At 45.1% G+C, this 71,200-nt stretch overlaps 4 protein-coding genes and 1 long non-coding RNA gene across 7 annotated transcripts in view; 4 read left to right on the top strand and 1 right to left on the bottom strand.

Annotated features, from left to right (window-relative positions):
* Positions 1–1,693, top strand: part of gli3 (GLI family zinc finger 3) — a gene marked incomplete at its 5' end in the record, with an annotated part of 32,363 nt that extends 30,670 nt beyond the window's left edge. The window contains one exon of the mRNA XM_030349701.1: positions 1–1,693. This exon is cut by the window's left edge and continues 2,494 nt beyond it.
* Positions 1,694–3,850: 2,157 nt separating this feature from the next.
* prpf4bb (pre-mRNA processing factor 4Bb) lies at positions 3,851–16,218 on the bottom strand. Of its 2 annotated transcripts, none has more exons than XM_030349131.1 (16): positions 16,101–16,218; positions 15,179–15,257; positions 13,465–14,690; positions 12,896–13,045; positions 12,123–12,278; positions 11,542–11,623; positions 11,187–11,388; positions 10,284–10,357; positions 10,049–10,139; positions 9,757–9,904; positions 9,173–9,310; positions 8,677–8,896; positions 8,205–8,319; positions 7,722–7,873; positions 6,217–6,303; positions 3,851–5,207 (listed from the first exon to the last, which is right to left on the bottom strand). In XM_030349131.1, the coding sequence occupies exons 1-16, from the start codon at positions 16,214–16,216 to the stop codon at positions 5,004–5,006; spliced, it is 3,240 nt and encodes a 1,079-aa protein (XP_030204991.1). In that variant the 5' UTR covers positions 16,217–16,218; the 3' UTR covers positions 3,851–5,003. The 2 variants fall into 2 exon arrangements, with proteins under 2 accessions (XP_030204991.1, XP_030204992.1); XM_030349132.1 differs by having other exon boundaries at positions 8,743–8,896.
* A 4,770-nt stretch (positions 16,219–20,988) lies between these two features.
* pxdc1b (PX domain containing 1b) lies at positions 20,989–31,218 on the top strand. The gene is made up of 5 exons (XM_030348649.1): positions 20,989–22,044; positions 26,219–26,310; positions 27,299–27,416; positions 28,609–28,723; positions 29,615–31,218. The coding sequence occupies exons 1-5, from the start codon at positions 21,789–21,791 to the stop codon at positions 29,733–29,735; spliced, it is 702 nt and encodes a 233-aa protein (XP_030204509.1). The 5' UTR covers positions 20,989–21,788; the 3' UTR covers positions 29,736–31,218.
* Positions 31,219–31,957: 739 nt separating this feature from the next.
* On the top strand, positions 31,958–49,661 carry tmx3b (thioredoxin related transmembrane protein 3b). 2 transcript variants are annotated; one of them, XM_030348648.1, is made up of 16 exons: positions 31,958–32,096; positions 32,381–32,438; positions 33,467–33,506; positions 33,674–33,797; positions 34,421–34,466; positions 35,853–35,933; positions 36,820–36,919; positions 37,294–37,371; positions 38,021–38,087; positions 42,817–42,915; positions 43,583–43,640; positions 43,791–43,844; positions 44,676–44,732; positions 46,362–46,491; positions 46,591–46,659; positions 47,649–49,661. In XM_030348648.1, the coding sequence occupies exons 1-16, from the start codon at positions 32,063–32,065 to the stop codon at positions 47,937–47,939; spliced, it is 1,386 nt and encodes a 461-aa protein (XP_030204508.1). In that variant the 5' UTR covers positions 31,958–32,062; the 3' UTR covers positions 47,940–49,661. The 2 variants fall into 2 exon arrangements, with proteins under 2 accessions (XP_030204508.1, XP_030204507.1); XM_030348647.1 differs by lacking the exon at positions 31,958–32,096 and having other exon boundaries at positions 32,311–32,438.
* A 6,509-nt stretch (positions 49,662–56,170) lies between these two features.
* On the top strand, positions 56,171–59,050 carry LOC115537596 (uncharacterized). The gene is made up of 2 exons (XR_003974834.1): positions 56,171–56,283; positions 58,835–59,050. It is a non-coding gene; the product is annotated as an uncharacterized LOC115537596 (long non-coding RNA).
* Positions 59,051–71,200: the final 12,150 nt, after the last annotated feature.

Raw genomic sequence — 71,200 nt, 5'->3', positions numbered from 1 at the left:
AAAATTGAAAAAAGATGAGGATGAAATTGTTAACACTTAAAAGTGTTGGTTATTTCAAATGTATTGCTCTGGAAGTGGTTGTGGTTGCCAGATGTATTTTGTAAAATTAAAAAAGAAACATCCCCATTTTAAAGAATAAAAGGGATGTGTCAAATGTACATGTAAATAAAGTTATATTCCTTTATTGGAATGAAGGCTATTTTTGGAAGCCCACCCCTTTGTATAACGACATGACGGTGAGCCTCACTTTGATCTGTGCTTCGTTTTCCCCTGTACACACTGTTGATATAAATGCATGTATTCAAGGTTTAACATAAATGCCGTCTTTATAAAGTACATAGACTAGCCCATGTGCCAACTTATCTCTTAATTTTGAGCAGACAGGTACCAAGCCTTTGATTTGCATTGAATCTCCTCGAGGGAATTTAGGTTTTCGGAGAGCTGACGCTAATTTTTTACATCACCGTTTTTTTATATGTGGTATATATTTACATCTATCGTCCTTTCGTTTGTATTGTTGCTTTGACGGATCTTTGAATCGTAATGCTTCTATAGTTCTATCGGGTCTTAATGAGTGGTGTGTGTTTAACGGTATCTCAGTACATTCACGGTTCTAAAAAAATAAATCACATAAAAAATAAAAATGTCCAAGTCTTAGAAATCACCGTAACAGCAAGTATATTCTTCTCGTCAATATTGAAACGGCTTGTTTTTAGTTAGTCCGCTAAGGTACTTATCGCTGTATAAAACTCCTTTTTATATTCTGTTAGACATAACTGAATGTTGACGTTTGATTGAATTTTGGAGGTAATGTAAAATTATACTTTTTTTTTTACACATTGACTACACGGTGTCCCATTTGGTGCTTTACTTGCTAATACTGCTAGCTTTTATGTTTCTTTATATTTTCAATTTATGTTTTACTTACATTTTTGGTGGTCCATATAACAAGTATTTGCCTCTTTTGCTGGTGAATATGATGACGTTACTGAATAGGAAATATTATTTTCTCCAAAGCTCTTTAAGAAAGGCGTTTGCACCGCTGTCGCAGTGACGTTAGCAAAAAACAGTGTTAGCATTGGCTAGCAACCCGCGCACAACGTGTTAAACGTTAAACGTATTAAGCGGATTCGCTAGCATTGGGCATCAAAGGAATGAGGTACAATTTGTTTAATATGTTTTGGTACTTTTTCTCAATTCGTTTTTTTGTGTTCATTTTTTTGTTTTAGTTTTTTAAAGCAGAAATGTATTCCTTTTACAGGAGGGAAGAAAATTGAGGTGTGTGCCTTATAACTGCCTGTTTAAAAAGAGAACTAACACTGCCAATCTTCTGTTGCCAATGAATTATAGAACAAAAAAATAACAACCATTTGAAGTGTCTTGTGAGACCTGAATAAACGACATTCGGCAATTACTGACTATCAGAGAGTCATGGTTTGCGAAAAGCATTCTTTTACTTTTTTATTATAATTTTTTTTTCATGTGTATTGTCTTATTTTATAAATATATATAAATGTGTAAATACATTACTCTTTGTGTAGGTTTAGCAGGGGTTATGATGCGAAGGGTCAGGGGGCCAATAAGACGAGACTCTGCGCCCCTGCCACAAAACTCACTCCAACCTTTTATAACTGACTACAAATGTTTGTATGGTTTTAATAAAAAAATAAAAATAAAAGGAATTTATAACTTGCGTGCCCTGTTTCTTATATGTCGGCTGAATGAACAATTAGTTGTTAGTTAACTTAATATAGGTCCCGCAGGGGCGGTCTTGGTGATTTGGGCAAAAATGTATTGGGGCCCACTTTAACAAATACTACCAACAAATAATTCTCTCTTGAGATGTAGCTGCCGGTTTACTGTTTCATATATAAGGCTTCCATAGCGGCACATTTAAACTATGACAAGGATATTTTCAATAGGCATATATACATATAGGCAAATATACATATCAAGCAGAAAAAGTTAATCTACTCAATCACAGACATTATTATTATTATTATTATTATTATACATTACATAGGCAGGCCTTTCTAGCATTGGTACTCATGAATCCCTAGTCCTGTTTTCTGGGATTGTATATTTTGTTCCTAGTTTACCATATAATTAGGACAATGAATATTTGCTTTATCATGGATTAATTATCCCAGGAAATGCACGTTCTTGATCAAACTTTATGCATATTCTGAAAAATGTAATTTCTTTGTCCAATTGTCAGAGACTTTGTGATACTTTTTACTTTTCCGCTGTGTGTGAAATACGATATGAACCATTTCTAAAAACCTATCCTATTAATAATTTTTGTATTTTTTCATAATCAATCCATAGAATTTAGATTTGGTTTGCCTGAGTCCTGACGGTTTGGGAATCCCAATCTATTGAATGTCATTTTTACAATCTACTGAAAGTAATTTTTTTTAATCTACTATAAGAAATTTTTTAAGAACTGTTGACTGAACAGAAAAACTTAAACTGTTTGGCTCAACATTCAAGGCTGTTCAGACAGGAAAAAAATCACAAATTAGGCCTACCAATTGATTGCAAACAGATTTAATAATTTGATGTTTGGATTTGATGTTCAGAATTGACAGGCATTGCCTTTTCTTTATGTACACTTGGTAATGGTTTCATTTCCTGAAATTACAAAATAAGAATAATAGTACATACAATTAGAATGGATAAGATCGGATGTTTGGTTTACCATATTGTCACTTACTGTCTCATCAAAATAAAAATTAAATAGGTTTATATTTCATAAGAACCTTCAAGAAATTAATCAAGTTAGATAAATTAAACATTTTTAAAATCAAGATGTATCAAATCGGATTATCAACCCCAAATCAAACCATAAGGTGAAATATTAAAAATATATTATGACCAACCAAAATCGTCCTAAAATTCTTGTCCTAATAAACGTCAAATACCCAAACTAAAGTCGTCCTCCGTGATGTTAAAATAGTTAGTGGCGGTATTCCGTGAACAGCCGCCAATAACATCAGCAGAGAGAACCACTGCTCCCAGAACATGTTAGTCTTTCTTGCCCCCTATCGGTCATCATCAGAAATGACAGCGCTAATAAACACCGTAGCCTACTCACCTAAATAACCACTCAACAAACTTGAGACTAAATACAGCAATATGCTTTTTCAAACACGCAACTGATTTGAACGTTCAAACGGAGCCGTGAGAGTCCTGCTAGTCGTGAGATGAAAGCGAGTGGTCGTTATAATGAAGGATTATGACCATTGGGTTCTCGACGGTGTCCTCTCTGCCAGGTATTTCACTCCCGCCTTCTCCTCACGCCAGGCCTATCTGCGCTTATTTAGCCCGACAGGCCATCCGCACCCATCAACCAGACCCTGGCTGCTGTCCATGCAAACAGACACGGGCCTTGCATCATTTGGGCTTTTACTGACAGAAGACGAGGATTATTTTCTCAGAGTGTCCATTACACAAGATTTGGAAAGCTATCTGGAAGAGGCTGTGTGCCGAACTGAAGGCCATCGTCCAAACGATTTTTTTTTGCCCGCCGAGGGGAGCATTAGAAATGCTGCTGGAGGGGAGATGGATTCTGCATCTTTGATGCTCTGGAGGCTACACATCAATGGGAAATAGTAACACACACACACACACACACACACCTCTTTCACCTGTTGCGTCGAATTGAGAGATGTTTAGCAATATACACGAGTGGTTTGCAACCTATTCACTGTTAGGGAACACCAACTAACAGTTGTAGGGAATGATAATGACAATTTACATCATTATATGTTATGTTAATCTTTCACCAGTATTTGAGCGACGCTCGCAGCAACAATGAATGAGAAACAACGCAAAACGACAGGATGAGGACTTTTGGTATAGAATATGAAATATTTTATTACTAAAAGTTGTGTTACACCGAGGTGTTTCTTTAACAGCTGTTTCACAACTATTCTTTATTCAAATCACAAGATTGTTTAAACCACTTAATGGAGAATAAATCAAAACATGAAAAGGATGGCAACGATGGAATATATACAACAGTGTGTGACGTAGGGCCTGCCAGTGTGGCTTCAATAGGACGACTGCATTGAAGAGAAACCAAATGGTGAGATCAGAACACATGGACTGCGCCCAACAGTATGTTACAATTGCCCCATTTCACAAAAACCAAACCAACTTTGGTTCGAAATCATTGCATGACAACCATCGTCACCTGGTACCAATTTCCAGCCAATCAAGAAGAAACTACCGCAAGGCGAAACTTCACCAGACGAGGGCGCTGTCCCGGCGGTTTGACAGTCAAGTTTTGATTCCTTTTTTTTCTTATCTCTGAGCTATTATTAGGAACACGTGTTAAATTGGGAAATGGAGTTCTTCTGGTGATGCGTACATCCTTGTTCCTTCAATGCATCTCAAGGGGTGTGTCGTCGGTTATCGGCGTATGGGGAGAAAGGGGGCGGAGACTTCTACGGTCGGGTTGGATAGAAAGGCAGAGATCCATACACACACACACACACACACAGTATTTTACACAGGCCTGCAACACACAACACGTTGAGCACATTCAGAAACATGCATCGCAGCGAAACGGGTACAAATAATTAAAAAAAAACGTTTCCACCCTCTGCGTACTAGTGATGACAAAAACCATTGTTATGAAAATAAAATTAAACTAGGAGTGGCGGCTGCCTTGATTTTCGAAAGTCTAATGGACATATTTACAGGAATTTCTCCGATTTCCTTGAGCGTCGCCTTCAATGCCAGTTGAACAGTGAACCCATCGGGTATTGGGGCATCATGGGGTGGGGGGGGTGGTGGGGGTGGGGAACAGGAGGTGGACCAAGACTAAACCACAGAAACAAACACTTCCTGTGCCATTGTTTTCCCCCATGAGAATAAAACAAATCGAGCTTGTGTGTCTGCGCTGACCAAATTCAAAAAGAACAACCACATCCCCCACGAGATGGACCCCTCCATGAGGTCCTGTCCGTCAGTCAGCCCCCCCTGAGGGGAGCGCCTCAGATCTTCTCCTGGATGAAGGGATGCTGCAGGGCCTGGTTAATGCTGATGCGCTTGGCCGGGTCCAGCATCAGGGTGGCGTCCAGCATCTCCTTGAGCTGCATCACCTTCTTCCTCTGGTCCTCGGGCAGCCGCTGGAACCCCACCATGTCCACCAGGATGTCCTTGGTGGGGTTGATGGTGGACATCACCGTCACCTTTTCCTGATGGGGGGGGGGGTGATGGGTGGGGGGGGATTCTGGTTTGATCACCAATGTCGGCGGACTACTGGTTGGCATCTTTGAGCAAGATGCTGAAGTCACTAAGATACTGCTCTACTGTCTAAGGATTCAATACTATACAGGTACTAAGGTACTGCTTCACTGCCCAAGGATTCAATAGTATACAGACACTGAGATACTGCTCTACTGCCTAAGGATTACAGACACTAAGATACTGCTCTACTGCCTAAGGATTACAGACACTAAGATACTGCTCTACTGCCTAAGGATTACAGACACTAAGATACTGCTCTACTGCCTAAGGATTCAATAGTATACAGGTACTAAGATACTGCTCTACTGCCTAAGGATTCAATAGTATACAGACACTAAAGGCAAAAGTATACTACTCTGACTCCGTAATCTGTAATCCGACTCTGTAACCAAGGAGACCCCTCGAGCATTATATGTTGACTACAAACCATGTAAATAGTGTTGTAAATAAACTTCCAAAGCTCTTAAAATCTTATTTGGTGTTTTAACGGTCCTTAATGTACAAAGTAAACAATGTACAAAGTAAATAAGGTGCAAAGTGAAACCGGAGAAGTGATTCCAGAAATTATTTTGTTAGAGGACCAATCACAGCCAATGCCATCTCCGTTGTCAACGCATAGTTAAAAAATATTGGATGCGCACTTGGAGATGGTTTCCGACAAGCTCTCCGGCTACGGAGGGGCTCTCCGTGTCTACGTCTCTTTAGGGACTAAGATACTGCTCTGCCTCAGAGTTCGATCCAACCTGACCTTTTGTCATTTCTATATTCTACTTTTTTGTTTAGAGGCATAGTGAACTGAGGCTGCTGTTTCCTCCGCAAAATGGTATATTTGTTTTGTTAGGCAGCTTTTCCAATAATGCCACGGCACGCATTGTTAGAGCAAGGGATTTGCAAGCCAAATTTCACAACTTCCTGTTCAGACAGGAAGTTATGTGGGCCAGTGGCTGGCAGCCTTACCCGCTCTGTGACTTTGTCCACTTCGATGTAGAGGAAGTTGAGGTTCTGGTCGAAGTGCTGGTCTTTGAAGAGGCCCTTGCGGATCATCTGAGGGAGAGGAACAACAGCGTTGCATCAGCCAGACTGACGGAGGAACACAAAGACCATGATGCAACGGGAGCGGCGGCCCCGTGGAGAGCGCTGACGGAGGGGCGGGCGGGTGGAGGTGAGGTCGTACCGCTCACTTAGAAAGAGGGGTTCACAACCAGGGAGGACCATGTGCAGTACAGCTCTCTTTACAGCCATTCAGAGCACGAAAAGCACATTACAGGGTATCTGCAGGTTTCAGCAAGTCAAATTTAAGACTAAGACCATTTTGATACCACCTTGAATGAAATTTAAGACCTAAAACACGCGATGGTGTTGCAGACTATCTAGCCCATTGTCGCAGACTATCTAGCAAGCACTCAGATTAGGGCTGGGCGATATGACGATATCATACCGTGGACGATATGAAAGTGTCTACCGGGAGAGATTTGGCCATATCGTTTATACCGAGAGAGAACAATTTTTTTTCTTTTTTTTTTTTATACTGCACTGCACTGACTGAAGCAAGGCAGGTGTGAGACTCACCTGTTAACTTGAAAAAAAATCTCATTTGTATTGAAGAAACAGTTCTATTTTTACCACCAGCTATTTGCACAGCACATAACTTTATTTTATAAGTGTATAATTAGTATTTAAAATATTTGTGTGATGCTGTGATTTTTATTTTATATTACACTGCACTGAGTGACAGCCAGGCAGGTGTGAAGCACACCTTTAAAAAAAAATGTTATTTGTATTGAAAAAACAGTTCAATGTTTACAAGATGTTTGCACTATATGACACTGCAGTTAATGACAGATTGTTCGCTACTTACTCCTTTGTAAGCATGGAAATTCAAGTTCAAAATAAAAGAAAAAACTGATCAAATGTGAAGTATGGTTATTTTAAGCCATTTATTATTTTAATTTACTTCAAAAATACCATATCGTTATACATATCGTGATATAAAATTACTCATATCGTGATATACGATTTTGTCCATATCGCCCAGCCCTAACTCAGATAATCGTTTATATTTATGCAGCTAGCAAGAAAGAAGCCTCTCGACATGTCCTTCCTGAAAAGTCCCACGAGAAAAATAAAAAAATAAATAGTCCTGCCCCGACCTTGAGTTACAGTATTTATAACAAGCCTATGACATTTGTAACGAATTTAAGTCTTTTTAAGGCCTTCAATGTCGAAACATGACTTTAAGACTTTTTAAGGATGCGCGGACACCCTGACATAGAGAGAAGAAACATTTAAAAATAATATAAATAATTCTGCTTTTGTATTATGATTATTATTAAATAAGTTAACATCACATACACTTGCTCTGACTGGCCTGTTGAGTCAACGCTCAGATTAGCTTCTGAAGCTTTAGCTCCACCAGGAGAAGAAACGTTGTTAACGGGTAGCATAAGAGCAGCGTGCGGTACCTTGTTGGGCATCTTGCCCTTCAGGTCCATGGCTAGCTTGATCATGTGGTTGTTGGAGGAGCCGGGCAGCAGGATCTTCCCGGTGTAGAGTTCATACAGCGTGCAGCCCACCGACCACATGTCAATACCGTAGTCGTACGGCTTACCTATGACTGGAGTACAGAAATACACACACTATAGTAAAGGTACACATATTACTATAGTCATAAGGCTTACCTATGGCTGGAGTACAGAAATACACACACTATAGTACAGGTACACAATTTACTATAGTAATATGGCTAATCAATCACCGGAATAAAGAAATACACACATAATACACATTTTATAGGTACATAAATCATTATTTATTTAATATATAAATATATATATATATTAAACGAGAAGGACTGCCTTACCCATCTATGACAGAAGACTAAACAGACACAGTGGTCACGAAGCGAGCAGGGCGGTAACATGGAAACCAGAGGACGATAAACTCACTGATCTCGGGGGCTCGGTAGAACCTGCTGACCAGGTAGGGTGTGATGTCGTTGTCGGCCACGTGGGACGCAGACCCGAAGTCACACAGCTTCAGGATGGTCTTGGACTCATTCACCTGGGGGAGGGGAACACACACGGGACGATGTATAATGTGAGGGATTTACATGTATTGCTAATGTGACGTTACCTAGTATGATGTTATATAATGATGTACTTCTTTGATTTTATATAATGTAGTTCCAATGTGATGTAACATTACGTGTTGTACGATTTGATGTAATACAATGTAGTTCTAATGTGAGGTAACAGAATGTAGTGCTTTTGATATATAATAATGTTACGTTATATAATGTAGTGTGAGGAGCACGTTGAGGATGATAATGTTATATAACAGACTGGGCCGTACCAGGATGCTGCCTGGCTTGAGCACTACTTTGAGAATGATAATGTTATATAACAGACTGGTCCCTACCAGGATGTTGTCTGGCTTGAGCACTACGTTGACGATGATAATGTTATATAACAGACTGGCCCCTACCAGGATGTTGTCAGGCTTGATGTCCGCATGGAGGATGTTACATCTCTTGAGGAGCTTTAGGGCCAGGAAGAGCTGCTGGCTGTAGGAGCGGACCGCCTTGATGTGGAGACCCACGTCCTTACCGTACTTCTTCAGGACCTCCCGCAAGTTCATACTGCAATAGGAAACAGCGTGACAGGTACCGAGCTGATTGGACCAGTGAACCAGGTAACCACAGCCTCAAAAATAAACCAGAGACGGGGCACCCTATATAAGGCTTTGATTGGCCGATCAGAGCCTTATAGAGAGTGTGTGATCTTATTAAAATCTTTTATAAAAAGTAAAAAACAATGACACAGAAGCAAACAGCAAGTTGCACTAGGCGGTGTTCCACCAGAGGGGGTGCTGTTGCAGAGCTTTTGATAACACAGCAGGAGGAAACAGTGTTTACCTGAGGGGCTCAAAGCACAGACAGAGATGCTGCTTGTGGTAGAAGTGCCTGAAGAGCCGCAGGCAGTGGAACTTGTCATCGGGATCGGCGTCGTTCAGCTTCTTCAGGAACTCCAGCTCCTTGAGACCCGTCTTCTGCCTGTGGACCAGGAGAACCGGCCGGTGAGAACCTCACCGTGTTATCCAGTCTGACCCTAAGTCCTACCTGCTGCTCAATCTCTGTATTGACAGTTTACTACTTACTACCACACCTTACTGACGTGGAAATATTAATCTGTGCTTGAATATGTATTTTATTGGGATGCAACAATAGCATACCAATCAATTTAATTTCAGAGATTGTGTCTACGATTTGCAACACCAAAATATCAAATACGACTCACACATACTTAACTGCTGCGTATTTGGTATTAAAGAGTTGAATGGAAAGGGATTTCAAACCGTGTCGGGAACTCTAAATAGTTATGTTCTAAATTGTGTATCACAATATTGTAAAGTTCTTCAATTATGTAGTTCTAAATTATGAAAGACATAATTATAAAGTACAAAATACTATATACTAAATGAATTATAAGCTGAATTTACATGAGCTCGTTGTTGCGGATGATCTTGACTGCCACCTCCTGGCCGGCGCGAGCAGTGTCTCTGGCCCGGATCACGTTACTGAACACGCCCTGGCCCGTGTAGCCGTACACGTCGTAGCGCTTGTCCAGCGTCTCCCCGATGTTCACACCTAAACGCCCACACAGCAGACACACGCATGCAGAGTGTAGAGTAAGGATTAGGTGGGCATTCATAAGGTTAGGGTCTCCAACATGCACGGAGGCAGAGTACTAGTGAGCCGTGGGCCGTGTGAACCGGGTGCCCTCTGACGTACGGTAGTAGCCCTCCGCGTCCGTCCAATTGTCTCGAAGGTTGGGGTTCTCCTTGAAGTCCTTCCCCACGCCCGCCGCACGCATCCTGGCGTTCTGCACACACACACACAGACACACACACAGCGACAACAGTTAACACACGTACTGCAGAAAACGCCATCTTTCAGCTCGACGTTACCAATGCATCCGATTTATGTGTGTTTACACAGGAGAATGGCGTGCGCGTGTGGAACTCACGTCAAAGTCGGCGGCGAACATGTCGTCCGACTCGGTGAACATATCAGGGGCCGAGGGCTTCTTGGGGTTGGCCCCTGTGGGAGACACACACACAGCGCCGGGAGGGGACGACAGGGGAGGTCAGTCTGTGCAGTACGTACCCGGGGTTGTAAAGCACAGATGCATAAGAGAACATGGTGTGGGGGTTCACATACGCGTGAGAGACCACTACATGCTGGCAGTGGTGGGGGGGCAGAGAGAGCCCCAGACCTGGACTACAAGCCAGCAACTGAATGAACACACCGACAACAGAGAGGAACAAGAGTCACATGGCCGCTCCCCCGCTCCGCCAATCAGAGAAGAGCAGCGGTACAGTAGCCTGTGAGAGATGCGTGTTTGAGTGGGAGAGATCGCTATGCATTTATCCCACGTTAACACCATGTTCCCCTTTTCATATCAACAGGGGTTACTCGTCAATTATCAAGCGATTGATAATGGATGAAGCAACCATTGGAACAAGTCTACCCAGATCTAAACGTTCAGTAACGTTTGACTCAATCAATAGCATATACAGGTTATTCTGACATCTGATCAAAACTAGACATGCTCCAAGTACAAAAATACATAGATGTTAAACTGCTTAGCCTAATTTCTGCAAATCTGCTCACATTGACTACCAAATACAATGCCTTGCCCAATTGCAGGAAGAAATGTCTGGGGATTGAACCCAGCATTTCAACAGCACATCACACTAGATTAATCCGCCACCCTACCCCATATCTGTGTACAGACAGACGCACCACGACACAACGGGAAACTCAACGACCGGGCGTCTCCACCAGGGGGCGGAAACACTCCTCGATTAAGCGCAACCCACGCATGCAATTAATCACCGTGGCAACGCCGGGCGGCGGTGCTCATTACCGTCTTTCTCCTGGGCGATGAGGTTGTGCTTGGCCTTGATGCTCGCCTCGAACGTGTTGAGGTTCTCGCGCTCGTACTCCTTGACGTCGGCCGCCACACGCTCCAGGACGTCGTCGGGGGAGGGCGAGCGGCTACGCGCGCTGCTCTGGGGGCTGCTGGGCTCCGACGCCATGGTGCCCTCGTCGGTCCCCAGCTTGTATTTCTGGAGCCCAGACCACAGTCACGCATACAATATATACATTCATGGGCCATGATGACTGACGTGTATTCTGCTCCATGTTGTGGGAAGCAGCAGACATTGAGAGAGGCAGTAGCTATTCCAGGTGTTGGTGGGCAATGGTAAATAATAACAGACCTGGACGATGGCCAGCCGCTGCTGGCGTCTCTGTTCAATGAGAGCCTCTTCGTCCACCTCCTCACCGTCAAAGTCCTCTAGGCTGCACCGACACACACACAAGACACACACACACACACATTAGCACTCAGTCTTCACACTAAAACAGAAGACGAATACTGTTTCAATACAATGTTCATTCAACACCTGGGGTGCGTTCCAATAGCAATTTCATTTAAATATCCAGATGTTTTCCTCGGGCCCACTTTGCCAAGGCGTAGGAAGCTAGAGAAGGGCTCGGCTGGCTCGTTTCTTTCTGCTCCCGGATCTCCAACCTCCACTGGCTGCTACTGTGGTCTCCACTAGGGCGGGGGTCACCAAACCTCTCAACACCGACCCCCCACAAAATCGCTGTTGCATATTGCCTTGATTGACGGATGCCTCACCTCAGTGGTAATCACTTCAGGGGTCCCCGCACACTTTGGGACCCCCTGCACTGGGGTGAACCACCCAGGAAACAACTTTGGGGACGCGTCCAAGATCAACCGTTTCTTCCTTGTTTATTCCACACCACGCGGCCTCGGTGCATTCTGGGTACTCACACTTCTTCTCCGGAGGACTCCTGGTCCACCTTCATGCCTTCGGACAGGCTGCCCTTGAACTTGTCCTCGTCGCGGCTCCTCCTCCTCCTCCCCCGCTCCCTGGAGAAGGAGCGGCGGTACTGCCGCGGCCGGCCGTAGCGGTCCCGCTCATCCGACCTACGGGACCAGGTGAGGGACACAGTTATTCACCATACGCGTCTGGTGGCCATCTTGGATCTAAACTATGCTGGGACGGGGTCCTATTAAGCCCTTTTCCCACCAGACAAAAACACCCACTAACATGGGGTCTGGGCGATTTGCCCTGATAATAAAAAAATGACGCTTCACAAACTGCAAGAAACCAAGAATGCAAATTAATCAAATAAACTGGAGAAAAAAAACAGCCCTAGTCTTGAGTTGGATAGGTTACCATCTACATTACTTCCTGGGGCCAGTGACTCTGCAGTAGTCACCGGCTCCAGCTCCAATCGGCCGTGACAGAAACATGAAACCCCCGGTTACCACGCAAATTTTCTGCATATGCGAAAAACCTGCATGCACGCACTCATTTTGGGTTGATAAACAACCTCTAGGGCAAAGAGTTTATCTTCGAATACGATATGCCGAGTCGTGAACTAAGGTCATATAATTGGCAATGGTGTTGCTCATATAGAAAACAGCAAAAGCCATATTGAAAAAGCAGCGCACACCTTGAGAACCCAGCGGGTCCAACCTAATGAGGTGTCTTTGTGCGCCCCAGGGGGCCTGGGGGTGTGAGCCTGTTTTGCTCTCACCTGTGTCTCAGAGGAGACCTGCTCCGCCTGCGGGGAGAGAGGCGTCGCCGTGGTAGCGGGGAGCGGCTGGGGCGGCGTCGCGCAGCCAACCGGGGGCTGAGCTCCCGGGACCGGGCCCTGCCCGGAGGCCCGTCAGGACGCAGACGCTTCCTGGAGGAGGGGACAGAGAGCTGTTAGACACACACACGAACCTCAACGCTTAATGGCCAGGTAACAACCCTTGACACACAACCCATCACCAGCCTGAAATAGAGATGATAAACCGCTTGAGTGAATGAATGGTTAAAGGGGACAAATGTCACCTTTAAAAAGGTGACAAAAAAAAGGTGACTTATAACACGCACACCACTAGGTGTGCGTGTTATTAGCCGTTACAAGCACTTGTGATGTCATTAGAGGCAGATTTTCATAACGGCTTGTTATGAAAATCTGTGTGTGAAAACCTGGTGGTATTACATGTCTCCTTTAATGGACGAATGATATGACTCAATAAATGAATGGCTGAATGAATGAATGACAGATGCCTTGATGAATAAATTACTGAATGAATGGTTGCCGAGCGCTCCTACCTCAGCGGGGACTCGGGGCGCTCGGCTGCGTCTCTCCTCCGGGGGTCCGGCGAGCGGGTGCGGCCCCCCCTGGGCGGAGAGCGCGGCCTGGAGCCGCTGCGGACTGCGGCCCGCTCCGGGGCGCTGGCGGGGGCTGGCTGGGGGGCCTTGAGGCGGGGGGAGGAGCTGCGGCGGCGCGGGGAGGCGGCGAGCGCCCGGCGGTGGGGAGAGCGGTTCTCCTTCCCCGAAGAGGCGTCCTTGGAGGGGGACTTGGTGGGCCTCTTGTCCCGGTCCGCGTCCGAGCGACCGGGCCGCTCGCGATCTCCCGGACGGGACGGGCGATCCTGCGGGGGTCTGATGTCGGCCTGGGGGGGCGTGGGGCGCTTGTCGGCGCGGCCGGCCCTCTGCTCCGCCCTGCGGCCCCCAGGGGACGGGGACTTCCTGGTCCTCTCCTTGGAGCGCTCCGAGCTCTCTGGCCCCCTGCGCTCCTTGGAGCGGCTCCGCCCCCCGCGGCCCTTCTCCTTCCCGCTGGCCTCCTTGCTGCTCTTGGCCGCCTTCTCCGCCTTCGGCTCCTTGGCCGCCTTCTCCTTTTCCCTCGAGCGGCTGCGGCTGTGGCGCTTGGAGGCAGACTTCCCGGCCTCCGTCGATTCCCGCCGAGACTTCCCGCTCCTCCCGGCCCGCGGCGACCCTGGGGGTTTACCGGCACGCTGACCGTTCCTGACCCGGCCCTCGCCGTCCCCTCCGCCGCCGCCGGCGGCACCACCGGCACCACCGGCAGCGCCAGCCCCGGCCCCCTCCTCCGAGCCCGAGTTGTAGCCCTGCAGTATGAGGCCCATGCCCGACTGAACCTTGCCCTCCATCAGCTGGCTGTCCAGCTCCGCCTTGATCATGGCGCGCTGCTTCTCCAGGTCCTCCAGCAGGGCACGGTCGTCCAGGCTGGGGTTCCCCGATGACGGGGACGACTCAGTCTTTTTGTGTCCTGAGGCGCCGAACAGGGCGGCGGCGGTGGCGGCGGCGGGCGAGGAGCCGTCCTTGCGCTTGTGTTTGCGGTGCTTGTGTCGGTGTTTGCGCTTCCGCTCCTTGTCCTCGTCGGAGGCGTGCTTGTGCTTTTTGTGCTTGCTGCGGTGCTTGTGTTTCTTCCTCTTGTGTTTGCCACCACTACCGCCGCCACTGCCTACGCCACTGCCAACGCCACTCGGCTGTTTGGTCTCCCCTTCCTCAGCCTTCTCTCCGTTAGTCTCCGCCTCCTAGCATCACAACACAGGATGAGTACCAGAGCACACAACTGTCACATGTCCATAGTGTATTAGTATCGTATAGTATGTCCCGTTGTCCGTCACAAAGTTTTATTTATTTGAATTATTATAGTTGTACTTTTAAAAGAATAAATAATAATACATTTGTTGCATTTATGTAATGCTTTTCAAGGGCCTTAAATTGTTTCACATAGTGAGTACACATTTGTGTGGGAGGTATCACACCTCAACGATTAGCACTATAAAAATAACCACATCATATTCGTTATCTACTTTGGGACACAGAACATTGACCAACAAATATTAGTTTAAACGATTTACCCAAATCTTGGTCAAGTTGATGGATTCAAATAAAATCTATGTATATTGTTTGTTTACACCTATGAATAAATCCCAGTGGAATTTATTATGGACGAAAGACGATCGAAAGACAATCCATCCCATTGTGATGGTGCAAGATCAGACCAAGCAGTCCGTACCTCTTCCTCCTCCTCTTCCTCAGACAAATCTCCGCTGTCTTCATTTCCACTTCGCTCGTGGCTTTCCAGGTCCTGCTTTCTGTAAATGAGAACACACAACATTCCACTTACTATCTCTGTATACATATCAGCCGACCACCTATAACAGTCTGACTGATGTTCACAACAATACATTTCACTTGAATTGATGCTTGCGACATGATATTGTCGTTTCACTGTATTCTTTAGCACAACATCTTATGTTATCTGGTGACTGTTCCGTTTCATGTATACAACGCAACTTATACATAGTCTTATTTAACTTTTCGTATGGGTGACTAGTTTGATGCTAGGCCGGTGTTTAAAGATTATAGACTGGAACTGTGCGTCAGTATCGCGACAACACATGTGAACTTGGATCACAAATGTAAGTAACACGCTTATGCAGTAAATACTTTCAGTATTGACATGATTGTGATTATGATCCCACTTTATATTGACATCCTTTCCCCCCGCTCTCCTCAGCTTATCCGCCTTGACGGTTTAATAGACAACGTTAGCCAATATATGCTAACATAGAGCTAGCAGACTTCACCGAGTTCTAACCTTTAGGCTAATTAGGTTCCCGCTGTGGGGTCCTGACGTCATTTATAACGGCGTGCCCGGTCTACTGCTACACGGCTAGTCACGCGCATTCATAAATAAAATAATGCTACACTGGAGGATGCATCACTACTATGGGCTAACTACTTTGTGTGGCTAAAAACGTTAGCTTAGCCAACCTTAGCCCAGCGCTAGCTAGCCCTCGCAACAACACTATATATCGTGCTAAATGCTCAGCAGTCGCGATGCTACTCAACAGAATCGTCCTCGAACTCAATGCGAATGCAACACGCATCACTAGTCATAATAAAAGTGTATGTTAGATTTAAAAACGCCTTACACGTGTTCGTTGCCGTTATTCATACTTCTGGACGCGATGTCCATCTCAACGTCGGCCATTTTGCTCAATCCAAGGCCAGTCGTCTTCTTCCGGTGTTTACAGGAAGAGGTCACCATGACAACACGCACAGAGTCCGCTCTCTACAGCGCTGGCGGCGGTGCGCAGTAGTGTAACTTGCGGAGGTTCCACTAGTAGACACAAGGAGGCGCCTCGGATCCTCCTGTTTGCTCCTCTAATGACATTGTCTGTAATATTCATGCGAATTCGTACGGGAAGTGTATTAATTATTATTGCCACAATGAGTAAAGGTTTAATCCCATTTGAGGAGTTTTAGTTAACGGATTCTCAGAAAAGGTGTGATGGCAATCTGACATGGTGTGTACATGATATTATTCTGAATACTTAATCGTTAATAATAATAATATCCTGACTACCCAGACCTATATCTGAGACGACGAGTGGGAGAGCGAAAGCAAGAGAGACAAAGGGAAGGTGTGAGAAAGCGAGAGGGAGAGTGGTAGCAGGGGCTGTAACTTCCACCCCTTTACAGCAGAGCCTCCCTGATTTATGCGCGTAGAGGCAGGTTTGGCCGAGATTCAAGTGTCTGAAATGGAGACATTAGATATCCCATGAGAGGAAACCCCTGGCCAGATACGCCGAGTAAATGACTCCTCTCTTTTAGGTGTGTGTAAGTAAGTAGGCCCACTGTACACAGAGTCTGGTCTATTTACGATTTAGTCATGTGGCATTCATCCAAAGGAATGTACAGTGAATACAGAGACAGGTCATTAAAGACCAGATAGGGGTTAGACAGTACAGAGACAGGCCAGGAAGGAGCAGGTAGGGATAAGACAGTACAGAGACAGGTCTTGAAGAGGATGGATAGTACAAAGACAGATCATGAAGGAGAAGGTAGGGGTTAGACAGTACAGAGACAGGTCATGAAGAGGTTGGATAGTACAGAGACAAGGTCATGAAGGAGCAGGTAGGGGTACCGTTAGACAGTACAGACAGGGCATGATGGGTTCGATAGTACAGAGACCGGTCATGAAGGAGCAAGTAGGGGTACCGTTAGACAGTACAGACAGGGCATGAAGGAGCAGGTAGGGGTTGCCTGCAGGTAGGCTGCAGACATTTGGGCTCAAATCTAGTACCTTTAAGCTGGGAGTCAATTTATAAAAAAATAAATAACGGAAATGATGGTGGCCTCAAATCGATGGAGAAACTAAGGTCTTCTCTACCCTCCCCCTGAACCAGACCATACAGCCATACACCTCACCATGGAGAGCGGGCCAGGAGTCGGAGCGTCTGTCTTGAGAAAGACAACCCCGGGAGAGAGGGCTGTAAACATGGCCGACTGACTGGTTTGTTAAGACCTCAGTCCATTATTAGGTCTGTAAAAAAAAAACTCTCTACTGTTCACCACCCCTAGCTCCCATTGTAGCCTTTTTTTATCGCTTTTGTGTGTCTTTAAGGATGGCCCCTGGAGTCATGGCTCCTGATGTCGTCCTAGTAACAACCCCCCTTTCCCAGAATGCACTTTGTATGATTCTGAGAAACACCAGTGTGTCTTCATCTGGGCAGATGTTCTTTGTTCCTATGTGTGTATGCGTGAGTGTGTGAGTGTGTGTTTTATGAGGTCTGATGTTCAGTGATCTGGGAGAACAGAAGCTGTTGAGGGTTTGGGTCGGGGAGCGCAGCGTCTCTGAGCCTGTGGGCACCATATGCTGCTGTCTCAGGGCTGGAGGATTGATGTTGTCCGTGAGGGGAGGCCAGGCGTCGAGGCGTATTCTCCACCCCTCCCGTTGAGCTGACAGGGGTGGACGTTTCGGCGGGGGGTCTTAGATGAAAACAGTGTGTGTATGCAGTCGTGTGTGTATACATGTTGAGAGTGGAAGGGGTGGGTTTGTTTTAAACATGTTGATAGCAGTGCTGTTTTCTGGGATCAAGCAGTCCTACGCTGTTGTAGCATAACTTCTGCTCGTTTCCTGTTTCGTTGCAGATATATTACTGTATTCTACCGTAAAAAGCGCAACGGTACGAGGCATTGAGAATGGGATTTTAATTTGTGTATTTCTTGAGTGGCCATTCTACACAGTGTTGTACCTTCTCGGACACTTTTTACAGTTTACTACTACTGGCCGAGTTTGTGTTCGTCAACTATGCGCTTACAATTCCCCGCCTCCAGCAACATGATTGGTCAAAACAAATATGTAGCGAAAGAACAAATAAAGTCTGATTTGTGAGACTAGAAGCACTGCAACAAGTAAAAACCAACATCAGCTGGAGTCAGTGTCTGTGTGTGTTGGTAAACATTTCAACCTGCTCCATGTAATTAGGAGAGATGGGAAACAGTTTGGTTCTGATGGGAGTGCGGAAGACCTACATGGAAACCCAAAGATATTCTTCTTCGCTAATGTCCACAGATAGGCTTAGAGCCAGATAATGTAACCCCCAACCTGCTACTAAATCTCACAAAATGGCGTGTCAACAAATGCAAAGTGGGAATGGGTAAAAGTGTCTGCTAAGTGACTACATTATTAATTATGAATATGTTTATCTGGCAGGATTTCCAGTGAACGTAAGATGTAACAAAGAAACAACATTTCCCGGTTTGACAAAAGGACCCCTTTGAGGGTAAGACATGTTTACAACAAGTTTATAAAAAGTTTATAACAAGTTCAACTACTCTGTGATTTTTGAGTTTCCCTAAAGGCAAACCTTTAAGAGAGCAAGGTTTGACCATAATGTAATGACTGCATGTAATAATACCTTCAGCCATATTGAGCTTTTTTTTTTCGCAAGGGAGGGCTTTTAATGTGAAAGGGCCCAGAGCAATGATACTGCTGGCAAAACGAGGTGGTGTTTATGTAAATGACAGTGCTGGAGTCTGAGTCGAGATGAACTCCAGGGAGTAATTTCAAACCAGAAATCAGCAAAGCTGAACTCAGTAAGTTACACAGTCTTCACTATCAAATGTGAACACACAAGTGGAGCTGAGAGTGAGGAACAAGAGTTGCTGATATGAAAGCTATTGTTTTAGGGAATCTCGAATATGAATACAATTTGACGTAATCAAATTCACATGGCTAATTATTTATAGCCATGAGTAATACGACTTGCCACTTATTCAGCTGCAATATTCATTCCTCCAATGAGAAATTATAATAACGGACAGATGGTGAAAGGGTTAAAGCAATCTGTGAGGGAGCAGAGGCATAACAATTTAAGAAGTTTGGGTCTCAAAAAAGTTTGGCTCCAAAAATGGGATCCTGGGCCCAAAAAACAGTTGCATTTAAGTCAGCTTGAAGCACGGAGGGTTGGAAGCATTGCTGTATTTTTCCATTGGAAACGGTATCACTGAGCTAAGAGAACACACGTACTAGATGGTGAGGAGGCAGAATGTGCTGAGAGTGTAGCCGCGGTCTCACCGCAGATGCAGAGCTCGCTGCCTACCGACTGATCCTGTTATTAAAGACAGAGGGGAACTCATACCCACAGTCCACTGGGCTTTGACTCTGTGACTGTATGACTACTGTGTCTGTGTGTCTGGAGGTCTGTTTGTCTAATTGTCTGTCCTTCTAGCCGTCTCTGTCAGACTGTCTGTAGCTGTCCCTATGCATCTGTTTGTTTATCGTTCTGCCTATCAGGCCACATGTCCATCCAGCTATTTATTAAGTGCATGAATATAGCACGTTTTTGATGTACCATCGTTTAATAATTGTCTTTTGAATAAAATCTCACAGGAAATGTAAATTGTATCATAAAAGCACAAATTTAGCTTGTTGCAACATTGTTGCACATCGAGTAAAGTCAAAGTAATTTCCATTCCCTCCTCGGATAGGACATGTTGTCTAGCAAGGCACGCCAGAATGCCTGGATAGGAATGTATATGTTGTGCAACGCAGAGAGAGACCCCCTGAGAAACATATCAACATAGAAAACCATAACCCCCCCCCTCCTCTATGCATCTATGCAGTGTGATTTATACAGGCCCGGTGTCGCAGGGGGGCAGTTCTGAGGCGAGAAGAAAAGAAGACAGACAGGTTGCAAGGATGATTTCCACACCATCTGTCCCCCTTGGAGCTCGATGGGAGCATCTAAACCCGACATTGCTTAGTTTATAGCTGCCTTCTTTTGAGTCCTTATGTGTCTCACAGTGATGCTTTTGACCCTTATAACCCACAGCTTTTCCATTGAGTCTATGCTTCCATGCCTTCTGGATGAAGTTTTTTTTTAAAACCTAATGATAATTCAACCCGCCGATCACCTCCATGAATAATCATACACCATCCAAACAACTATCCGTCCATCTATCCTCATACACACATCCATCTATCCACCCGTCAATCCCTCTCTCTCTTTCTCTCTCAGGATAGATGGATGGATCTGTCCATCCATCTCCATCTGTCTTTCCAACCATCAATCATCCATCCATCCATCCATCCATCCATCCATCCATCCATCCATCCATCCATCCATCCATCCATCCATCCATCCATCCATCCATCCATCCAGCCATCCATCCATCCATCCATCCATCCATCCAGCCATCCATCCATCCAGCCATCCATCCATCCAGCCATCCACCCACCCACCCACCCATCGATCGTAGCATGAGGGGTTATTCTCATCAGCAGTGGGTCGTTCACCACTCCATCCTAACCCGAAACCACATCACCACCGCTACACCCTGCTCTCCTATAGAGCTATTGGCAGACTGGGGAAGCTTGTCAACCTTACCGTAACCTTCTACTGCAGGCGGTTATTGCTTCATGGCAGAGAGGAGGGAACAACACACGGTAGTTAGTTATCTCTAGGATACACAGGGCGTGTGTATTTCATGCAGATACTTATCGTCTGCCATGCATCATCTAGGTAGTTGATGAGACACATTTGAAATAAAAAACGAAGGAAGCGTTGAGTAATCAGATGCTCTTGCAGTTATCAGCATTTAAAGATGTAACACATTCCTTCTTTTGTTATTGCCAAAGAATAGACGGAGCAGGGAGAGACGGATGGGAGTGAGGGGAAGGGGAAAGGGAGCAAGAAGAAAAGTTCGGGCTCGCTGGCCCCGGTTGCATTCTTTGCATATTAATACCCACAGTGTTGAGGAAGGGGAGGAAACTTTCTTGAGCAACCGGAGAGAGAGAGAGAGAGGACTGGGAGCGCCCTTTGGTATATATTGTACTGGGAGGAAAGCTTCTTCTCAATGGACCTATAGGGAAGTCGTATGGTGGGATTCAAGTAGGTACCGAAATCGTACTTGAAAAATACGATTATTTTCGTGTTGGTTAACTGGGGGTAAAAGAATCCACTGGATCTCATCGCAGCGCTTCGGCACTGGATAATCGACAACCGCTATTTGGACAACTTTTGACCTCCGGCGTTATCGACTTTGACTTTGGACCGAGTTAGGACGATGTTTTTTAAAACGTCAACATGCCACGTTTGAGACGACGCCTTTGATGGGCTGAGCAGCAGAACAACGACCAGCCTCCGGCAGACCGCTCTGGGAAGACGAGACGCTGCGTCTTAAAGTTGTCTCCTCTTGTTTTGGTGTCTGTTTGAATATTTCCGAGACATTCCGCCACAGTTCTCTGGTCGGGGATTCGTTTAGTCTTGGGGGGTCCAATCAAGCAAAAGTAATTCTCTCGGTGGTAGGATGTCGGACTGACGTCGAGGGGAATGGCATCTTCTGTGTTCGAGGGGACGTCGCTGGTCAACATGTTCGTGAAGGACTGCTGGGTGAACGGGATCCGACGGCTCATCATCAGCCAGCGGGGCGATGAAGAGGAGTTCTTCGAGATCAGGACGGAGTGGTCGGACAGGAACATTTTATATCTGCATCGGAGCTACTCGGACTTCGGCAGGCTGTTTAAGAGACTGGCGGAGTCCTTTCCGGAGGACAGGAGTGACCTGTCCAAGTCTCCGCTCTTAGCAGGTTGGTAGTTTGAAAACTTTGCACGAGTAAATAAAATCCGTGATAACTGATGACATTACAAAATAAAAGTTTTTTTATCACAAAAACAAAAAAAAGGAATATAAGCGCAATGTTCCTGTGCTGGAAACTTTAATTTCACGACCTGCCTTAATGTCTATCCTCACTCCTTGGGTTAAATTAGCCCGCTGGGCGGTCACAGTGAGGAGACGTCTTGTCACACATCGGACCCGTGGACATCAGTATAATGAGTGATGGACAGGGATCTTAATGTAGGCCTACTTCAGATCAGTATTTCCTGACGTCTGACGGATACAATAATGCCTTAATTCTGCTTTTATTATACGAGCCAACGTCATGGAGACCTAAACAAGGTGAACGTCCTAAAACCCACTGATCAAACATAAATATATGTCATATTGAATATGCAGTAACTCGACTCAACGCAATTACAATTTTACAATTTTATAAACACGTTCACTCATAGTTCAATTATGCATGTCCGAAAAGTTGCGATTTGTTGTATTGTTGAATCAGGCGATACCTGTAGCGCTCTCAGGATTGATGCTGATTTAGGTTTGCAGGTCGCTGATAGGTTCCCTGTGCGTGTGGGTGTGTTGATTTGACCATTAGAGCCAACACGCCTGATCCTCTAAAAGTTAAAAAAGTAAGTCCGTCCTCCTGTGTAGGAGAGAGAGAGAGAGAGAGAGAGAGAGAGAGAGAGAGAGAGAGAGAGAGAGAGAGAGAGAGAGAGAGAGAGAGAGAGAGAGAGAGAGAGAGAGAGAGAGAGAGAGAGAGAGAGAGAGAGAGAGAGAGAGAGAGAGAGAGAGAGAGAGAGAGAGAGAGAGAGAGAGAGAGAGAGAGAGAGAGAGAGAGAGAGAGAGAGAGAGAGAAATGGGTCTGTTTGCCTCCCCTCCCTCGTATGGAAATAGCTCTCTCCAAGAGTTGTTGACGGTCAGGATTCTGCCACTCAGAAGAGGTGAGCAATGCATTGTGGGAAACGAGACCTGGGCAATGGATTGTGGGAAATGGGCAGTGTATGATGGGAGAAAACGGATGTTGAGATGAACAATAAAAGGTTCAACCCAGGTCTCACTGGTTGAACGGGACTCATAAAGAAAGTGCCTCATCAGGTGATGGATGGTCCAGAAGACCCGCCCCTGTATTCCAGTTGTGTATTTATTTCACACCGGGATGTTGAAATGGACACAAAGTTAGGTTGAGAATGTCGGGCATGTGGAGGACTGGCCGGCCTCTGCCGGTGTTGTCCGTGCGTTACCACGGCGACAGTAGAGGAGGCTGATGTCATGCTGTGGGAAGCTGTCACACAGGGCCTGGCAGAGGATTGGACACTCTATTTATACCCCTCCCTGAACAAACTTACACTCACTTGTAAATGCATGCAGACGAGATGAGTCAGAAACAAGGAAGGTGTTACATCAAAGGAGACCCTTGCTTGCCCTCAAGCAAAATTAAAAAAAATGCCTTCTTATGTACGGTATAGTCACTTTTTCCATTTGGCTTTATTGCTGTGCGGGATAGGGATCCGAAGGAAAACAATGCAATACAGGAATAAGGGCCAGACAAGTCCATTAAGGTCCATCCCTTTATACAGCACCCTGCAGAAATAAAGACAGGAATGATTTGGTGCATGCACAAACTCATAGAACTATACTGGTCTTAGGGTGCAGGGGCATGTCTAGACTAGTTGAGTAGGGACGGCCCAGGAGAGGCACAGAATAATATGACATAAGAGGCCCCAATCCACAACACCAAGCCCTTGCAGAGCAGTTTAGAGAATGCATCTTCCCAAATTGTGATTCTTTTATATATATGGCCGATTTAGGTAGGGTGGCACTCGGGTTGGACAGTTACATTTTTGTCAGGCCTCCCGGTGAATAAGCCCCTCACAGGGTGTGATGGAAAAATAGTATAATCACTCTCAGATCTTCTGTTTAATGTCACTGACACAGAAGAGGATGACTGAGTCGGTGGGCTGATAAACACACTGAAGATGACTCATGTCCTTTTAGTTCCTCTTTACTCCAGCTAGTGTCCAGAATTAACTTTGGTCAGACATGAAATTTAAAATGCTGCCATTCAGGGGAAATGTTGGATTTTACCCTGGATTCCAATGCTTGTTATTTTGGACTGGTTGAAAGTAGGATTGCTAAAGATAGTTGATGTTTCTCTCTGAGGTGAAAGGTTCTGGGTTTGATCACCTATGTCTACCTGCATCCCTGAGCAAGATGCCCCAATCTTTACCTGCTCCTAATGTCAAAATACTCTGAATTGCTTTGGGCTCAAAGTGTCTGAAAATGACTGCAAAATAGTAGTATGATGCAGTGTTTTGCAACACTGGAGAGAGATCGAAAAAGAGCGCGTGCAGATCTCGAGGGCAGAGGGGTGAGTCCCAGCCAACTTCTGAGAAACATGAAGTTGTCCCTCCCGCCCCAATGTAAATTCTTTCTGAATATATTAAGTTATTGAAAAAATATGTTTAATAGAAGTTGAGTCCACCTTTGAAGTAATTCACTCTCTCTTTCACTCATACCCCCCCATATAGTGGTCTGACCGTTTGTTACATCAGCTCATTTGATACACGTTGGTCATGTTATTGACGTCCCCACCAGAGAATACTCTGTGTTCCCCTCCTAAGTTGTAATGAGATCTGTGGCCCTTGGGCACATGTGCAACTTATTCAAAAAATAAATGTGTTTTCTGGAGTATAAAAAAATAAGGGAAGCCATCTGCTCTTCTGGTGGTTTGTGATTTATGAAAGAAGACATTGACAAGATAATGGCTTCACAAAGAAACGTCCTCACAGGAAGTACGCTGGCACACCGGCTTCCTTCCCCGCGGCAGGAAGTGGACAGCAGGTTCGCACCAGACGGATGTGGAGAAAATACACATCGGGTGGAACCTAGGAAGACAACAACGGATGTTGGAAGTTGTCGTGACTTGTATGGAGAGGTTTTCTTCATACATATATACTATATATATATATTTCCTGTACACATCTAGCAACATTACGTGTTAGAATGTCAACACAGATGAGATAGGAAAGGCTAATTTTGATTATGTTACTATTACCATTACATTACAATGACTAATGCTAATGAAAATGCTATTACGGCTCCCAGACTCCCGGACAGACGGCGCCAGAATGTTTGAGCAAGAGCGCTGGAGATGTTGGTGATAAAATAGCCCAAGTCATTCTTTCCAATCTGATGAAATCATACCTTAAGGAGGTATGACGTCATCCCCGCGGGACGTGAAAAACTGTGTGCCACGATGTCACCAAACAACAGCTTCTCTGTGGTTGATCTGGCCATGTGTGCGTTTGTTGTCAGAGATAAATGAATCACCGCTGAAGAAAGCCTAAGATCTAAGAGCCCTAACCCTTACACCAATTCAATTTAATCTGTTATTCACTATTTTAAATGTGATTTCTATATAGATATTGCATTATTGCACCAATCAATATACTTTGTAACATACAGAGTTCTCTCTCTCTCTCAAAAACCTTTCAACAAATATGCCACCATGAAAATGTCCATTTGGCCTTCTGTCAAACCCTATGCAATTTACGCTTGTGTGAGGTCGGAATCTTTACCACATTTCGTTGTCAGCTTGTTGTGACAATGATTTTGTTGTGCTACAAGACATGAACGTTGCCTTATGGTCAAATACAATGTACTGACGCGGGCCTTCTCCTGAACTAAACCCCATGTATCTCTTAATGGATGGCAAAAACCTGCCCTAAATATAGCTTTGAATTTGAGCTCTATGAAGATGTTATTACCGTGGTATGTTATTACGGTTATCCCCAAACACCTTGAAACCAAGTACGGGATTAAGTCATTGTACGACGCATATTGGTACACTTGTTCTACAGCTGCTTTAGGTGCTCTGTATTGGTCTTCCACATACCATAGTAATATGGAGCCACCACCGTTGTCTGTGTAACTAACCGTTTCGAGTGAATATTATAATTAAAGGTGGATACTTAAAGTCGTCTTTATTTATCCTGCAATATAAAATGATTAAAATTGAAGGCTGGTAAGCTGTAAACAGTTTCCACAGTGGCATTTTTCAGAGCGGCGCCACTGGAATACAATTAAATAAACCAATATTTAAATGGAAAATATAAATGGATTTGATGTTATGTTTTCAGGGATGGTGAAGATCAGAGAAGCCAGTGACATTGAGCTGAAGCTGAACGAAGTGGAGAGACTTCTCAAGAACGCCATCAACCTGCCCTGGAAGGTACAGTAGAACAAAGTAGAGTACAGTGTACTATAGCAGAGTACAGTAGAAAACAGTAGAATAGAGTAGAGTAGAGAGGATAACATCAACATGCCCTGGAAGTCACAGTAGAGTACAGTGTAATATAGTAGAGTTCAGTAGAGTAGAATACAGATGAACAAAGTTAAGTATAGTAGAGCAAGTAGAGCAGAGTAGATCACAGTTGAGTACAGTATAATACAGTTTAGAGAGTATCGGAGATCTTCTAGTAGTAGAGTGAGTTGAATATATAGATTTTTGGTTATGCAGTAATGGTGACGCCCAACCACAAGGTATTGGGTCCTATTAAAAATGTCCACCGCCTTACTGTACCTCCTTCTTACTCCCTGTTAGTCGCTTGTGGATAAAGGCGGCCTCTAAGTAAGTAGTGAACAGTCACTTCTACAGGCTGAGGCCAGCATATTTTCCTTGTAACTTGACCACAGGAGGAAGATGGTATTGCGTTGACAATAAGAGGAAGCCATGATCCACCGCAGCCACAGCTGCAGGGACGCGCTGCGCTTTTCCACACTTAACGCTTCGTCAACAAGTTTATGAGCTCAGGACGGAATGTTTTTTTCTCCGCCAAAATATAGTGATGACACGGCACTGTTGGTGTTGATTACCAACTCTACTCTACATTAAGGGCGGGCGAAGGCTGAGAGTTGTTCATTTGTACTTTGTCATTTTTTGTTTAGTTGTAAAGACAATACCGATTTTTTTATTAGCTTGTATTCATGTGATACCTCTTTTGGCAATCTGCTGTGTGTGAAATATTGCAGAAAGGGCTTAAAACATTTCCTTGCTATGATGATTTAAATAACGGTTCCCTTCGGACTGAAGTGGGCAGTCCTTGAAATTTGGGTGGTTGTCTTATGCGCCTTGAAAGGTTGTGAACCACTGCTCTACGTGACTGTATATTATATGCTATATATAATATTTATTTATAGATATATCGCTCTCTATCTAGTTCTCCAGGTCAGAGGTCATGCTGACGTTCTTCGAGCGCTCGCCCCTGGACCAGGTGTTGAGGAACGATAAGGTCCACAGAATCCAGCCCTGCTTCCAAAGCCCTCTCAACATATCAGGTACATCCTCATCGCATTAAGGTCCCAGTGCGTTAAGGTCCCAGTGAGTTAAGGTTACAGTGAGTTAAGGTAACAGTGCGTTAAGGTTTCAGTGAGTTAAGGTTACAGTGTGTTAAGGTAACAGTGCGTTAAAAGTGCGTTAAGGTTTCAGTGAGTTAAGGTTAAAGTGCGTTAACAGTGCGTTAAGGTTCCAGTGAGTTATGGTAACAGTGCGTTAAGGTTACAGTGCATTAAGGTCTCAATGCATTAAGGTCTCAGTGCATTAAGGTTACAGTGCGTTAAGGTTACCGTGCATGTGAGACAACAAACCAGTAGAAGACAACCCTTTGATGTTGAAGGCAGTCTCAGAACATAGGTACAGATGTGCAAACTGGCACTATGTTGGAAAGTTTTTCATTCTGGTCCACTTTTGCCCTCCCCGCACCTTGGGAAAATCTTGTCTGCAACACTCGTCCCATGCCTAATCTGAAACAATTTTTTGGTTTCATCATTAAAAAAATATCATGTTACAACATTCAGGTTTTACCGGGCTGGAAGACTTGTTTGCAGGATTAACTTAAAGTATCTGTAGTTAAAAACAAGTCTTAATATCATTCAGAATTGTGGACATTTTCAGATGACCGTTGAAAGACGGTCGTCTGCAGCTCCAGCCTGTAGAGGTGGCTAATGGGATAACGGACATAGTGCAGCTGTAAGACCAGGTTGAAACAGTACTGGTATTAGTTCGGGACAAACCTTGATATGGCTACTTGGTTTTCAATGGGCGGGACCTGTATCTGCATCCTGGGGGGGGTTGCAAAAACACGTCCGTAATACCCCCACCCAGGCCAGTCACCATGACAACAGGCCAACAGACCTGGACCTTTCACCCTCACGGCCGGCTAATTTCTTCAGAAGATTGTTTCACAACCACACATAAACTAATGACACAATCGCACAAGTCAGAGAAGACCACTCTGTCACCCTGAAAGATATGTACTCAGTACTCCACCCCCCACGTAAACTTAGAGGAGGTTAAGAGGCCTTTGCAGTAATAGGCTCTCAAATAACTGACTAACTCAATTCAGTTCTTTGATTTGTTTTCTGCATACTGTATTGATTCGGTGCAAAACGGGATTGGGATATTAGTCTTTGATAGGGACATTTATAGCCTAACCTTACATTACTTCTTCATGATCTCCGTCCGCTCCAGAGATCATGCGGTCCAATGGGTTCTGTCTGGCCAACACCGAGACCATCGTGTTTGACGAGCGCCTATCACCAGTGGACAAAGAGAGGCCCTCCTCCACCGACTCAGAGGAACACGCGTGAGTTCCCCTTCTCGTTTACATCTGGTCGTTTAGCAGCAGACGCTTCTGTCCAGAGGGTCCAACTGGGAAGGTTAGGGAACTCTCAGATATAAGGGGTGCCAGAGCAAATGTTTTACTGTAGGGCTAGAGACAGACAACTACTAGGTTTGTTTATTGTGCGGCAGCATTAGTAGATCTGCCCTGCTCTTCATCCTAGGTGGATTATTTTTATAATTAATAAAAACATTATGCGCTTATTTTTAATGTGAACTGTGATTTTATTGTTCACTGAATTTCACAGATCTTTGAATACTGCTCTATAAATAAAACTTGACTTGAGTAATAGTCCAGTTCTTAGGGGTCATCTTTAGCAGATAGGATGCTAAAACAACCAACAAAGTAAGCTGTTTAATATATTTGGTGCTAGCACTATCAGAAGCCAGGATTACTCTTCCAGTATGATCCAGTATGACACAACGATGCCAGATGCTTTGCACAGCCTCGGTGTTCGGCTTCATGGATATTTCATCATCATCTGGAAGAGTGCTCTTTGTACTTCCCGATTGGATGTCTGTGTGTGGAATTCCTTGAATGCAAATTTGAACTTCCTTTCACGCACAAACGCACACACCCCACAGGAAAAGTCTCTGTACACCTCTTCCTTCCTCGTCTGGGTGTGTACGGAGCTAAGAGGGAACAAACGCTTTTGTACAAAAACTATGACATTCTTTCCTTTCTCGAGGGATAGAATTACCCATTTCTATCACCTATAACTGCTACCTGTCTGCATTCTTGAGTAAGATGCCCCTCCACCCCTTCCTACTTCATAACAACATCTATCTCCACAATAAAATCATTTTGACATTTTGAATAAAAGTAATAACCACGCCTGGCGTGTCCCGCTCCCAGGTACGACGACGGAGGCTACCTCCCCCCGGACCCCCTGCCGTGCAACGAGGACACAGAGGCCTACGTCACTAACCTGTCCTACTACCACCTGGTCCCGTTCGAGACCGACATCCTGGAGTGAGGCCCTTCTGCAGGAGAGATGCTGCCTGTGGCTGTTAGCTTAGCTCACGCTAGCTCCCCTGCTAGCACCCTCACACCATGCCAAACCGGACGCCGAAGCCCCCGTCTCAGCGGAACACGAAGGCTGTGGCAGCCGCCTGGTCCCGACTTTAGTCCGTCTAGACGGTCTCGGTTGTGGCTGTGATTTGACCGACGAGACCGAACACACATACATGCGTTATCGTTTATTGGTTGGTCTAAAATGTCACCACGTGCCTCTGGTTAAACTCTCTCTGCGAGGACAGTTGGATGGAGATCGTGTTGAGAATGACTTCACAAACTTTTCACCACAAAAGACTTTAACCCCAAAACCAGATAAACTCTTCCCCAACTTCCACTGCAACATAATGTTCCCCTGACTAACTACTCCAACAGCATCCTAGCTTGGTGCGTCTCAAGTATTGTTGTTCAGTATTGTGAATCTTTCTTAATAACGCTTGTTTGCAACGCTGTGGTAACAGCTTCAAAGAACCTCTGTCAGCTCAGCCTTTAACTTCAACTGCTAGCATTTTCCATTTTTTTCTTCTGGTTTGTATCTTTGTGTTTTTGTGAATGTGGTGTTAGAAAGCCACCAGGAAAACATGGCTTGGGTCAGCAGCAGCAAAGAAACAAACATGAGCAGATATTTTATGTTAAATACATGCTGGCCATGGCCATTCAAATTTGATTTCATATATTTCTATAAAACGTTGCATCGGCCTTATGGACCACACGATTAAAAACGTTTTGTTTTATTTTAATTTTACATTTGGGGATTAACATGTCTACCCAACTATAGCTTATATTTATAAATATATATTGTTATATAGGAACAGAGTTCTGCTTTTAATGTTAATACAGACTCTAAAATTACCACTATAAGCTGTGAGAAGGTTTTGACCCTTTAACATGTCCATGATGCATATTTAAGTTGTTTTTTACTAAATCCATATCCTAATGTTTTATTAAACTTAGACTAGATCTAACCAGGGACAAGGTCTTACCAGTATTTGGGAATAAACAAAGAATGGAATCATCTCAATTTTGAAGCAATACTTTTACAAAAGAAAGAAATGTAAAAAGAAAAAGTTTTGCATAAGGTTTTGTCCTGTAATTGTGTTGAAAGAAGTCTTGTGTTTATCTTGGGAAAACATCCATCCAATTATTTTGTGTTATGTGAACCACAAAAGGAGGTTGTTCTTCAGTGCTCTTTCAGACTTCTCTTTTCTCGTATAGCTCAGCAGAGACACAGCAGGAGCTTCATGCTCAGACTGAAATATACCGAAACAGAAAAACCTTGTACTGTGTCTGCAAGGAACTAACAACTAGGTCATGCTTTAGTTTAGGAACTTTTAGTTTGTAATGAATGATTGTGAATCTCATCTCCTAGGCTAATTCTTTCAAACCACCAAAACCGTGTTTATCACTTTGCTTTGTGAATAAATGGACAGTCGATTTGGAAGAGCTTTAAGTTTCCTGCGGTTCTCTCATGCTCTTTTGCCATGTTTCAAACTATCATTTTGTTTTCTTTGTACAAAACCTCCATTAACCGGAGGAGGGGATAGCAAACCGAATGGAGAATTAACTTTTCTGTTTCCAAACTGGTGTTGCGAAATAGAGGGTTGTAATGTAAAATGTGACAACTTGATTGTTATCATGACTCTTAATTTAGAAATATTACACAAGAGTGTGTGTGTGTGTGTGTGTGTGTGTGTGTGTGTGTGTGTGTGTGTGTGTGTGTGTGTGTGTGTGTGTGTGTGTGTGTGTGTGTGTGTGTGTGTGTGTGTGTGTGTGTGTTAGAGAAATGTAGAACACTATTTGATGAGGATGCTGGGGTGAGGATTTTGGCGGTGAAATTATAGAGTGAGTGTCGGCCACGGTTAGGGTTAGGGGAGAGCGGCATCTTGTGGTCAAAGATATATCTTCTCAGAAATATTAAAACAATTCCCTAACCAGAAAACGTTAGCGCGATGAAATGTAAGCAATTTAAATGCAATCTAGATTACTTTTAAATACATAAGCCTATTTTAGCAGTAAGCCCCCCTGTCAATGGACTTAATGGAAGCCTTGTCTTTATATCTGATATTAAAATAAGGTTCTTATCTTATGTCATATGTTTAGCATAACGATCCATTATCCATTCAAAACGACAAATACAAATATTTGCACTCAAACAGCGGCTATTGTGAACATCTCTTTCAAACACATCTGTGCGTCCCAAGCGGCCAGGATGCTGCGTCACACTGCGCATGCCCAGCACCATTGAATTCAGCGACTGTATTTCCTGCTCTCTGTTACCTCCTTGCAGCGATGGCTCAAGTCACAGCTTCTCTTCTTTGCGGAGGTATCTACACTTTTGACATTTTATGATCGGATTAACCACTATATGTTCCGTTAACGTAACGACCAGAGCGTCCTTGAAATTAGCTCTTTCTTGGTGTGTCAATATGGTTAATAATCAAACAGACCGCATAGACGACATCGTGTCAGCTTGTGATGCTTCCCCTTCCACCACCAGGGTCTTTAAACAAAAAGGCTTGCAGAATTGCCATCAATTGCACATTGGTATTACGATGGCGTTGATTGCAATAACCCATAACCTGTGCTTCATGTCGTCGCTCTCTGCAGCCGTCGTCGCCCTGCTGAGTTCAGCGGTGCTGGCGGTGGTCGAAGACCTGGATCAGACGTAAGTGATGCTCTCTTTTCTACAGCCTACCGCCTAGTCTTGTGGTTATTTTGCAGTTTCCTGTGGCTTTTTTTGGTGTCTACGGCATATTTTAGAGATGGTGTCCATCCTCCAACTAGAGAGATCCGATTCAGCCCACACAGTACTACTTTATCAGCATTTTATTCTTGGCTCGAAGAGCTGCTCCATTTTAAACCGGCATTATACAAATATACTTTAATGTGGATGTGGATGTTATGGTTTACTTTTAGGTGCATTGTGTCAGTTGACTTATGATTGAATAGCAGACTTGTGGTGACCGCCCCTGGGTTAATAACAACACTGCTGACTGGTAGTTTGATGTTTCATGGGTCGCTTCCTACTTCATAAATATTTCGCTGAGTATGAAGAGTAAACCTGAAACATTGGGTGATTTGGTGGGAAAATGGCAATGAACAAGAATTGTTTTCTTCTCGAGATTTAAACATGGGCGCTTTTTTGAACCATTGTGTGGGTGGGGCCCTTTGACAGTAACTGCCACTCAGTAATTTGGGCTAGTTTCAACAATTCCTGTACTGATTTACTGATTTACTGTACTAATGCCTTGACTGATTTATCTTTGCATTGACATTTACATTGCTCATACTCAGATTGTGCATATATATATATATATATATATATATATATATATATATATAGATTGTTGTAAATATTATAGTTTATACAGAATAAAGTTTCACTAATAGTTGTTACTCTTCATTTAAATACAAGATATTTACAAATGTCTACTTCTGTCCTCTTCTTTCTGCTGCTGTAATGTCCCGCCTGGGATTAATACAGTTTCTATTATCGTATCTTATCTCACCCTCCAATCTGTTCTTAGAACAACAATCAGCTCTCATTCATTCAGTAAAAGCCGATGGTTCCGGCCGGGCTATTTCCATGTTGTGTGTCGGATGCACTGTAATCAGCTTTCAAATCAACGATCGTATTTGACTATATTGCTCTGCAAAACCTCTTTCCTCAACCATCCATCAATTTTCCAACAGATTTAAAGACACCCGCATGAATGATATCTGGCTGGTCGATGTGAGTGTTTATACACACACACACGCACACGCACACGCACACACGCACACACACGCACGCACAAATCCTTACAGTATGTAATTTGTGTTATTTTAATCCAAAGTAAATTACGTTACATTAACCTCCCTTAAAGAGCTCTTTAAATATCTGTGTGTATGTGTGTCCAGTTCTACGCGCCATGGTGCGGCTACTGTAAGAAGCTGGAGCCCGTCTGGGCCGACGTGGGGGCTGAGCTCAAGGCCTCCGGGTCACCGGTCCGTGTGGGCAAGATGGACGCCACGGCCTACTCTGGTGAGAACCCCCTGGAGCCTACATGATACCTGACACTAACGCCAAGAGGAGGCTTCACACATAGCACACGCAAACCTCCTCCACTTGTCAGAAACAGCCGTAAAACGGAGCAGGAACCAAGAAGCGGCCGACTGTTGAGCTGACTTCATTTTTGGGAGTGGTGCATGTAACCTACTTTGTGCCCGCGCCCAGGGTTTCAATGTAAAAGTATCATTTGACCAGCACTGCTTAAAACACAGTTCTGCTGTATACCACAGGTTTTACTGCTAAAAGGAGTACTGCTGTATGTCACACGACTGCTGTATTACAGGTTTTATTGGTTAACACATCAGAGTACTGGTTTATACCACAGTTTTTACTGTTAAACACATCAGAGTAATGGTGTATACCATAGGTTTTACTGCTTAACATATCAGTAATGCTGTATACCACCGTTTTTAGTGCTAAACTCAAGAGTACTGATGTCTGTTACAGGTTTTACTGCTTACAAACTGGGTCTGTATGCGAAAACCCAATGTCTATTATTGAAGACAAATGTGGGGTCAATAAAGGCCCATTCGATATGCATGATATCATTTTATGACAGTTCATCGACTAAAATAGTTTGAATTAATATTTTGCAGGCATGTCTTCTGAGTTCGGGGTTCGTGGATACCCCACAATCAAGCTGTGAGTATAACATCGACACTTAAGCACTAAATCAACACACTTTCACACACATAACCACATAAGTAGAGATGGTTATCTGAAGCTGTTCTGTGTCTATAAACAGATCCCTTCTGATGAAGCCTACCATTAAAACTACTGACAAATCATATACCATTCTTATATTGAGAGGACACCAAAATTCTAAAACCTTTTCAATAATATTTTTGTAGCTTTGAGATCATTCAATCGGTTCAGAATGTATTATTTATATTATTCCATGACAGTTTTGTTTGCTGCCATCTCAGCTTCTGTCAAGAGAGTATTACACCACACCGATTACACCACACCGAGCATTTCCACAAATAAACTACAATTCCCATGAGCCCGCACTGCATGCCGGCTATTTTGGCAGATAACTACTCTGTGTCCCTGGTGTAGTTGTTTTGGAGACGGCGTTGTGCTATGTAGTGACGATATAGCGCGCACTAGCCAGTGTACTGGGGACCTTGTGATGCAATACTCGCATTCGTTTGTCCTAGACAAAACCACTACTACTGGTATCTACTACAGTCTACCAGTGGTGGGCATCCCTGAACAAGATGGCCGAACTCCCATGCGTATCTGAAAACATCCAATTCAACTTGCTTTAGATTTTTTGGTCTTTTTGTGTCTACCAAATTGTAACAGGCTTTCAGGCTGCTGTAGAGAAGTATCAACACTTGGTTAATGCTTGGTTTATAAAAAACTGTTAATGCCAGGTGTGTATCAAAGCTTGGGTCGGCCTGTTCTGGGATCAAGCAGTCCTTCCACAGTATAGCAGAACTTCTGGGGGGAGAAACAGGCACAGAGCCGAAAACAAAAACCTCAAGGGGCAGGGTTGTGGCTTGTTTCATGTTTTCTCACGGAGATATTCTACGGAGAAAGCAAAAATTATTATTAATAATATTAATATTTATAATAGTATTAATGGTTGCTGTGAATTAGGCTGATAGGAAGCATGTCAACGCAGGGAGGTGATAATAAGTGACAATCTGCTCCTGGGGACTTCTCAGTGTTTGATGTGGAGTTCATGACAACCTGGGTCTCCCGGGCACTCTGCGAGGCCTCCTGGGATTCACTCTGTGGAGACGGAGTGTTCTTGAACACCTCTCCACTGGGAATGTATTGTTATTACTTAAGGCCAGTTGGAGGTAATGTTTTCACAGCTTTCTGAAGGAGTTGATATATATATTAGTATGACTTACTAGTATATAGATATATCTTTCTTTTATATTAGTATGAATTACTTGTGTAGATATAGATATGTATTAGTATGAATTACTATGCTAATGTGAAGATGACATGGTGCGATCTATCTGCCATCATCCGTCTGTGTCTCTCTATCTCTCTCGCTCTCTCGTCTCTTAGACTAAAGGGGGAGCTTGCCTATAACTACAAGGGACCCCGGACAAAAGATGACATTGTTGAGTTCACCAACAGGGTATCAGGGTGAGTCACGTGTTGGTCTCTGGTGTGTGTGTCGTGCTGAGCATGAGTGCCAATGCCCATAGAATATTAGCTGGATTATGAGCAGGTATTTAGATAGAAACAGACAGTGTCTTTTAAATGTTATATGATTGTGAGAATCGTCCGTGTGTCATTGGCCTGTCTTCACGTGAGCCGGCTCTGTGTTTGTGCAGCAGGGCTGGTACATCACAATGCATCATGGCGCTACTCCGCATCATTATGTGATGACTCGAGAGTCGTCGTAATGTGAAATCCTAATTAAATAAATATATTTACCTAGGCCATTCAAAACTTTATTTTGACATGTCTCACACCACTGTCTCCCCATAATGACAAAAAATGTAAATACACCATTGCCACCAATCGCATCCCTATGCTCCTTTACTTCTGGAACGGAGGATGTCGTGCGATTGGACGTCACTATGTACAAGCCCTACACCCCATGTGAGCCAACTATTCCCCAGCATGGACCTGCTGAATGTGTGCATCCAGGCCTCTCGTTGGAGCCATTGTATAAATTAATCCACCTAGATTATCCGTCTGTAAACTACACTCCATAGCCCGGACCCTGATCAAAATCATATATCCGTTTTTACTCTGGCACTGCAGTTGTAAGTGTTGGCCACTAGGTGGAGCCACAGGCCTTTATCTGAGTTCGCAGCTCGTCACGCTTCAAGCAATAAAAGCCACGACTCGTGTTCAAATATTGGAATTTGTGAAATGCAGATAGAATCTAAGGTGTGTGTGTGTGTGTGTGTGTGTGTGTGTGTGTGTGTGTGTGTGTGTGTGTGTGTGTGTGTGTGTGTGTGTGTGTGTGTGTGTGTGTGTGTGTGTGTGTGTGTGTGTGTGTGTGTGTGTCTTTCTCTAGGCCAGCCGTGCGGCCGCTTCCCAGCAAGCAGATGTTTGAACACATGTTGAAACGACATGACGTGCTCTTTGTGTACGTGGGCGGAGAATCCCCGCTAAAAGTACGTAACTCACACACCTTGGCCTGAAAAGCCATAATGACAGACTGACCGACTGACCGAACCCAACCATCCTTTATAGTGACTGTGACAACAAACTTCCAACCAGTGGAAAAAGCTAAATGAAAACCATGACTATGCCCAGAAATCCTCAACAGCCCAACCAAAAACTTTCCTAGCATTCCCAATAGTTGTTTGACGATTCTGTATAATTCTGAGAACTCTGGCTGAGAATTCTTTCCGAGAATTGATTCCAAGAAAGCTATTCTGAGAAGTCTTTCCAATAGTTACAGAGAGTTCTTTCTTACGGTTGTACTTGGGAGTGTTGGCAGTTGTGTGCTGATGGCCGTGTTTGTTGTTATTGTTTGTTGCTGTAGGAGAAATACATTGACGTTGCCACCGAGCTCATCGTGTACACCTACTTCTTCTCCGCCTCTGAAGAGGCCTTGCCAGAGGTAAGAGGCCCAAAACAGGATAATTTGATCAAAGGCTGGCGTTAAATCGGTGAATCACCGGAGGGTTCAGCAAAAGAAATCAGCCTTTCTATGCAGAGCAGGAAGACTCAAGGGAGGCCTTGAAACACCCCAGGCCCTCCCACCGTGGCCAATCACATTCCTCCCCCGTTCCCGTTCCGCCATATATACTGTTGTACTTTGAAAGATATTATAAGAGCAAGATGCACTCAATGTCATCCCTCATTGGTCACTTTAACGATGCCGACCAATCAGGCGCGGAGTACCGCTGTTCTTGCCCTTTGGGTGGATCTCCACTTGAACAGTGGGGGGGAGGGGGGGTAAAAGCCAGCTGAAATTTAATAGCGACTTATTGGACCCTGAGATTTACAGTGTCTCCAAGTTCAATAAATCTCGGTGAAGCCCTTGTAGCTCGAATGCGACACTTTAAATGTCTGGCGGTTATTCAGGCCTGCCGCCTCGGCAGTATTTTTTTCCCCGGGCGGGAGGTTTGCCTCAGTGCAGCTGGCCTGCTGCCTTTGGCCCTCCGCCGAGGCGTGGGGTGGAATTCGGGAAGGGCAGAGGCAAGGTTACGGAGAGTCGGGGTTCAAATGATGGATTTTGTTTGTGGATTTAACTTTTTGTAATCCAGTCGATGGCCCTACCGGAGATTCCCTCTGTGGCGGTGTTCAAAGACGGCTCCTACTTCACGTACGATGGTGAGTACTCAAAGGACCCTATTTTATTTTGTTTATTTGATATGTATTCATTGCATTTATACGTGTCCATTCGGATTTGTACCCTAGATACAGAGAAGGTGTAATTCTGTCTAACGGGCACATATTTACCGTGAGGTGTGATCAGTTATCGAAAGCCATATAAACATGATGCATTTTGTGGAATCACAAGTGGGAACTCCCCCCAGATGCCTGATGGGATAGGTTAACTTTGTGGTGGACTGTAACAAACAGTTGGCTGGTGTGGGTATAAAATAGCTCAACAAGGTCTGACGTCAGTGTGTACACACACAATGATGTGCTTTTATTGGTCAGTGCAATCTTGATACGCCATAACAAGATGTGTCATCAACTCGTTACTGACATCACAAGTAGGAGTGTACACCCCTGTTGTATGGTGGATGTCTCCTCTTACCAGGAGTTACGGTCAACTTGGAAGCTGCTAGTTAGATTCCCAATTGACTTCAGGGCATATAGCAGAGCTTTCTTCTAAACATGTGTGTGGTGATACAGCAACATATACAGCAACATATACAGCAACATATCTCACCCAATCTGGCAAAATAGCTAATAGTAATTCATAATGAATAATTCCTGTATATATCTGTGACATCTTGTGCTAAAGTGTTGCATCATCTGGTGTGCTTTCTGTGCACCAACAATTTGATCCACTCTAAGATGCTATCGTCTCTGGTTTCGACCGCTGTTCCTGTTTTTAAGGCAGACTCAAGAGACATACAAACAACGCATACACATGCTACCAGTACAAACAATCAGTTTAAAATCATGTTTAGAAAACATGTCTGCCTTACTTTTCTATTTATCCAATGTGTTAGAGATACAAAGATGTCCTTTACAAAGAAATTGTTGGCCACTAGTTTGCAGAAAAATGTGTAAAGGAAAATCCTTGTATTGGACTGTGAGGCCAGCACTGCTGTCCTTCCTCTTCTGGCCCTGCCCTCCCCTGTACCCCTCCGCTCCTCTGGGGCTCGGGGCTTGCCATCTCTCGCCTGGGTCTTCAGTCCAAGCCTCCCCTCTGGGCCCTGAACCCCCCCCCCGGCCCCACAGGGCCCCGGTTTCCTAGGGGCCCGGCCCTGGGGGTTGTCAGTATGGCGGCTGGTGAGGTTGTGGTTGTGGTGGCTTCTGGGCGGAGACGCACAGTGGCTGGTGTTTGTTTAAGCGATTCTCTGGGCAGTAAAAGCCGGCAGAATGACCAGGCTGTCACTGAACAAAGAGGCTGGTGGCAGCATGAACACTACAGTACGAGTGCTACAGTATGAGTACTGCAGTGTGAACGCTACAGTATGAGTACTGCAGTGTGAACGCTACAGTATGAGTACTGCAGTGTGAACGCTACAGTAAGATTACTGCAGTGTGAACGCTACAGTAAGATTACTGCAGTGTGAACGCTACAGTAAGATGACTGCAGTGTGAACGCTACAGTATGACTGTAGTATAGTATACTGGCAGACGCTGCTATTCAAAGGGACTTATAGGGAATCTAGAGTTGTGTCTTTAAAGAGCAGGACGTTGGGGCTGTCTTGCCAGGTTAGGCCAGGGGTACTGGGGTTATTACCAAGAACCTTTCAGCCGGTAGGAGCTCCCCAGCCCCTAGACTGCCCCTTCACTAGCAGCACATCCCCAACAACCCCATCAACCTGGTTGGTCATGTGACCAGCCAGGACTCCACCCCCTCCCCCCCCCCCCCTCTCAGCGAATCAGAAGCAGCTCCCCGCGCTCCGCTAGGATGCGCTGGATGTCGCGGCCCGACGCGGCGTCCGCCGGCAGGCGGTAGCGTAGCGACCGGGCGTCCAGGCAGAGTGCCAGCGCGAACGGCGCCCAGTACTGTCTGTTGGGCACACCGGGCTCCCGGCTCACCACCCGCAGCACAAAGTCCACCCCCCCCGGGGCCCCGCCCCCAGGGCCCGGGAGGCGGGGCCAGACGGCGGTCTGCTCCAGCGGCCCGTTGCGGAAGGCGGGCTTCCGGAGCCAGAAGGCCAGCAGGCGCCGGTCGGAGCAGCGGACGCGGACCACAAACAGGCCGCTCTGCCGCGAGTCCTCCAGCACGCGCAGGACCAGGGAGTCGCCGGCGGCCATGACCGCCATCGTCATGGCGACCGTCGGGGTCCGCGCTCCTCTTGTTTGCGCTCGTTGTTGATGGAGATGAAGGATTGCGTTATGCCGGTGGTTTTATCTACTAGGAGATGTAGTGTGGCCACTAGGAAAAGATGAAGGCAGATATAATCACCTTATCTGCTACATCTGCTTTGTCCCTTGACTCAATCTGTGATCTAGGCTTCAGCTGTAGTCCACAGACCTCCCCTGTAGTCCAGACTTCACCTATATTGTTCCTAGACTTCGACTGGGAACCAGAACCGTAGTCCAGACTTCACCTGAACTCCAGCCCTTCCCCTGTAGTCCAGACGTCACCATGGGCTTGTCTCTCTGGGTCTGGGTCCTGGAGCATTCAACCCGTTGGCTAGATGATGTCTGACCAGAAAACGCAGGCCGTTTTGAAGCGACAGCCGGCTGTAAACTGTGGTTGTCCACGCAGGATTTGCATGACCTAAAACGGTCAATATGTAAAATGTTATCCAAAGCGACCTTGAACGCTCATGTCATCATCAAGCAGCCGGTGATGGGGTCGGCGTCTCGCTCCGCGGTTGGCCTAGCGGGGCGTCCGCAGCCAGACTGCGGGGTGTCGGGGGTTTACCGGGAGTCAAACCGCCGTGTCTGGACCGTTTCCCTTCATGGCACTTTCCAAACCACCGCAGCACTTTCCTTGTTGTTATCCGCAGATCACAGACCTCATGCATGTTTAATGAGCTCCAAGTGCTCAGGTTCCCGAGTTCTGACAAAAACGCAGAACAAACTGCCGTCGCGACCCAAACCGCCTCCAGTCCGGCTGCCTCACGTTTCACGCCGGCGCTATTTTCTCTTCCTTTGCGGTGGATCGGTGACTTTGGACGGAAGAGCTCAGCTCTTTCGGGAGTTGCTCACGGTTACTGGTGATTAGCGAGTTGGTTTACGCATTCGGTACGAACCGCCTGATTCACTTGTATCGCTGAGGCACTCCCAGCCACTGCTGCCCGTTTCCTGTTGTATCATTTATATTATGGCAATACTATTTTCCCCAATATTGTACATGGTTGTGGCAGTATGATCCGTCTGGTTTAATAAGTGCGACCCAGTTGTCATGTCATTTTATTTATCTCCGCTTAAACAGTGTTGTGATGTGAATAATAGAAGGACATCGAAAGAGAACCATATATAAACAATTAAACAAATGCCACTGCATTATCTGCATCTGAGGCCATTCAAAACACATTTATGGCGCACACACACACACAAACACATGCACACTCACGCACGCACACGCACACACAGGCACGCCAAACACATCGACGTGTTAAACGCTTCACCCCTAACACGTTGACACAGCAGTCAAATGATTAGGCTAAAGGCAACCGCATGATAGACGCAAGACCGTGGCAGACCTTTTCCTGCTCGGTACATCAACACGCTGGACTGTATTCGGATGTGAAACAAACTGAACCCAGCAGTTATGAAGCAAGCCCTGCAAGCCTTTTAAAAGCCAGTCCAGATGAATGTGGGCCAGGTTCACTGACAGGCAGTGAACCTGTTCATTGTAGATTAAACTCCGCTCTCCACTCAAACTGCCTGGTGGCCGGGTCAGAGCGGCCGGGCAGATAGACCAACGCTGGCCTCCCCTGAACTCCGTCCAGACAACACTCTGAGGATGCTCTGACCCATGTGTCAGAGCATCACACACACACACACACACACACACACACACACACACACACACACACACACACACACACACACACACACACACACACACACACACACACACACACACACACACACACACACACACACACACACACTCACACTGTGTGTGTGTCTGTTATAGTAATAAACACAGTACTGTTCTTAGTGGTGTCTCCCTAATGCGGCTCAGTTTCCAGTGTGTCGGAGCCACCCGCTTGCCTGTACTTCCTCTAACGAGGGCACTGAGACCTCGTTAGCTAAGTAAGGCGTCATAACGAGCTGTCGGGCCACGGCTGGCGTCAATTAGGATTAAAGTGTGAAAAGGCTTCGGGGGCAGAGGGGAGAGTGTAGCGCAGCCTGTGTCTCTGCTGCAGCCCGGCCCCGGAGCCACCGGCTGGCCGCTTCATTAGCGTGGTGAGGTTGTCGTCTCTCTGGAAACAACATTTCCCAGAAAGCCGCTGACATGGACGCTGTGTTTTTTAACGCAGCAGATGAATAATGCATTGGTTCTGGTGTGGTTGAGCACATAAACAAAGCATGCATTTCAGTTTTCCACGATTGTCTCCAAAGGATGCGGGATTGTATCTCGAGATCAGAGGAGCTGTGGCTTACTGGGCAGAGAAGCCACTGACAATGCAGCCTATTCCAGCCTGACTTTATGCTTGGGCAAACACTATTTCCCTGATATCTCTCTCTCACACACACACACACACACACACACACACACACACACACACGTACACACACACACACGTACACACGTGTGTGTGGGCTTTGAGTGAAGGCTGATAGCAGGGCGACAGCACCCAGCCAGTTTTCCGTCCAATCAGCTGCAGACTCCGCAAACAATGATGATGTGTCTGAAACGGGGAGAGAGAGTGCCCCTCCCTCTTACCCTAATGTCTCTCTACCACAGAGTATGAGGACGGCAGCCTGTCCTCCTGGATAAACAAAGAGCGTTTCCAAGGTTACCTGCAGATTGACGGCTTCACTCTGTATGAGCTGGGGGAAACAGGTAAGAAGAGTTACATCCTTCACTCTAAACTTCATCATCCCTCACCTGACAGCCCTGTTGGCCATTTGACAGTTAGGCTACAATTTTGAGAGCATGTTCAGAGAGGAGTGGACTTGTATTGTGCAGTCATGTGGTTCTTTTTATTTAGATGTTTGATCCGGGTTTTTTTTATCGACATGTTATAAAAAAAATTATAAAGGTATAATACATTCTTTTTCAGGAGCATGAAGGAAGAGAATAGCATATAGACAAGATCAAATATGGGTATTAAGGTAGTTACTTCAGTAATGTTACCATAGTGTAGATGCTTTTTGTTTATTATATGGTTGTCATGTATCACAAATCCATTGTTATGGGTGTACCGACCCATGTGTCAGCATTATGTCAATATTCATACAGGTTACATTTCTGCAGTATACTGAAAAATAACGAATGCTATTGGTATTGTTTGGAGTTTATGTTGCAATTCACACACTACACTGAATTTGTGAGGTGATTTAAATATCTGAGCATCATGGCAAACCGAGGTAGCGCATGGATGTAATACCTCTGGGTGACCAAAAGGGGGCAGTCTCACTCTCCGGCCTTTCTCGAAAAAAAAGTGAATGGAGACAGGAAAGTGGTTCGAAAGAGGACATTTATCAGTGTCTTCTCCTCTCCCCTGCAGGTAAATTGGTGGCCATCGCCGTCATCGATGACAAGGATCCGTCGGATGAGTGCATCAGGTAGGTCGGCAGCCATGGAAACAACAAAAATAAAGAGAACTGTTGGGCTGCCTTTATAAGACCGTTCTTTCAAGTAGGCCCCTCACGTTTTTTAATAAAGGTTTTTTGTTTTGACAGAAAATCTTTGACATTTGACTTCCGTCTTTTCAGATTGAAGTCGCTCATCCAGATGGTTGCGAAAGACTACCGGCAACACTTTAACAGGTACGCTACGGAGACTGGCAGGTCAGATGTCGAACCGCTCTTATGTTATTCTACAGTTTGTTCAAAGAAGGTATTGTTTGTTGTGTTGTTTGTATGGCAATACACCGTTTACACGTTGTGTACACGTCAATGCCATGTCTGCCTCTGCGGCCTCTGAGTCAGTTGGTAATCACACAAAATGTCTGCCAAATATAGCAGGCACTTTCAGCTGCCAATCAAAAAGCCTGGGCTGGTTGCCGCGGTGTTGGTGTATGATTGCCTGTTTAACTCTGAGCCAAACATCCAACGACATAACATTTACCGCAGGCAAGGACTTGTATGTGTTGCGAAACATCCCGTAAAACAAACAAGCTGTGGGCCAAATGTGACTGGTGATTGTGAAATTAAAAAGTCTGCTGCTTATAGACCAGGTGTTTGGAAAAATGAGGCTGCTTTTTCTAGTTAGTGTGTGTGTGTGTGTGTGCGCGTGTAAATAAAATAATGTGTGCGTTTGCAAGTAAAAGAGTGTGTGTGTGTAAGTGTGTGTTAGAGAACGTTTATGGTTAATAATTGGTAGGCATTAGACCACTTATGTTATACAGCCTCATATGTGCCTCACACTAGTCGATTTTTAAACCTGATGTTGAGAATGTTCCAGAAGATCTTTTGTTCTAGAAGACGGATTAGATCTATAGCTTCTGAAAGCGCATATTAATGTGCCCCTGAAATCCATATGAAGTACTGTACTGGATACTCCCACTGACGGATCCTATACATGCTCACCCTCCAATACCCCAGTTGAATGTGAATACAGAAGCTCTGATGATCTCTGGGGGTCTTGTGTTCCAACAGGGACTTCCAGTTTGGACACATGGACGGAAGCGACTACATCAACAGCCTTATCATGGGGTCAGTCCTCCTCCCTCCTCACTCCTCCTCCTCCTCGCTCTTCACCCCCCTGCCTCGCTGTCACCTCCTCTATCTCCTTCGTATAGTTCACTTCAGCGGCGGCTGGTGGTTTTTAAAGTGAGGGAGGAAGGACTGTGTGCTTGGTTGCTATTGGCCTGCTTGCACTGTTAGTGGCGTGTGGTGGCATAAGTATGTGAGACTCAAGTTGTTTCAGGGTCTTTTGGGGAACTACAAAATAGCAGGGAGGGATAATTATGTGAATTGATACAAATCCACCAGTGGCAGCATTGTACTTTGAAAGCTGGTGGGCAGCATGTCTTGGAAGACAAGGGCAGAAGGAAAGGATGCAAAGCCAATTAGTCAAATCAGGCCTACTCCTGATTTGTAAAACTAAATTAAAAAATCTGGGCCTAGCATTGGGCCTATTTTTGCACTCAATGATTGAAGCTATTGGTTGTTATTTGGCTCTGTTTATTTTCAGCTACAATTGTTTTAAGAAAAATGAAGTCACAAGACCAAAAGTTAAGCCATTTAAAATGCATCATGCTCTGAATGCTATCAAACAGAATGGTCAGAGTAACAAACAATTAAAAGATCAACGAGAACATTATTTCACAACTATATGCATGGGCTGTAAGCCTGAGGCGAATGTGGATGTTAATGGATGCTTCAGAATGTTGGTCATGGTGTTAAACTAATTAAGATTGAGGGACTTCTGCCCGGCCACGGGTTCCGCAGCGCGGCCGCGGGCTACGGAAACGCCAATATAACAGAGCCGCACTGTACCGCAACGAACAGTAGCGCACCGCTCGGTGGAAACGAGGCAAACTAACCCTCCAGGCTGCTCCACAACCAGGGCTCCTGCTTATTGGTTCATAGCGCAGCCATGCGCTATGAACAGACGTAGGCGGGATCCAGATCCCTTAGCTAGTCACACCCACTCAGAGGAGGACGTTCCTCCTCTCTCCCATTGAACCCCATGTTATTCACCGGCCCCATACACTTTCGGGGGAATGAATGGGAGTCAATGGAGGCTGAGGGAGGAACGTCCTCCCTGAAGTAATTGTCAATGGGCGATAGGGGGTGCTAATGTCCCTTCCCAGAGGGAAACGAACATTACATATACAAAGGCATTAAAGTAGTCATATTTAAGGGCATTAATTCAGTAGTAGTCTGGGCAATCTCCATTTTTTATTCTCAACAATGTTAAGGAGGATCTTCCTCCCTCTCCTCACTGGAGAAGCCTCCACTGGATCACTTCCTGTCTCCTCCTTTCCTATACCATTGACCTCCTCTCATCCCTATCCACCTCCTCATTACTCCTCGAATCTGCCCCCTCCTTCCCTTTAACTCCTCCCTTCTTTGTCTGTTCTCCTTTCCAACTCCTACACCCGTTTTCTCTCCTTCTCCACTCTTAAGTAAACTCTTCTCGCAAACTTGTGTGCATGTCTGTGTGTCGTCGGAGCCGGGTGTCAGAGTTTAACCAGTTCTCTGTTATGCCCCACACACACACACACACACACACACACACACACACACACACACACACACACACACACACACACACACACACACACACACACACACACACACACACACACACACACACACACACACACACACACACAGTGAGGTGAAGGTCCCCTCGGTCATCATCCTCAACACATCCAACGAGCAGTACTTCCTGCCGGACGGACCCACGGAGACCCTGGAGGATTTGGTCAGCTTCATCACCGGCGTCCTCAACGGCTCCGTCCAGGTCTGCCTCTAACACCCCCCCTCCTCTCTCCATCGGTCTGACCCACATATCTGTCTGACTGACTGACTAACCCGTCCGTCTGTCTGTGCGGTTGTGCAGGCGTACGGAGGGGATGGGATCGTCCAGAGGGTGAAGCGCATTGCGTTCGACGCCAGGTCCACCATCATGGTACGTATCCCAGACACTGTCTGACTGGGGGGGGGGGGGGGTCCATTAGGCAGTCTGGGGGTCCATTAGGCAGACCGGGGGTCCATTAGGCAGTCTGGGGATCAAACCCCGACCAGCAGACAGTCTGGTGGTCCAGAGGGGAACTGGGTGTTTGTAGGAGCTGTGAGGTGAATACTAACAGGACCAGACGGGCTCGGGCGGCAGGGCTCAGCCCCCATCCTCCTGCTGAATAACAGCCACTACAGATAGCAGAGCAAAGATGGAAGATGTGATTATGGAGAACGCTGATCCACCAAAAGTGGGAGAGCGGGAGGGTTAGGATATTTTATGTCCGGCTTTTCTTTTAGCTGCTTGTGAACTGAATAGTCTGGTGAACAATGGCAGTCTCTGCACCACACTCACATACTAGTAATGAAACCCGTCTTCTCCTCTCCATTGCTCTCTCTATTTCCCCCATCTCTCACTTTCATAAATCTCTTAATAATAATAATAATAATAATAAATTTTATTTATAATGCACTTTATAGTCAAGAATCTCAAAGTGCTTCAGAGAAAAAAATACCAAAAAACTATTAAAAAGGGGGAACCTCAAAGAAAGTTTAGCTAAATGCTCTTTTAAAGAGATGGGTTTTGAGGTTCCGTTTAAAAAGAGCTGCAGTCTGTGGAGCCCTCAGGTGGTCAGGGAGGGCGTTCCATAGTCTAGGGGCAGCAGCAGGAAAGGCCCGATCACCCATGGTGCACAGCTTCGTATGTCGGGTTTGGAGGGTGTGAGTGGATCCTGAATGGAGTGTACGTGAGTTTGTTCAGCCCCTCTTCCTCTTCCCCTTTTCACTTCCTTAAACCTCTTTTCATCTCTTCTCACTTTCACAAATTCTCTGCTTACGTTTCATCTATCTCTACATCTATTACTCTGTGCTCTCTGTGTCCCTCTCCTTTTCTCTGGTCTCCTTGGACTCCATCCCCCATCATGCATCCCTTCCCTCCCCCAGTCGGTGTTCCGCAGCTCCCCGGTGCTGGGCTGCTTCCTGTTCGGCCTGCCGCTGGGCGTCATCAGCCTCATGTGCTACGGCATCTGCACCGCCGACTCGGACCCCGACGCCGGCGACATGGAGCTCATGAAGAGGGAGGGCTTCACCGACGAAGAGGAGGAGGAGGAGGACGACGAAGAGCAACGCCGGACGGCCCAGCTCGAGGGCCCCGAGAACGACGAAGAGGAGGAGGAGGGGGAAGACGAAGAGGAGGAGGAGGAGAAGGCCCCCGAGCAAAAGAAGACGGATTGATGCGGGATGGAGATGGGGCGGGGCTTGCCGGGAATGGGGGCGAGGTCTGTCCAAAAGGGGGGGCGTCGCCCGCCAGATGGGGGAGGACGGGCGGTTCTGGTCGGTGGAACGCGGAGACATGAACGCCAGAGACTAAATCAGCCTGCTGTTGTTTCTGTTTGTTTGTTTTCATGTACTGTGTCTCCCCGCCCTCCCATGCCAAAGTAGCCCAAAGCCCCCCGGAAAAAACCACAATTGACATCTGTTACCAACCCGTAGCGTAGATTTAAAGATGACTAATAGCAGGTCACCAATAGAAGAGAGCAATTGTGAGGTCCTCAAAAGCTCGCTTATTGATCATGGTGTGTGTGAGGCCATGTCTCAAACCCCTGCTGTTGCTCCATGGCCCTGAGGCTAACCACAGTGATGGAGACTTCCAGGTTCAGAGAATGTAAAGTCTTGCCATGTTTCCTTCTCTTTTTTTTCTTAATCAATCATTGCAATAAACCGACGCGTTTTACTCCGTAATTAGAGCTCCAATTTGTGCTAAATTATTGAATCAACAAGGTTGACTCGAGATCCTTAGCGTTCAGACTTTCACTTTCGAGACGTGGAGTTTACCTCTGCTCTGTAAATACGGTACTACTCTTTAATACGTTTGCCACAGTTTGATTCATACGGTTGTCTTGCCTTTTAACTCAGATACGAGATGCGAATTCCTTGACCTTTTTGCGTTAACCACCTTGAAGTCTCTCCAGGTCTGTCTTGAACTGTAAGCTATTTATAGACAATAATCTAAGCCCAGCATAGGCAAATCTGCCATTAATAGCACATTTTTCCCTCTCTATTGTATGTTCTGAGAATAGATTATCGATCCTCTAAGGGTGCAGTTGTGCTTTTCCTGTCCATTCTTATCTCGAAGAGAGGTGGAGAGGAGATACTTTCAGAATACACTTTGTGGAGACGATTCTTAATTCCTTAACTCACTGGGGAGGACTTCTGGGGGAATACCTTAACCATCACTGTCTTTATTAAATCGATGAATTAACCACAAGGAAAATGCACTGCGATTCTATTATGTTTGTGTCTCTAAGATTTAAAATGAAAGATTGTAAATATTCCTCTTCAGACCTGGTCTTGATAAAGGTCAAAGGTTAGACAAAACGAGTGTGCACATGGTATTGTTGTGCACAGGGTTATTACCGTTTCATGTGGAGCTACGTCGATCCATGGCACAAGTCGCGCATTAAATTTAGCATGCAAAAAAAGTTTTTCAGAAAGCAGCGTGTTCTCTCCCGGTACTGCTTTGAACGTACAGCTCGAAACCCAAGTATGATCCGTTGGGTTTTTGAAGTTTTGGTTAATTCACAGGGAGTGCTTTAATTATTTTCTTTTTTAATCGAGCGTTCCACTTGAGGACATGGGTATTGAATGTCTCAGCTTTCTCCTGGATGTTATGTGAAATCAGAAGAAAAAACATCCTAACTTTTTTAACCCTTTTGAAAAAAGCATTGCTGGGCAGTTGAAACATTGATCCTTGTTTTTAAACTGACCAGTGAACGCCCCTCTGCCCCATCTGTTCCTCCTGCTGGGAAGCTGTTGGTTTGGGCCTGCCCTTACGCTCTCTGTAATTGCCTCCATATCTCTGCCAGGTGTCCTCCATATTGCTCGGAAATTGAGGCTGTCAACACACACTTTAATACTGGTTTGAAGAATTGAAATAAAGATTGTCCTCTTTTTGTCCTTCTGTGAACCGGTTTATTATGCACGCTCCCATCAAAGCGTTCTCTGTTCTCTCTTTCTCTGAATACTTTCATCCATTACCATTCAGACCTTCCATCTCGCAGCTTTTTCAAAGCATACTTAGATTTAATCCAGGTTCAGGTCATGCTGGAGCAGGTGGGGGTGAGGGCATCCTGCTCCGGGATGCCTACAGGGTGGCCGCAGACACTGCACTAAAACATTTCATCTCATGTCATGTTCTGAGAAACGTTTATGGCTCTCAGCCAGAAGGCGTGGGCCTGTGTTCTGAGTCTCTGTGCTGCGGTGTGGACCAGGTTGAGGCAGACATGATCAGGTTGGTGATGTTAAGCTTCAACAGAGATAATTAGCCCTTCATTATTGCAGCAGTTCATTTGGTCTCTGGGTCCCCAGGGACAGACACTCTAACGGTACCCCCTGCAGTCTATTCATCCCCTCAGACCCACGGAGACCGTGCACCTCGGTGGATCCATCAATAGTTAGGATGAATAATGCAGATTTATTTTCTGGCAGGGAAATACGTTTCTTTAGGTCTTTTTATTGCACTTAATCCAAGAGAGGAACTTGTTCCCTGTTGGTGTTTTTGAGTGTTTACTCTTATGGTCGATGAAATGTCGGCCATAAAGATACACACGTCTATACTAATTACAAAAACACTATAGCTAACTCAGACCCTTTAAGCACCAATCTACTTTTTACTTAATTGTGCTGTGTTTGCTTTGGTCTTCATTCTTATTAGTGGGGCTGTTTTCATGGATTTGTTGCTCCTGAGCAGGGCTGTGGGGGCGTCGTGCTAACAACCCGGGCGTCAGCAGTAATGGGCCGTCCTCTTCTATCCTCACGTCTCTCCATTTCTCCCAGTCCATTCGGAGGTAAACCGTGGAGCTGCTGAGGTTCTGTGTATTAACGTCAAAACATCCAAACAAAAATGTTAGGCTTAAAAAAAAATACTGATTTGTTCGAACTATGAAGTGATTGGAAAACAAACTAAGGATACTGTATCGCCGGGGCTATGGTTGTTGTATTGTTTTATACCACTGCTATTGGACGCTGATGTGTTCCCGTAATGCTTTGCTTTAAGAGGACAGTTAGAAGACGGTTAAGAAGACAGGAAGACAGTTAGTGAGGAGAGTTAGTGAGGGCAGTTAGTAAATGTTAAGCTCTCGTTAATTTAGGTCTTGGTGTACTCTTGGAATGTCACAATAAAGTCACCGAAAGGATATCACGCCTCTGCTTTTTGATATTTGCCCCATTACGATTAAAGAGTTACCTTTACTATTGCCATATAAACATTAAGAGAGCTTCTATCAGACGACCAAAAGGAAGAGCATAACAAGCAACAAAAGAGATAGAAATTAGAGTGAGAGAGATGGAGATCCAATATAGAAGATTTTATAGATAGAGAGGATTTGTGTGTGTGCGTGCATGTGTGTGTGTGATGAATAATAACTTATTTTTAGGACACTTAGGACAACCAAATATTTGATTTAATTTTAGAGCATGATCATGGGAAAATACAGGCAGCTAAGTTACCACGCATACTTTCAATGAAACATGGGTGTGCATGATCCTTATAGGGGAAATTTACACATTGTGGGCAGCAACAACAAAAGTAAAACAAAACAAAGTTACCATCGTGGCCAGTTTAGGATTGGCCATGGCTGAAGTCAACCATGGTGAGAGAGACCGAGTTAAACTGCAATACACTATGAGTGAGGTGGACAAGTCTGCAAGGCTGCAAGTCGGTTAAAGGAATCGACACAACAAAGTAGTCTGTAGATTGGCCTCAGACTTCTTGGCTCCACTGGCAATGCAAAGGCAAACTATCTTAACACCTTTCAATTCAAGAGTGGAAGGAAGCTATCTCTTGGTCATGGAGAATGTTTACAAGTCCCAATATAAACAGGGTTTCTATAATTGTATATTATAGTTATGAATGATATTCAGACATGGGGGACTCGAGTCACATGACTTGACTCGAGTCAGACTCGAGACGCAAATTTGGGGACTTGAGACTTGCTTGAGTAACACTGATAAAAGACTCGACTTGACTTTGACTTGGTCTTCATGACTTGAGACTTGACTTAGACTTGAGACAGATGACTCGAAAGGACTTTTCTAAAGTTATATTATAGGTTGGATATGTGATTTGCGATACGCCAGCAGATTTTGAAAAGACGCAACTCAAATGGTCCTACCCACTCTACTTCAACGCTGACTCTGACTCCACCCATTCCAAGTACATGGACGCGCAATCACACAAGAGCGCGAACACAGATGCGCGAGAGTGGGCCAGGGCAGGCTAGCTAGGTTGGAGTTTAGGGTTGTATTCTAGCGCTAGGTCCAAATGTGGATTAGCTAGTAAACTAGCTCCAATAGCTACCGCAAGATAACAACAAACAGAAGCTTGCTCTGAGTCACGAGCTTTGAGTACGTGCACGAAGAGGTCACGCGCGGGGGGAGGGGGAGTGCAGTACGACCGTTTGATTGACGTACTTACTTTGTTTCTGAAAATCATTGGCTGGAGTTTTTCGAGCCCTGCCCGTTCCACAGATGATTAACTTGTTTAATTTTCATGTCAGTAGGCTACTTCTAACTCAGTGGTTTTAAGTGTCTTTTTGTTCAAGGTGGAGGTACGAGTTATAGCAGTCCCTGCATCAAGTGCACCTGTTGAACATGTGTTCAGCCATGGTGGGGTGATAATGTGACCGCATCATTCAGAACAAGGTGAACAGGTGACAAAGTACTGTCAAATTATTTTTTTTGCAAATGCAATGCATTGTAAGTCGATGTATGTTGCGAGGCAGCAAGATTGCTACCAGCTTTCAGGCTTGTGTATTACTATTTCCCCTTCCTACAGTATGTGTATGTGATATTACTTTTGAAATATTCTTTTTTTTTTCATGTCTGATGCCATGTGTTGCAAATAATATTCTACAACATGTAGGGAGATTGAGTGATTGACTTGATCTGTTGTCGTATACAGCTACCTAGAGGTTCTATTTGATTCTGTTCATAGGTTGGAGGTAATGATCATAAAAAACATTTTCAAACTATGCACATAATGGTTTTGTAATGTTTTGAATAGTTTGAGTTATTGTTATTGTTAAGACATTGTTATTGTTAATGTTGAAGTAAAATGAACCACTCTCTTTACCGATTTTTAAATGTGGAAACTGGGTTAGATCATCAGATTTTTGTATGACTTGACTTGTGACTTGCTTGACTTGAGCAATGACTTGACTTGTGACTTGCTTGATTCTCACCACAGTGACTTGGGACTTGCTTGAGACTTGAAGGTTATGACTTGAGACTTGCTTGTGACTTGCACATTAATGACTTACCCCCACCTCTGATGATATTCCCACGATAGTGTGTGGAAATATCCTCCTGTTGAAAACAGAGCATGAAGCACAGACTGCTCCTGTGGGCACTGCTGCCCCACCCCTCCCATTACCCAACACCTAAACCTTTAAATGCACCTATACATATCTATCTATATATACACACCCATCCAAGCAAATAAATACATCTATATTTCTGTAGATGTCTAAATGGCAACCCAAAACACTGAGATCAAACACCAAAAACCAGTATACTTTTCTGACAAAATTCTGTCTTTTATAGCAGATTGTCAGTTCAAAATATACTGCATATATCCAGACACACAATCCACTTTCAACACAAAAGCCATTATTTGCCTTTGTTTGAGAAGAGCACTACGGTCTAATGGCTGTTCTCTTGAATCCTAGATATGCCATCTTAATGGATCCATCAGAATATCAAAGGGAAGGTCACACTGGAGAGGGTCTCTCGTCATGGCAGGACAACGTTTTACTGTTGCCATGGAGATGGTAATCCAGCGACAGCAAAACAGGAAGTGGAGCAGTGGAGCTTCTGGTTAGAGATGAACATCATAAAATGGAGGGAAATGAAAATGAAGGGTGATCATTTTGGTATTTTAATTTCATTGTTCTTCACGAACAGCGTAAAGAGACGCCAGGGCTGTCCATTAGCCAAAATGCGCCGATATTATTTGTGATGCAGTGTGACATTTGAAGGCCTCCAATTCAGTGCTGTTCAGTATTAAAGGAAAGTATTATGAGGAACCTTATGTACAGATTTATCTGTCACCTGAATAACTCAAAGAATGAAGTCATAATGCTGCTGTCGAACCCAATAGCGCAGTACGCTACCAGTCATACCTTTGGAGGCATTGGTATAAGTGCCTTTTATAATTGGTCGTTATGTTTTTATTCTTATTTATGTGTGTGTTGTCCATTTCTTGTATTGTATGTTTTTAAATGGACCTTGAGTCTAATAATAAAAGGTTGATGATGATGATGAAAGGGGTTGGAGGTGTGTGTTGCACTATTTCACTGGATTCCATGATAAAATCCCTCCTAATGCACGCATGCATAAACACACACACACACACACACACACACACACACTGATCGTCATCATTACAAATTATGGTTCTATTTAAAAATAGAAATGTGATTAAAGTAGTTTTCTTTAAAGAAAACAATACGACTGCATTTTCACATTCAAGTTAAGTGGATTTTAGAAGCCTAAACACTTCCAGCTCGATTTTCACAGTGCTCGATGTTCAGTTTTCCAGACACGGTGAACTGTGTGTCTGACACTTCTCACTGTATTTAATTCTTTCTTCATCATGTGCAACACAACTCATTTCAGAGCTACGACGAGAGTCATTGATCAAGAGAATTTTGAAAGTGAGGAAAGTCAGTGTTGTACGACTGTAAAACTGTGAAAACACATAACAGAGACTACATTCCCACATGTTGCGTAAGTAACGTCATTACCTCCCTCTCCGGAAGCTACTCTCGTTCTTTGGCTACCTGGATAATGACCAGGAGACAAAACACATGAGGTAAGATACATGTTGGCGTTGGTGACGTGTGTTGTGCAAGAGGAGAGATGTAGCTCAATGAGCAGATAAACACAAAACGTAATGTTACTGACTAACACGTGCAATTCTGGCATCAATTGTCCCTTTTGCGTTGGCCACTGTAAATCAGTCTCTCTTTCACCCTTGGGGACTGCGGAGGGGAAGGGACTGAGGCGCTCTACCGTGCAGGGAAATACCCATTTCTATTTCCTGTGAACCAACCATCATCTAATCACATGGTGAATGAAGTTCGATCGGTGCTTCCGCAGCCATAGAAAGTAGACACTGAATTGAATAGCGTTGTATTATTAGCAGATATAAAGTCATACATGTATACAATGCACACGGACACAGGTCACTGACTTTGTAAAAATAGAGATTTATTAAAGCAAAGCAGAGGTTGTAGTACAGGGCGAGTTCTCTGAATGAAAGGGGTTTGCCGTGTGCTGTTTAAGACACAGTCAGGCACAGAAGGCACTTTCCACACTCATGTATGAGGTTACGGTCCGAATGGAGGAACTCGAGGTAAAGGATACAGACTAGCAACAAGTCATTTTCACACACAATCAGAGAAATATATAAAACAGTATTTTTGAAACAACATTTTAAAACTAATTTCCAATTCCACAACCTGAACTTAAAGCAAAGAACCCTTTTACAATGAATTTAGTCCTAGAGGTCAACATACATCCACACACGGCCAACGATCCTTCACCAAATAAACCCAAGCAGAATCAGTTTCCCAACCGCGCTCAAAGTCATGATCGTGAATCGAAAGTTGAAGCCGCGCCATCCGACATGACAGCAGGCGGTCCCGACCAACAGACAGCAGCGACGCCAGCTCACCAACAACCACGACGATCGTACAGAGCTACGCCTGGTCAACAGCACCGGGGGAGGCCGGGTCATCCGGCAGCAAGGAGTTGTGGGGTGGGAGGCTCCTCCGACACGCACCCCAGGCGTCTCCTCATCCGGGGGATAACCCTGGCTCTGGTGCACGCCTTCTTCAGCCACAGCACCACCACCATCGTGAGCGCCACAGACACCGCCACCATGGCCTGGGCGCAGACGCTGAACACCGTCATCCAACTCTCGACCCTGGGCGGCGGCAAGCCGATCTCCCTCATCCTCTCGAGGATGGCGGTCAGGCTCTTGTCGTCGTCGCGGGGGCGGTCCCTGGGGGGGCACTGGCGCTGGAGGTTAATAGCTTGTGTGGCGCCCTTCAGGGCGAACAGGAGTCCGCCCGTGATGACCAGAACCGTGACCAGCATGGCTACCATGCCGGCCGCCGTCCAACCCGGGTGGCACTTCTTGGGGTCCATTGTGGGCCGAGGTTCAGGTGAAGGCTGGGGTCAAATGGAAATGGTCAAAGACAGTGACACACCTTGAAATTTCTACCTTTCTATTCTTGGACAAATAACGCTTTTCCCCCCAGCCTATAATTAACTAAATGAATTATAGTTGTATCAGTTTTTTTAATTAATTAACTAAATTAGTTATAGGCTGTAAACATCCACTTAGAAGTGACTTAAAGCACGCACGCACACAAAGGTATGCAACTTATCTGCCATTTTACTATAGGCCTGCCGCCTACAGTAGATGCAAGCTACACTAGGTTATGTTCAGTCAATATTGAAGAGGATGAATTCGGTTAACAATCATCAACCAGCCGGATCGACCGGCAGAAAGGTAACGTAAGTCCTGTTATGGCAACCTACGGTAGCCGGAGACGTTTCGTTTGAACAGAACATGCTGTATTAAAACATGTCGGCCTAACGTGACTCCACCTCGATTTACATTTAGGATTTCTGCACTTTCCTTTAATTACTTCAGGGAAACGAGTTAGCAAAAAATGTATAGACTAACGCAATCATATATTCTCCTTACTTCACTTTACTGTTGCGGTGTCGTGGTGTGGAGATAAGGAGGACCTTTTGCTGGGCTCCTTTCGGGAAATGAAACAGAAACTCAGGGTCCGACCCTCCGTACCCACACGTTGCCAAATCATGCCTACCAGGATTTTTTTTAATTAAAGGATCCTGATAGATACGAGGTTTTTTTTTACGTTTTTTTTTAATGCCAATGTATTGAATACCAATCGTAGGACAATGAAAAAGCAGGGCATTGACTTTGAATTGATGAGCGATTTGTGAATTAAAGGATCAGACAGTGTAGGTCAGAAAGTGTCCGAGAAGAGGAAGATGGAAAGCGATTATAGAGTATGACTTTCAAAGTAAAATATACGCCTTCTGATAACAAAATACTATATAATTCATTAAATTGTTATTAATTAAATTAATAAAAAATGACTGCCATGGAACTTAAAACACACAGCATACTCATCACTCACTCATACTAACCCTCCCCACTGATGATATTGTTTATAAAAATCCACACTTTTTCAAAAACGAGAGGTTGAGAAGGACAAGGTTTGAAAGATAAAGACTTTATTATAACTTGCACAGAAGTAATAACAAAACCTGAGTTGGTTTGGAAAAAAACTCCTGATCAGGCAGCTTCAGCTTGTATAGAGTGGCGAAGTCGCGCCCCTTCCGGTAGAGCTCATGGGACCTATGAGATCGAATAATATGAATGGGTTTCAATGGAGAGAAAATAATTATTTTCTGGTCCCGGTCTTTATATGCCCTGGATTACACATATGTTGTTTGTGGATTTAAATTATAATTTTTCATGCAAAGAGTTCAACCGTTTATTGTGCAATTGTTCAGATAAAGGCTGTAGAGAAAACACAACGAGAAAGACTACACGGCTCGTATGTGACGTCACGCTCCCTGCGACTGGCGTGGAGAAGACCGACAATCTTCCCATCGGCATAACTGAAACTCTGCACGTGCCCCGATTTATGATGGTTTTCAGCTCTTTGGATGCTTTTATCCTCCCCTTGGAAACAGCGGTGAAGTGGGGCAGAGAGAACGCCATCTCTGTGCCGAGTTCCAAGTGCGGGTGTTGTGACGTATATCATATGCGTCGAGAGCAGCGAAGAGCTGTAGTTCACAAAGCGGCCTCACATAAAACCTAAAATTATCAAACTTCTTCACGAAAATCTTTAGTTTTCTTTTCATGAAAAATTATCATTTAGATCCACAAACAACCTATGTGTAATCCAGGGCATATAAAGACTGGGACCAGAAAATAATTATTTTCTCTCCATTGACACCCATTCATATTTTTCGATCTCATAGGTCCCATGAGCTCTACCGGAAGGGGCGTGACTTCGCCACTCGGATGTCACTGTCTCTCCAGTATGAACTGCTCATGTTGATGTCGCTGCGTTGTCTCTGTTGTAGAGACAATGCAGCATCACCTCTACACAAATCCTGGGCCTGGTACCGTCTTTACATGAAAATGAAACCCCCAATATGTGAAGGGTTTGAGAGGGGACATTGGGGTGCGAAATCAAGCCGGTGTATTTCCTTGGTCAGTGTAAACACGTGGACCATGCCCGGAAAAAGGCAGGTATAAGACGGGAATATTTGGCAGTGTAAAAGCGACTAATGAGGATGTAGGCCTTTTCGAACTTTCCTTCATATAGGCCAGATAATGGCTCCTTTAACCATGTGAGAGATACAGCTTTAGTTGTGACCAGTCACCCTAGCCTAGGACCTGCTCTGATTTAAACATGAGATCAAGATTTCCTATAAGAGGGCAATCAGGAGGTGTAATAAAAGACTCATTGAATTCCCTTGGAATAGGGTCCTTAGTTGACTAAGGGCCATTTTCTCCCATAATAACCTGTTATATTCTAACATTATCTCTAATAAATATATTGCTTTATCCTTTCATCATGTGTGGAGTCCCATCTTTGTTGTGATCACTGAGCCTTGTCCTATTTATTATAGAAAAGGGAACATTGACCATCACGTGGCGATTGGTATTTTCTCTCAAGAAAAGTCAAAGAAATTAAATTACTTTTTTAAGGCAGGAAAAGTTTTAATGACACCCAAACTGTCTGTCTTGATCTACAACTACAGGTCATGTTAGGTCGAAAAGGCTTAAGATAAAGAGTTTATAGAGACATTTGATTAGAGAGAGAGAGGCTCTGAAAAGGTCAAATAGATTGGTTCATTTGTCAGCTCTCTCTCTCTCTCTCTCTCTCTCTCTCTCTCTCTCTCCAGCTGACATCTACCCCTCTCGCTCAATCTCTCTCTGTCCTTCATTGTCTCTCTGCCCCTCCCTCACACTGTTTCTGTCTCTCCCCCATCCCCCTCTCTCTCCTCAGGGGCGACGGGGCAAGTCACCATGCTCGGGTCACGTGATGAAAGCGAGGCTCATCGATTGGCTGCAGGGGAATTCCAGGTCACCATCCATCGCTCAGCAACTCACTGGCATTTAGCTCCAGGTGCATGCTGGGTATTTTCACAATAGATGGGAGGATTCCACTGAATCGTAGAAAATGTCAGGTTTGGGTTAACATAATAAAATGTGTTTAGTTTAATCATGTCTGTTGACTATTGAATGCATACAAAAACTGTTCTATAACGCTAAACATTATACTCAAAAACAGAGGAAGTCTATGTGTACCGGTTCAGCTATCTCACTCCCCCACCCATCCTCATCAGCCTCCCACTCATTCAAGGTTAGTAAGTCCCACTAGAGGGCTCTGAAAGGGAGTAACAGAAAGAGAGAGAGAGAGAACGTGAGAGAGAGAGAACGTGAGAGAGAGAGAGAGAGAGAGAACGTGAGAGAGAGAGAACGTGAGAGAGAACGAGAACGTGAGAGAGAACGAGAACGTGAGAGAGAACGAGAACGAGAACGAGAGAGAGAGAGAGAGAGAGAGAGAGAGAGAGAGAGAGAGAGACCATGGACAAAGACTATTTGATAATACTATTGATCCCAATGTAATTCAAGTTTTCCAGTTGAATGCTAATTCACAACAGAGATGGAACCTTGAATAAATAGCCAAAAAAACAATTACACCCCATTCATGGTAAACAGACTGCCTTCGCATTTTCAAGGAATTTTTCATGCCTCCCCCACACACGCTCGCCCCCTCACATTCATCCCCTCACAATCACACTTCAACGGCAGGGTCAACAATGCAGGGCAACAACCGGCTGCTCAGCAGGTAGCAGTCTGGCGTCTTGCTCAAGGACACCTAGTCAGCAGCAGCCAGGGGCGTAGCCACATGGGGCCCAGGGGGGGGCCACGGCCCCTCCTGGTCAGATGTTGGCCATCCCGCTCCCCCCCCGTCCCCCCCGTCCCCGTCCTCGTCCCCCCCGTCGACAATCAAGTGCCCCAAATATAAGACTGGCCAGAGCTGGCCACCACAGTAATAATGTCCTGGCTACGCCCCTGGCAGCAGCATCAAACCTGCGGCCATGCCCGTCCAGGCCTGCAGCCCTCCGGCTCCGTGTTGTAATTAACTCATGTGCTGATGGGACTGAGATGTGCTCGGCCAGGGGACGACCAGTTCAACAGCTGCTAACTGATCCTGGGTCTGTTTCATCATGACTAACAAGAGAATCCGGCGGCGGTGGTGGCGAGCTGACCAGAGGACAGCTGGCTACACTGTGACTCCATGACATGTGTGAGGCAGGGCCTTGTGGTGCAACACCTGCTATTGTAGCGCCTCTGGAGATGAAAAGGTATAAACCCACCGCTGGCTGAGGCTGCTCCTGATGTCCCCACAAGCTGATCAACGAGGTAGGGGTGTTATGGTGCGTTCAAGACGAATCGTACACCACCTGCATGAGTTCCAAAGTGGGAAATCTCCCAGCTTTCTTGCTTTTATCTGTCTCACTCGTGCTCCTGAGAGTCCACTGAGATCAGTGAGGTTGACTGTACGCCTCGACAAACAAAGATGGATGTGCCCATAATTAGATGCATCTTCTTTGTATTTGTGCCAGGTTGGTCTTTTTAATGGTATTACACACTTGATTACATAGCTGCTCTAAACTGGTCACCAATTTATGCATTGTTGTTATGTCTTGTTGTACGTGCAATACAATGTAAAGTTTTGTTGTTTGCTGAAGAGGCTAATGTAGCTAACAATAAAAATGACCAGCCAATGACGGTTCTTCCCAGACTCAGAGAGTAGCAATGCCCACAAAGACAAACAGGAACGCTATAGGTGCTACAAGCCAGGAAATAAGGTCACAAGAGCAACTCGGGCGGGCGGTGTACGATGCATCTCAAACGCACCGCGCTTCAATAGACTTGTTTGCAGCGGAAACCTTGTGTCCAGCTGAGCTCAGGAACCCAGGTCTGAATGGACTTCAGGACGACAGGGTGACTCATGCCAGCAGCCAATAGATAACCAGCCTTGGTTTCCAGGGGGGAGGGAGTGTTCTAGCAGCTGGGGGATGAGGAGGAGAGGTCAGGAGCGCGCGCGCGTGCGTGTCCGTGCGCGCGTGTGCGCGCGCGTGCGTGTGCGTGTGTGGTTCTTGTAGTGCGTGTGTGTGTGTCTGTGTGTGTGTCTGAGTGTGTAATGAGGACATGGAGGTGGAGACAGTGATAATGAGTGTGAGGCGTAATGGGGACATCTGAGGACCGTGAGGTGCAGAATAACAAAATCTTTTTATAGCAATACTTTTTCTCCTGTGCTCAGATGCCGGGAGGAACATTTCTTTGCATTAGATGGAGGAAACAGAAGATATACATACTAGAGCTGTCAGTTAAACGCGTTATTAACGGCGTTAACGCAAACCAATTTTAACGGCGTTAAATTTTTTATCGCGCGATTAACGCAATTATAATATTAAAAAAAAAAAAAAAAAGTTTTTTTTTTTTTTTTTTTTTCTTTGGCTCAAAACACAGAAGCAGTAGCCTGACTGCTATGTTCAAGTGACGTTTGTTCAAAGCAGTCGTTTAATTGCACTATAGGCTTTTTTTTTGTATCGTCCTGTTTTGATCAGTATATGCCAAATCCTTTGCACAAGGCAAGCCGATGCATTTCACCATGTTGATAAGAGAATTAAAATGAGAAGAATTATGGGACAAAAAAATCAAGGGATATTTAGCATAGAAAAATAATAAAAAATAATGTGATTAATTGCGATTAATCGTGAGTTAACTATGACATTAATGCGATTAATCACGATTAAATATTTTAATCGCTTACATACTATAAGAATAAATAAAGGCAGGGAAATAAAACACAAATGTAGGCGCCAGTAAGAAAATAAGAAAATATGGAAAGAATAGCAAAACAATTCTGGTCCTCTGGACACGCTGTGAAGGTAAAACAGATGCAACCCGAGATCTTTGAAGCTTCCGCGCTCCTTTGCATATTTTGCCAGAAGGATCCGACAGGAAGTGGAGACACCAGCACAACAGGGAACGAGGGGGAGTTGATATTATTCCTATTCTTTACAGCTCTAAATACAAACTCTGGCAGACCCTGCCCCGGCCCCAAACTGTAGTGGCCAGAAAAAAGGCATCTCTCATCTCTTTGGATCTTCAGAAGATCCACAAACGTTGTGTATGTGTGGTGACCATGGTGTTCTGGGTTAGCTGTTTAAAGGTCAACGACATTTGAAAAGACGTGTGTGTGTGTGTGTGTGTGCGTGCGTGCGTGTGTATGTGTGTGGGGGAGAGGGGGGGGATCGTGCATGCATATGTTTTGTTAGCCTCATTGCATAATTGCCTAAGTCACATTTTGGCCAAATTGTGATATCCAACTTAACCCTACTCCTGACACTACTGATTCACTGTGCCTCATTGGCTATATCCTAAGCCAATCAGGGTGCTTTTTACATTCCATAATCATTGACTTACTTACTAAATATGATTTAGGAGATTACGCTCAGAGGCTAACGATATGTCTGATTGTTGAGCAGCCCAAAAGGTTCAGCGATACTCCTCAACTCTAAACAGGAAGGCTGTGAGCACGGCGGTACGCTCCTCAGCTCAACAGTCCTCAGACCACAGACTTATACGCACCGAGCGCTGCTCTCTGAACCTGTCAGCCACTATCTGACGTCTCAAAGGTTTTTCAGACTGGCGTTATCTGAAATGGGGGGGAGAGGAGAGGGAGGAGAAGGGAGTGAGAATAGTCTGCTTGGTGGTATCCTGCGCAAACATGAGCGCCCCCATCCTCCACTCACTCCGCTAGCTTCCCGTTCCCACCAGGATTGAATAGAAGGTTTCCCTCCTCACCAACCAATGTATCCATGGACATGCCCCTCCCCCATACCTCAAGGAACTTCTCAACCCACATAACACACTACGCTCCCTCACTCAAACCTCCTCCCCATACCCAGAACAAAACTTAGGACCATGGGAGATGGGGCCTTCTGTGGTGCTGCCCCACGCCTGTGGAACGCCCCCCCTGACACCTTGAGGGCACCACAATCCACTGACTGTAGATATTCAAAGGCAAAACCTTTGGCCCCCCTTCTTAGATGTTTTTAAACCCCTTTTTCTTTAAATTTTATTTCAATGTTTTAACACCACTGCTTTTTAGCCTGCAGCTCTTTGAGATCTTCGGACGAATAGGGCACTATAAATTAAATGTATTATTTATTATTATTATTATTATTATTATTATTATTATTATTATTATTATTATTATTATTATTATTATTATTATCCTGTGGAGGTGGGGCGGCGTCTGGCCTGCAGGGGGAGCATGGAGCACCGGGTCTGCTGGGGTGATGGGGTCTGATTGCGGACAGGTGTCTGCAATCTGACCCAATCAGGAAGTGTGTATTTATGTGCCTGCTTGTCTTTCAGTCGGGGCTTGAGATAGGGAGGAGGAAGACGCTCTCTGCGAGCCAGAGAGAGCATTGTAAAACCAGGAGACGGACGGATTGAACAGTGAACCGTTGTCCTTTTGTTCGTGTGTCTTTAAGATTGTGTAATTGAAGTGGAAATAAACAGGAGTTCGCTCCATTTCCACAAAGAACTGTGTCCTGACTCCGTGAACCCGTTACAAATCCTCATTTAACACTTCATCTGAAGTGGAGGTCGCTGTCTGGATGCTGAACTATTCAAATTGGTTTCTCAATACTAAGTTATATTATTAGTGGATGTTAAACATCAAGTGTGTCAGTTTTGGACACCAATATATTACAGTTGTTTCTGAACCGTCAAACAATTACAGTTCATATCTAACAACCAAGAATTAATAGTTCAGAATTCTTAGGTTGAAATCTAGGACTGCAAAAGTTAAATCTAGATTTCTAAACATGAAGGATAAGACAGAAAGAGTCTCTTCGTGGCCGTTGCAATGGTGATGTTTCTTTGTTTTTTTACTTTTACTGGAAGAGGGGAAAGCCAGGCATGGTTACAAACCACCTTAATACATCGATCCAAACCAGTACATGGATGTTAGACTGAGTTTTTTGGAATCCAAGGAGTCCTCACCTTGGGAGACAATATAAATATGTTTTAAGATATACTAACCATACTTTAAATCGCAAGCTGTTTTGGATGAAGGCCTCTGCTAAATGACTATAAGTAAGCAACGATTTACTTACTTAGATAATCCTAAACTGGAGAGAATTAGCCTATATGATATTTACTTTTTACCTCCACACACACTGAAACAGTGCTTCCATCTATGAGCGAGCTGCCTTGGGTTTCCTCAGAACAGCTGTCCGTTAGTTAATAATAATAATAATAGATTCAATTTATATAGCGCTTTTCTCACACTCAAAGCGCTTTACATAGGGGCACAACAATAGATAAACAAGAAAAAAAAAAGTTAGAGTTGATGAGGCTAGGGTTGGTGAGTGATATTGGAGTAGGCAGAGGAGAAGAGGCGGGACTGGAAGGTGGTGAGGGACTCAGAGTCACGAATATGTTGTGGGAGGGAGTTCCAGAGCCTGGGAGCTGCCCTGGAGAAGGCTCTGTCACCAAGGCTGTGGAGTTTTGATGTGTGGGTGGAGAGGAGACCGGCTGAGGAGGATCTGAGGGCCCGGGAAGGGTTGATAGAGGGAGAGAAGGTCAAATAGGTATGGGGGGGCCAAATGGTGGAGGGCTTTGTAGGTGAGGACCAGGAGTTTGTAGTGGATCCGGTGTGAGATGGGGAGCCAGTGGAGATTCTTGAGGACTGGGGTGATGTGGTGCCACGCTTTAGTGTGAGTGAGGAGACGTAGTTGATGTGAGAGTTGATGTGAGAGTCTTCCTAAAAATGTCGCCGAATAGCCTTCTTAATCCCATCTCCATGGAAACCAGAGGGCATTCAGAAAGGCTTTGGAAAGATGATGGGGGGGGGGGGGGGGGGATTGATCGATGGAACAGCCTCCAGGATTCATTGAACACACATATGATTCAGACGGAGAGATAAACAATGTTTTTGTTGGTAGATTGAACCAGCAGGGTCTCAAGTCGATACCATTCATTATTTTTTCCATCGATTAATATTGTATTGACGTATACATGTTGTGGGTTTATGAAAAAACGTTCTGCTTCGCAACCCGACACAAACACTTCAGTGCTCCTCTTCACGCGCTGAGCCGTTCGTGACTATATCAAGTCTTTCAATTTCTCTTGAGACTTTAAGATAGTCTTAAACATGCTATTCATAATTTCACACATGACTCTGTAGGAGAAACCACTGAATATTATATAGAGATTAAATAGTCGGACAACCAGCAATCAATATGCATATTTGTATACTTGTAGATTTCCCCAAAAAGTCTGTTTGCTAGATTAGCATGCAGCTGGCCTGACTGCAGTCACCTAAAACCATATGTAAAAGGTCAAACAGTAATTCTTCGTTGAATTATTTTATTTACTACTGTTTTCTACTTTTGCCTATTTTATTGGCAAAAGTTCGGTCAGGCATTTGACAGTTAAGTAACATGACATGTTTTAGGGAAGCATTTTAAACTGGCATGCCATCCTTCCAAACATAAGCTTGTACCACAGCTCAGAGAAAAAATACAGCTCAGAGAAAATACTCAAAATCAATGCCTCCTTTTAGTTTCAAAATATTCCAGTCCAATGAATAGTATTTTAAATGCCTCATCAATTTATTAAAACCATCTTCTGATTGCCCTTTGTAGTCGTTGAATTATTAATTATTAGGTGTGTCAGAACACTATTAATAGATAAAAAATGAATCCAACCAGACAACGCAGGTGATCAATAGGCCTACAGCTATCGTCTCCATGGTGACGACAGCGTTGAGTGCTGATGAGGACGAGGGGAAAAAGTAATGACTGAGTTTCCTGATCATTTCCACCACCACCCTTCTGGTTATCCACTGCAGATTTGCTGCTCAGAGTATAAAAGTCTGCTGTGTGCCATCATGCAGAGCGATGGTGGAACCGTAATCTCCACATGGGGGGGGGGGGGGGGGGCGTTTGCTAGGTCCTGATCTACTTAGTAGTTCATGCGGGGCCAGGTGGAAACACATTTAACCTTCTGCCTCTCCCCACGGACCCCCGGGGAGACACTGCCTGCCGGGAGATAGAACCTCGGCTGGAGGGCCCACAGATGATGTTATAATAATCATAATAATATATATAAAGGATAAGCAGAAGAATGGGAGAAGGGCTGAGCCCTCACGGACCACTAGGCTAGTGATGGACTGAGACTTGTGTCGCTCGTTTGGATTGTAAAATGCACAACTTCTGCTAACCATTAAGTTCCTTCTGGTTAAACGCAACATGTGCCTTTATTTATTCTCCTATATCAGTCTCAGCCTGACCCAGATGTCCTCCAGCAGCTCGGATGTATTTCATGATAGAAGCTTATCATAAAAGCTGAACTGGCTACAAAAGCCTTCCTGTTTCGCTGAGTGACCAGGTCTCTATAAACCACTGGTCTAGGCTCCTAACACAGGGTCAGCAGAGGTTATATTAAACCACTGGTCTAGGGGTCTTAGGGTTGGCAGTGTCTCTATAAACCACTGGTCTAGGGGTCTTAGGGTTGGCAGTGTCTCTACAAACCACTGGTCTAGGGGTCTTAGGGTTGGCAGTGTCTCTATAAACCACTGGTCTAGGGGTCTTAGGGTTGGCAGTGTCTCTATAAACCACTGGTCTAGGGGTCTTAGGGTTGGCAGTGTCTCTATAAACCACTGGTCTAGGGGTCTTAGGGTTGGCAGTGTCTCTATAAACCACTGGTCTAGGGGTCTTAACACAGGGTCAGCAGTCTCTATAAACCACTGGTCTAGGGGTCTTAACACAGGGTCAGCAGTCTCTATAAACCACTGGTCTAGGGGTCTTAACACAGGGTCAGCAGAGGTTCTTACACACCAATGGTCTTGGAGTCTAAACTCAAGGATAGCAGAGTTTTATTTTCAGCACCAATGCGATATGAATGTGACCTGGGGCGGACTGGCCACGGTCTGGCCATCGGGAGGTTCGGCCTATTTCCCGAATGGCAGGACAATTTCAGGCCGAGCAGGTCGGCGGTCATTTTTCAATTTAAGAAAAAATATTTAAAAAAGTAGCGCAAGCCGCGACTCTGGCCGGCCTGCTGGATATATGCAAAAAGCGCGAAACGGAGCTCTGGCCTGGCAGTAAAACGGGGCCCATGTATTACTGTCTATTTAGAGGGGGGGTAACTTTTTAAAACAGTGAATGGGGTAATGCGAGCGGCAGAATAGCCCCTCCCAACTTGGACTGCTCCGCGACCTGTCAAATCTGATGACACACTGAGTTCCCGTTTATCTCCCTCTGAGGATAGTTGGTGTTTTCGATGCATTGTCTGTGTGTGTCCTAATTTTTCTCCTCAAAGGCTTGACTTATCACTCTGAAATGTCACACAGCCCCTCATTATATACCTGGCCAGAGACAGACAGAGACATTTTTCTCATTTGTCATTGCAAACGTTGAAAAAAAAGCTTTCTGTGGAGCTGTATCCAGCAGTGAGGGGCAAACAATGTGACATCTTCGCTGTATGCTGTTAGATATGACTATTTCTACCTCCCACTAAAATACTTCTATCTGGCACTATTGGGAACCTTTTCAACCTTGATTTACCTTTCTAGGCACTTACAATTTCTAATATGTTGTACATGGACAAGATTGCTTAAAACATTTACCTGTGATCTTCAAAAAAAATCTAACCACACACACAACCCAACATTGACATGTAGTTGCAAAGCACATATCCACCGGTAAAGAATATTTTTAATTACTTTACACAGTGGCAAAATTATACACATGCTATTCCCGCAGTCTCATTAAAGGGCTCTCCATCCCAAAGGCCCGGGCCAAATTTTTGTCCAAGTCCATCCCTGAATGTGACCAACTTGTACAGCTGCAAATCCTACCTACAAACTCCAGTGGTCTGTAGTGCACAGAAAACCCTGTAGCATGAAATACACAAATACAACAGACCAACCGGTCAGTCTAAATAAGGCAGAGAGAGAGAGAGAGAGAGAGAGAGAGAGAGAGAGAGAGAGAGAGAGAGAGAGAGAGAGAGAGAGAGAGAGAGAGAGAGAGAGAGAGAGAGAGAGAGGGAGAGGGAGAGGGAGAGAGAGAGAGAGAGAGAGAGAGAGAGAGAGAGAGAGAGAGAGAGAGAGAAGCATTGAGCTAAAAATGGAGAGATACTTGTGTTTGCACTTCCGCTGGCAAAAGAGAGAGAGAGCGAGAGTAACGAAATGGAGCAAACATGTTTTTCCGGGAGGAATCCGACAGGTGTCGGCTGACTGGGGGCCATCTTGGGGATGAATCATCAGACGATTACAGAGTGAAGACAGCATGGAAGAGCCTCCACAGCCAGGGGTCAGGGGTCTCGATGTAGAGATGAGTGCTCCTGTCACATTACATCCCAGGCAGAGAGGTTGTCGTGGCTGTGGTGGTGCAAAGTGCCTTTTAGTATGCAACGGCAGTAGACGTCAATACAGACAATCCCACCTGATCTCCAGAGGCGGCGCATGATAAAACCCTCTCTGCCCTCTGGTGGCTGCTGATTGGCTGAGGAGCCAGCGGTAATTACTGGTGAGCTCGTTAATGAGAATTAACACGCAGCATCGTTTATGAGGGTTAATGAGCATGGCGGCGTTCTGGTCCTACTGATGTTCTCTAAAAAGGACTAGGGCGGCACACAGGGGGTCTCGACCAATCAGAGCGGTCCTCTAAACCCAACACTGCTGACTAGCTGACGGAGCAGGTAATCCGAGGTCTGGTTCCTGAGGCTTAAGCTCCCAGAGCCGTGGGTTCAACGCCCGGAGCGTCTGCCATCAGCCCCGGAGTACAGACGCCAACAGCTTAATCACGAGGGATGTTTTTACCCGGACGCTAGCGTCAGCTTTAACGTGATTAAGGAGACATAAACTCTCTTTCCCCGCACGACGTCCTCGTTAAAACTGATAAATATCCATCGTTAATATTCTCAAAGTCTTCGTGCGCGTGCTTCGCCATCTGTGGGCCCCACTCTCACCAACATGGATATGAATCATGTTTAATCATACCAGGCAGAGAGATTTAACCTTATAACATCCTAATGGATGTCAGTGACCTCTGCTGTTAATGGCTGATGTGCCCTCATGGCTATTAATGACCTTTATCACCCATTATTTATCTGTGTCAGAATCACCACCAGACTTTTATCCATCATTAGTCTGCCAACATTGAGAAAGAGACACCACTCTCATCATCGTGATATTCACATTACAAATCAACTATATATCAACACCACTCTTTATTCTAACTGCATTTGTCTCAGACATTTGTTAATCCATTTCATATTCCCATTACTTTTTACCATTCAGTCATTTAGCATGTTCTTTTGTCCATAGCAACTGACAGTGGATCCACATGCATGTCCTTAAGGGGGCAGGTAGGGGTTAGGGGGCATCATGCTCAAGGATACCTACGCTCGTTAAAGTCCTTAATATTAGGTAGGCAGCCTGAGACACAGAGACCAGGACAGTTGCCTGGCTGAACAGTGAGTTGAGGAAGGGATGCGTCAATCCATCTTCCTGGAGGAAGAGGAGAGAGATACAGACGCCCTGGGCTGACAAAGAGCCGAGGTTCCCCTTGTTCAGCAGAACAGGAGAGAGATGTGTTCTGCTAGCAGCATGTTCATTTGTTTAGAGTAGTGAGAACACCTCCACCCATCAGGCCAAGACCAGCCAGAGGGGAGGAGGAGGAGGAGGAGGACAGTGATGACAGTGATGACTAGAGAATTAGGAGGAAGAGGACAGTGATGACGAAAGGAGGAGGAGGAGAGTGTTGGAGAGGAGTAGGAGGACGGTGATGACAGGAGGAGGAGTAGAAGAGTGATGACAGGAGGAGGAGGAGAGTTATGGAGATGAAGGAGGAGGAGGAGGAAGAGGAGACAGTAGAAACACTCCAGCCTGCAGTCAGCAACAGAATCAACACCATCTGAACAGTGTGGAGCAGGGAAATAGAAACTGGCTGGACAACAGGCTCCTTGTTGCCTGATGGATGCTTAACAAGACCATATTGTGTTGCTCTTTTTGTGTTTTTAGGTATAGCCTTTTGTTGAATTTCTTGTATTTTTTCCTCTGGAACGTTCGCAAAGTGAAATGTAACTTAATGTAATGTAAGTTAATGTTATAGTGTAAGAGGATGGGTGACTGTGTGCCTGGCCGACCAACCTAGGCACTACAGACCACCAAAGTGTATCCATATGCACTTGTAACAGTACCTCACTGTGCAGGGTGTTCTGTGTTCTGTCCGTACTGAAACCAGACTGCATAAATACAAAGCAGGACATTAAGCTCAGCCCTGCATATCAGAGTCCTCCGATAAGCGCCGTAAGAGTTCAGCAGATCAGAAGGCAGCAGGGAGTATCTCCGGCCGTTTGATCGTAGCGACAGTGAAGATGTGAATGTCTGGAGCTCAGATTACAGGCTTTGAAACGGAGACGAGGCTGGATGCTCGAGTTTGAGCTAAAAACATTATTTTGAGTTCATGCAGTTGTCAGAATCTCTAATTGAAGGCCCATGGTGTTGTGCTGTACAGTTATACTTCAAGCAGGAGGGTCTAGTATTTAAAACGAAACATTTATGGACATATTTGGAGATTAGACAGCAGCAAATTCTTCCCCATGGGTACGATGGATCCATGAGGTATTCCGGGAGATGAATCCCCCCCGTTGGTGTCTAGACGCTGGTGGTGGTGTGAATATCGATGGAGCTCCATGGCCCTGGAGGGCACCATCTTCCTCAGACTTAGTCCCAGAGGTGAAGGGCTAAGGGGGGAAGGATTCAAAGAGCCTCACTGAAAATAGATTATAGTGTGTACGAGAAATGTAGACAAACAATGCGATTTGGCTTGCAGTTGTACTGTTAATGCATGAGGTCCTGATTGGCTGAGAGATGAAGGGGAGGGGCCTGTGATGACAGCGTGGGAATTCAGAATGCAGCTTAGATCGACAGATATGGCGTCTTCGTGAATTAACCTTTGCGTCAGCTGTTTCAACATGCACAATATAATAATGTGCCAAAAGAACGCAGTCACTCTGCACTCTGTTGGCTGTTAGCCAAGAATTATCGGTTAGCACAGTAAACCTTCAGGATGCTTGTAGCTGTTAGCATACAATTATCCATCAGCATACAGTTATCTATTAGCATACAGTTAACTGTTGATGGCTGTTTGTTTGTTTGGTACACGGCCCAGTTGAGCCTATGAATGGATCCTTCCAGCGTGACAGACTGAGCACTGCTGATTATTTGAGCAGAGAGTGTGTATGTGTGGATCAAATCCAATGAAAATCA

Source organism: Gadus morhua, chromosome 23 (assembly GCF_902167405.1).
Source record: "Gadus morhua chromosome 23, gadMor3.0, whole genome shotgun sequence".
NCBI classification, from domain to species: Eukaryota; Metazoa; Chordata; class Actinopteri; order Gadiformes; family Gadidae; genus Gadus; species Gadus morhua.
This window is presented reverse-complemented; position numbering and strand designations above follow the sequence as displayed.

What these genes read in the sequence shown, in the direction of transcription:
- tmx3b (XM_030348647.1), top strand. Translation starts at nt 32,326, where the DNA reads ATGGCGTTGATTGCAATAACCCATAACCTGTGCTTCATGTCGTCGCTC. An exon ending in TTCACCAACAGGGTATCAGG is followed by an intron (nt 35,934 to 36,819) that starts GTGAGTCACGTG and finishes GTCTTTCTCTAG; the next exon opens with GCCAGCCGTGCGGCCGCTTC. An exon ending in GCGGAGAATCCCCGCTAAAA is followed by an intron (nt 36,920 to 37,293) that starts GTACGTAACTCA and finishes TTGTTGCTGTAG; the next exon opens with GAGAAATACATTGACGTTGC.
- pxdc1b (XM_030348649.1), top strand. Translation starts at nt 21,789, where the DNA reads ATGGCATCTTCTGTGTTCGAGGGGACGTCGCTGGTCAACATGTTCGTG. An exon ending in CCATCAACCTGCCCTGGAAG is followed by an intron (nt 26,311 to 27,298) that starts GTACAGTAGAAC and finishes CTCTCTATCTAG; the next exon opens with TTCTCCAGGTCAGAGGTCAT. An exon ending in ACCGACTCAGAGGAACACGC is followed by an intron (nt 28,724 to 29,614) that starts GTGAGTTCCCCT and finishes TCCCGCTCCCAG; the next exon opens with GTACGACGACGGAGGCTACC.
- prpf4bb (XM_030349131.1), bottom strand. Translation starts at nt 16,216, where the DNA reads ATGGTGACCTCTTCCTGTAAACACCGGAAGAAGACGACTGGCCTTGGA. An exon ending in CTGTGCTTTGAGCCCCTCAG is followed by an intron (nt 8,897 to 9,172) that starts GTAAACACTGTT and finishes TTCCTATTGCAG; the next exon opens with TATGAACTTGCGGGAGGTCC. An exon ending in TCAAGCCAGACAACATCCTG is followed by an intron (nt 8,320 to 8,676) that starts GTAGGGACCAGT and finishes CCCCTCCCCCAG; the next exon opens with GTGAATGAGTCCAAGACCAT.